The following is a 62,719-nucleotide window of genomic DNA, read 5'->3' on the forward strand; positions in this document are numbered from 1 at the left end:
TGATTTCTGCTCAATGCTGACCGATAGGTGATTTTCAGCCCCTTTCCATGTTTCCCCTTCCCCAAAATACCACACAAGGCAGTTTTGCTGAGATTGGAGGTGGCGGAAGTTTTTTATATCCCCACAATTTTAGCCTTTGCCAAAACCTTCCTCTTACCTCCTCAACCCTCTCCTCTCCCCGCCTCTCAACTCTCCTCACTTCCCCTCCTTACTTGGTCTGGACATATTTTTGCATTTTCAAAACCTCGTTAACATGTGACCACATCATGTGTCATCCTAACTATGACACTTTTGGGAGTGAAAGTGGGCCTAATAACTTCACTGGGCCAACAGGAAGTCCCAGACAAACCAGGTCACATGCTCACCCCATTTCAGCTAAGACCAAGGGCTAACTGCTCCTACCCTTGATGGTTTTCAACACAGGAAAGACTTCTCCCTCTCTAGGCCCTGGAGGTGGAGTTGTTGTAGGACAGATGAGGCAAGGCACTGAAGATAGCAGGAAACAGTTTTATTTGGCTGCAGCCAGGTTCAGAGGGCACAGTTTTTGCTGTAATCAATCAATCCCCTGAACCCTGAGTTTGGGTAGTTTCAGAATTTTATACCCAGCATCTAAGGGGAAAGGCTCAGAAGTTCACAGTCTGCAGAAGTTCACATAAAAGCAGGTTTTTCTTTCACTGTTCTGGGCAAGTTAACCCTTCAAGGACAACATCTGAGAAGGGGAGAGCTTCTTCTCCCCTCTCTTTCCTCCCCCTGCCAATTGTTACCATGGAGCCCAATTGGTAACTCTTATCTTAGAAATGTAGACATCTCTGTGAAGCCCAGCCCAAGGCCAGAGGCCTTGTTTGCACATTTCTACAAACTACTATACTAGATACACTTGTGAAAAACTAGTAAGGGGGTGTCCAGCACCTGGAGTGCTGTATCTTCCCGGCCAGTGGCCAAGTAAAACAGGGCAACACAAAAATAGGAAGTTTATCTACATGGAACTCTTTTGCAGAGACTCTCTTGCTGACAGTACCAAAATCAGTCATGGTGAAGATTTCTGGAGAAGCCCAGTTAAGACTTTTCTGTGGAGAAAGGGGTTGCCACTGCAGAGTGGAGCCACCAAGCAAGTATTTTCTAATTGATGTGAATGATGCCACCCCCCATAGAGGACAGGACTGGCTGCCATCAGTGTTGGAGTAAAATGAAAAAGAAAATTCTACAATACTCTTTGTTTACTCATCTTTGCCCAGTATTGATCATGGATCTCATTTACTCTCTCCATCCTGCACCTGCTAATCTCTCTCAGAACTAGAACACTCTGGGAGGAACTTGGAGCTCAGAGGCAGAAACAGGCTATCTACATTGCCACTAAAGTCACCTCGAATGGTGACAGGAGTAGGGTGGAAAGGAGACAGGAATCATGTTCTGGTGGCCCCTGAGAGGAAGATCTAGGATGAGGGCCACAGGAGCATAGAGTGTGGAGCAGCAGAGGCCTCTGCTACACCATGACATTCTGGGACTCTGTTGTGAGCAACGCTGCTCTAGATCACACGCTCCCAACTCAGGGGCTGGTTTGGATGAGAATCTTCAGAAATTCCTGGAAGGACCAAAGATGCTGGACACATCCAGCCAGAGATCTCCCTGGGCCGTATGTGCTGTGGAAGTCTAAACAGAGGCTCTTATCCCTGGTTCCTTGGGGGCCAAGCCCTGTCCAGAACTGAAACCCATTCAGGCCACTAAAGAGCCCAAGAACTGACAGCTGGGTCCCCACTACTTCCTGCACCCCTTTGAGGGGCCATCTCCCGCTGTCTCCAAGACCAGGCCAAGCTGAGGGAGCTGGGTGGGAAAGGGTGCTCCCTACAGATTGGGGGTGCTGGTGAGAGGCCTGAGCCTTGCCGAGTCCCTGATCCTTGTCCTCCATGAGGAGCACTCGTGACTGTCACAGAATCTTGGACTTCTCCATAGATGGGAGAAGTTAAGGGAAGAGGTAGGGTTGGCCTCTTTATCTAGTCCCCGGGGTCCCTGTCACCCCAAGACTGACCTCAGTGCGGGTTTTCTGTCTTGAGTTCTGCATTCTAGCAACCTCCAGAGAAGAAGCATGAGTCCTTCTGCTTTTGAGGGTCTGCCTGGCACTTCAGCATCTGAACGAGTGCTACTTTCTCTTCTTCTGTTCTTACCCTCTAGAGTCTATTTTCTATATTAGCCACCAGAGAAGTCTTTAAAAATTAAGTCAAGTCATGTTCAAAATTCTCCAGAGCTACCAAGTTCCCTTCAGGTAATAGTCAAGATCCTGACTTCCTCCACATTTTTGCTCTGACCCCTAGCAATCCTGGAAACTCCACTCCAGACACCATCTCCTTGCTTTTCTTTGTGTCAGGTCCACTTCTACCTCAGGATCTTTGAACTCATTATTCCTTCTATGACCTTTTAATATAAAATAGCCACCCACCTCCACCAGGGTGTCAAATGGTGCCCCTAGCATCCTGGGTATTTGCCTCTTTCTTTGTTCATTCTAGAAGGTAAGCTCTACTAGGGCAAGGTTTTGTCTGTTGCGTTTACTGCTAGATTCACAAGACTCAGAATGTGAAAGTGCTTAATAAATAACTGTGAATCAAGGAGTGAATGATCCAGACATCTACCAACGTCCCCCCAGGAGCTGTCCCTGGTCAGTGGTGACTTGTAGTCAGCTTGCCACTTAGAAGCACTTCCCATGTGTCTGCAGCCCCCACACTGAACATAGAAAGCGGCTATTTGTTCTATTGGACAGATATATGAGGTAGTCAGCCTTTCACAAGTCCCAGACCTGAGCGTGATTCATGAATTAATTCACGGGTGTGAATTCCTGACAAAGCAGAATAGCAGAGACAAAATCCAAAAGCTGGGCCCGTGTGGTGGGGACCCCCCTCCTCACCCTTTCCTGGAGAAGGTGAAGAGCTGCAGAAGGGGTCTCTGCTGGCTGGTCTGTCTGAGGAACCTGGCTCTGGGGCTGGGGGTGGTCTGGGGGAGCAATTTCCTTGTGTTCTATGTCACTCCTTTCCATTAGAACCATACTTTGATTCTAACAAATTAGAAGAAGTACCCAGTCATCATCTCCAACAGAATGTTTTATGCATTTTTTAAAGCACATACATGCACGCATAAATTGAAGGCAATTGTGTCAGGATCCAGCCTAGCACAGGTCAGGATCCCACCCTGAGCAGCTCATAGGCCCCCAGATCAGTGGAATATGATGGAGGCATATTGCACTTGGTCTGGTGACGTTCTCCTGGGGCGATCGAAACAGGGCACGTTGGCGTAGACAGCGAAATCCTCTTTCCGGGGGGCCAGGTTGATCACGTTGGAATATATGACTTCAGCTTGATAGGAAATGTCCTTTAGAGACAGAACCCCAGTTAGAGGTAGGTGGCTGGGCAGTGGACAGGAGAGGGACTGTCCCTGAAGGACAACAAATATAACTCCCATAGCCCTGCTGTGCAGGTCTGGATCTCTCTGTTTTTAAGAATATTCCTTTCAGATCCGTTCCCTGCCTCCCCCACCCCCACCCCCAGCACCCTCTGTGTGGGGCCTATCTAGCAAACAGCAAGAGACTGAGCATTTTCTTACCGAGGATTTGTGGAAGAAATTGGTCTGATACCTCAGTTGTTTCTTAAATAGTCCTAGAAAAAGTAATAAACTCAAAGTCAGCCTGAGTTGGGGGAAGTGACCATCTGTGTTGACTACCGAATTTAGGGCTCAAGTTTGAAATGCAAAGATCACCATGTTCAACCCACTGGGGCCTCAGACTGAGTTAAATTCCCAGGGAGTCTCAGGGCAATGAGTACACTTAGTCATCTCATTATTATCTAGATGGGATTATTTGGCATCAGTATTTTCAGTTGACATATATAAAGCATAATCGTTTATGCACATGGCTTGTACCTGGCTCTCAGAGTGAAGAATTTGTGTGATGGATAAATCACGTTGCTATCTACAGAGTCCCTGTAGCCTGCCCACCCGACACCCCCAAGACTGACCCCTAGGAAGGACACTTCCACCACTGTCCCCAGTTTCTCCCCTTTTGTCATTCCCACTTCTGGGGCCAGCTGTTCCACTCACTCTCGTGCCTCCATTTCCTCAAGGTCACGGACAACAGAATCACCAGGAGCAAGACGAGGACCACAACACCAATGCACCCAGAAAGGGCGGTGGTTTCTGTGCTGATGGGAGCAACCAGAAGAAATGAGGACATCTAGCTGAGTGGCCTTCTCCAAAAGTGCCCTGGAGCCTCCTTGCCCCTGGACCAACTCTCCATCCCCCTCGGGGCTTCCACCTGCCCAACAGCCCAGCATCCTCTGCCTCCACCCAGAGCCCCCTCCTCTGCCTCAGCCTCCATAGCCACCGCCCCATCCCCACACAGAGCCTTTCTCTGAGATCCCCACCCTCCTCCTCCATGGAGCCTTCTCTCACCTACCTGCCAAGAACTGCGGACTTGGTCTCTGGCCCCATGGTGGTGACATCCTCTGCAGAAAGGGAAGGAGAGGAAGAGGAAAGGAGAGCTGAGAGTGATCCTTACCCGCACATGCAAATGCACTTTATAGGATCCAAAAGGATAATGTTAACTTCCATTCATCCAGGGCTTGATGTATGCCAGGCACATTCATTATCTCATTTAATTTTCATAACAGACATGAGGTAGGACCAATCATGATTCCCTTTTTACAGTAAAGAAACCAACTCGTATGCATCTGCCTTGCACAAGGCCACAGAGTTTGAACTTGAACTCATCTCTCATTGACTGCAAATTAATGTTCATATGCAGGAACTTCTGCTGCCTCCGTGTGATCATTTCATTCCTGACTTCTGCCATTCTTACCAAGGATAACCAGAGATATGCCAGGGTGTCCAGGAAAAAACAACAACAACAACAACAGGATGATGAAGGTGATAGGTACATGGGAAGGGCGTGTGAAAGGTTTGAAAGGGATCAGGACACCAGCAAGTCAGACAGAGACCAGGAAGAGGTAGCCGGCATGAGAGTCTGCCCATACTCTGGTGAGGAAGGGGAGAATTATTTACATTGTAAAAGAATTTTCCCTGCCTGAGGAATGAGACACTAAGTCCATCCCTCCCCCAACCAGGATCTGTCCCTAGATTCTCAGAGTTGGGAGGAATCTTGAAAACCTCTGATTGTACAGCTGCAGAAACTCAGAGAAAGACACTTGTCCAAGAGAAGCAAGGAGTTGAACCCATATTTTTAACTACCACCAGGACTTGAACCCATATTTTTAACTCTAAGACCAAAGCTCTCTATCCGTGCATTCAGGCCCTCCCTATAAAGTGGAGCTGTGAGATCCAGCTCTCACAGCAGGGAGCACCCTCTGGCCACATGTCCTGGGGAGCTGGCTACTCAGACACTGATGTAGAGTCAGTTACCAAGGTGGAGGAGGTGACATATTGGATTTAGGGCAATCTAATTTGCGGGCACAAACTCCAAGAATTACAGCTTCTCGGGGTCCCTAGGACAGAGGGAATCACACTGGACACCTCAGCATCTCCTTTTCTCTCTGCCCTTCACCCTAGCACATTGTCCTTCCCAGTTCCCTGCAGCAGTTCCTGCCCATCTCCCAGGTGGAGGGTACAGAGGGGGCCTGGGGACCAGATCTTCCTAGTGGCAGTCATAAGGGGCAAATCACCCGAGATGAGACAAGTCACAGGACACGGTGGAGGGAGAATGGAATGGGGTGACAGACACACATAATGCCAGAGCGAGGAGAAGGGAACTTGGGTCACAAGTTGAGGGCAATTGTCTGAGCTGGATACATCTGTTTACCATGAAGAGAAGAGAGAACATGAAGATGCCCATCCAGGGCAGAGAGGCCAACAGCCATTCTAGAAAGGCAAAGGAAGGTGGGTAAAGAGAAACAATCATGAAGGAGGAGGTCAGGAAGGAGACTGATGTTGACTCCAGTGCCCTGGGTCTCAAGAACGTCTAACTGTGTGGTTTAAAGACAGTCACTTAAACTCTCTGAGCCTCATTTTCTTCATCTGTGAAATGGACATAATACGAATACCTACCACATAGAGTTGTTTAAGAACTAAATGATCAGCCTATGATTGAACAGTCAGTAACAACCATCTTGCCCTGGGCTAGTTTTACCTGAGCTGAGCAATAGGGTGGGCTTGTCCAGGGAGGTGTTGCTGGCTCTGGAGTCCTGGAACCTAGAGTTGGTCCAATTCATCTCCCCCAGGGGACCAACGGTTCAATGAGTTCTTATCCCAGGTTCTGAGGTTCCTGGGATAGACGGCTCTGGAAGCAGAAGTTCTTAGAGGTATTTAGCAACAGCTGGCAGACACGGGACCCCAGAGAGCTGGCACCTCTTCTCCAAGTCTTTCATTCCTCCATGGCAACCTGGTGAGTGGGGAGAATGTTAAGACTCTCACCTTTGGACGGGAGGTTAGGGCTTGGAGAGGGCCTCTCTCTCTTAATGAGCAAGCACATGGTCAGAGTTTGCTCTGCATCCTGTCGGTTACATCACCCTCTTATCAATGGTGTCTGAGCTACCTCAGTCCTTCTGTCTGTTGACTTGATTACTGTCTTTCTCCCTGGCAAAGAACGTAAGTTCCACAGGAACGAAAGCCTGATCGGTTTTGGCCTCACAACATCTCCAGAGGCTAGAAACATGCCTCGGGTGGTGAATAGGATCAATTCATATTTGTTGAATGAATAAATGAGTGATCACCAAGGATGATTGATGGCCACCCGACCAGGGTCATCCAGCCTCTGCTGGATCTTGGAAAGCCGGTACCCCAGACTTCTAGATCTCTCAGCAGATGGCAAATCTGTATCCTTTGGAGGGGAAGTCGATTGGAAATGGCTCAATGTCATCAGAACCCACCAAGTTCTATTTTAAAGAAGCTGAACTGGGGCTGGGGTTGTGGCTCAGTGGTAGAGTGCTTGCCTCGCATGCATGAGGTCCTGGGTTCGATCCTCAGCACCACGTAAAAATAAACAAACAAAACAAACCGATTGTATCCATCTACAACTTAAAAAAAAAAAATTAAAAAAAAGAAGCTGCACTGGGCAACGGGGATTTCAGAAAAAGGGGAGATGGATCTATGAAATGCCAGGGGAGACTGGAGGAGGGCGCCCTGCCCAGGTGTGGGTGGCTGAGGGGAGAAGGAAGAGGAAGAATGCTGACGATAATGTCCTACAGCCACTGTCACTGGTACTCTCCCTGCTTGGCTCTCCAGCCCCTGCTTAGGATGTGAAGCAAGAAGAGAAATGTGTAAGACCAAAGGAAAGAGGATCTAGCACCTTCTGTACCCCTGAGGAGGGATCTGCAGGAGCAATTGGAAAATCCCCCCCTCAAAGAAGGCAAGGGCTGGAACAAGAGCCCTGGAGCCCAGGATGAGTCACTTAAGGGCTTGGACTCCGTTTTCCTTATTTGTGAGACAAGGCAAGGCTGAGAGGAGGAAGAAGGCATGACTAAGAAATGGCTAGTTCTTTCCACAGGTGCATCTCATTGTCCGGCAGTCCCCCTCCGCCTGCTGTAGGGTACGCCCTGTCCCTCCCTCAGCCATGCTGTGCCCAGGGAATAAGAACTCTCTCCAGAGAACAGCTTTTCTAAGTGTTGGAAATTGTTGTTCTTTTTTAATTCTCTGAAAATTATTTTTAATTTTCTTTTTTTTTAAAGAGAGAGAGAGAGAGAGAGAATTTTAATATTTATTTTTTAGTTTTCGGCGGACACAACATCTTTGTTGGTATGTGGTGCTGAGGATCGAACCCGGGCCACACGCATGCCAGGCGAGCGTGCTACCGCTTGAGCCACATCCCCAGCCCTATTTTTAATTTTTTTAAAAATTATTTTCATTTAATTTTCAGTTTGGGGGAGGTGTTTACAATTTTTGTTTCATCAGGCAACATTCAAAGATAGAAGAAGAGACTCCTGAAAAAGCTGTTCTTTTGCCCTTGATCCCAGTTAGCTAGTTCCCAGTCCTGGAGGCAACCAGCGTGGCCAGTTCATTTATGCACACAGGAGCGAAGACACACACACACACACACACACACACACACACACACACACTATATGGTTTTTTTTTTTTATATATAGATGATAGCATACCACATACATTGTCTTCTGTTTTACTATTTCATTTAACATATTTTGGAGCTAATTTATTATCAATATGCACACAGAACCTTCTCGTTCTGCTTTTTGGCTTCACAGTGGGCTATCTATGAATGCCCACTGTTTATGCAACTGGTTTCTTTGTAGTGGACATTGAGATTGTTTCCAATTTTTATTCTTCCAATAACGGTGCCATTACTAAAAGAAACATTGTCCACCTGTGTGAATATATGTGTGGAATTAGTGGAATGGTCATGGAAGTAGATTTGCAGTCCTTTAAGAAGTCAGTTTTACTTAAAAAAAAAAATCCAAAATGCAGTGTTACCCAATTTGACATACATATCAACCAGATTTCACTCTGAATGGACTCTAGCTATTGGCAAAATTCAAAAAAATTAAGATTTGAGATCAGTGAAGACATTGAACAGAACTGCCAGCTCCTCTGAAGGCTTCCCTCTGTGGGGAATCCAACGCCTTCAGCAACAGAGCACCCTCGACTCTCTCCGGATGCTGCTGCAGGTGGCATAAATCTTCAAGGACACAGAGGCTTCCAAGTACTCCAAGCAAGATCACTGAGTCCCAGCTCTAGCCTGTCTAAATCCCAGGCCGAAGGATCAACGGGGGATGGCCTCACCATTACAAAACTGGATCTCAGGGGGCAGTTCTCAAAGTGTGGTCTGGAGAACAAGAGACCCTTGCAGAGGGTTGGTTAGGTCAAAGCCATTTCCTCAAGAGCACCATGAGGCCAGCTGCCGTTTTCACTCTTGTCCTTCTCTCTAATATGTAGTGAAATTCTCCAAAGGCTCCCTGACATGTGGCATGGGAAGAGACAGAACGCAAAGGCAGGTCTCGGCTCTCTTTAATCAAGATGGGTGTTGATGATAAGATTTTCAAACACATCAAACATGGCTTTTCTCCTCTCCAAAGCTGTCATGTTTTAGAAAATACAGTTATTCTTCAAAAATATGTTGGGATGTAATATTTTAGAACTATTTTTAGATGGATTAAGTAAATGCTTTAAGTTTTTCTTTGTTTTAAATTCTAATATGTATAGACTATGTAGATATGAACACATAAAACATAGCTCTTTGGATTCCCTAATAATCTTTAAGAGTGTATAGAGGTCCAGAGACCAAGAGTTTGAGAACTGCTAGCCTAAAGACCCAAGATATTTCTTTTTTTGTACCAGGGATTGAAGCAGGGGTGCTTAACCACTGAGCCACATCCCCAGCCCTTTTTTATATTTTATTTAGAGACAGGGTCTTGCTGAGTTGCTTAGCACCCTGCTTTTGCTGAGGCTGGCTTTAAACTCACGATCCTCCTGTCTCAGCCTCCAGAGTTGCTGGGATTACGGGTGTGCACCATGGCACCCGCTTAAGACATTTATTCACCATTGGGAAAGAGGGGAGGTATTTTGCCAAGAGAGAGGTCCTTTGAGGATGACAGCTGAGAGACACAGGAGAAACAGAAATGGTGTCCTCAGCAGTGTGTGTCAAAGAGGACAGTCATCTCTTGGAAATGAGAACTCTTCAGGGTCACAGCCTGTGTAGACAGGCTCTGCCAAGGGGACAGAGCCCAAGTGTGGGGAGAGTATAACCCTGAGCTGGGGGATCCTGGAGAAGAAAGAGAAGCTGTTTGCCAGACCAAGCTGCTGAACCCCTCCTGCTGTGACTGCAAGTGCCACCTTCCCAGAATCCCTCCTTAATAGCTACTGGTGCCCAAAATTTTAATTCAAGTGTTTTTTTCCTTTAGCCAAAAGGCAAACTCAGTTCCAACAATACCAGGCACCCCTCAAGCTTCCACATGTGTGTTAATAACATTGTGGAAGATAGATGGAAAGATAATAAGAGCTGGTGTCCATGACAGGCGCGAGATGGGTCTAAAGAACCAAGAAAACTACAAAACATTAAGGAAATAGAACATAAGAACTGTGCAGGCTCCCAGGACGGCAGAGGGCCACCGATTAAGGAGACTGCTCAATCTAATTCTAATTCTAAAATCAAAGAAGAGAAATCCAACCCAGCCACACTTGTTTTCGTATATGGTGTGTTCCCAGGAGTGTGAGACAGGTACACGGGTGAGACGAACTGAGTAGGGGCATGGGATTCCAAGTGCCATCCCATGCCCACACCCACCCCAGTCCAGCAGAGAAGATCTCCGTCCGACCCCAGCAGATGTCACAGAAGGTAGGTGGGCAGCCAGTGAGAAGATGTCCAAAGAAAGGGCTATGGGATCGGAGAGGAAGGGCACGTCGTTTCTCACCGGGGTGATGAGAAGGCTGCATGGGAGAGGTGGCACTTGTGCCCAAGCATTGGGCATTCCAGGTGAGAGGGTGCCAGCCAGAAAAGGGGGCAAAGGTACGGTAAATGGAACAAGCCATCATTTCCCCTTCAGTGCACATCTGAAATCATTAGTAAGAGATGGAGTTCTGGCACCTGGGGGTGAAGGGAAGGTTGTCACCCAGGATGAAAAGGGAAGGAGGGACAGAACCTGGGAAGACAGAGTGTGGCAAAGGTGGTTCACCAACTCGACTTCAAAACCTTGTGGACTGAGACCATGTCCGATTTGACTTTTCTCCCGGGCATCTAGGCCAATGCCTGGGACACAGTAGCCCCTCAATAAATGCTTGATGAATGAATGAAAGATGGGAGACTCCCTTCTGGTGTTCCCGGATTGGCCACAGAGGCACAGCTGTGATCAGGCGGAGCCCGCAGGCGCAGAGGAGAAGGCGAATGCCGGATCACTTCCTCTGGGTTCCTCTGAAGTAAACACTCTTATCATTTCTGGGACTTTAAAGGTCTTTCTGGTTGTTATTGCAAATTTTCATTTCTCAAAATAGAAACCCCGCATCCTCTTGAAGTTGCTTATGGAGCCATTTGTTGGTAGGTGTTGCTTTAAAGATCACTTGGAGATTTTTCAGGTGGCACAGTAGCTTATTCAAAAACAGCAAACAATGGCCTTAATGTTTGGTTTCCTAAGAAAATTTGAGTGTCAGTCTCGTGGGCTCCTTCAAAGGTCCACCAGGGACATGTGAAGCCGGCAGCTGTCTTCAGGTGATTTAACAGAGACCAGGAGTTACCATCCTTCACTGGCTCTGTGCATGTTTTGATTTGATTTAAAAACATAATAGTTTTTTGTTTGTTTGTTTGTTTCCCAGAAAGCAATCACACTTTTAACAAATGTCAAACCTTATGTCCATCTCAAGATCTCATTTGCTACTCAACTGGGGGTATCTCATGTGACCTCCAGGTAGCAGTTACAAGGATTTAGAGTATTTATCTCCCTTTGTAGCTGAGGTGTCTGAGTCTTAGGAGAGTTGCTCAGGGTCACAGTCAGCAAACAGCAAGAGCAGCATCCTTGAGACTATGGTCTATTCCCTGTTCCTCCGTATGTGGAAGCACTGTATTGACTGTAGTGGCACACGGGCATAGAACAGCTATGGATGGTTGTTCAGGTTGTTTATTGCTCAAGAGCACAACATCTAAGGGTACTAAGGGGACATTGTAGACATCATTATCTTGAATTTTGTTTCCATTTTTGTTTAACTGGTGACTACAAAGGTAGATGATTTATATTTTTACAATGATTTTCTGGTAAATGACAATATAATGTCTTATTAACAAAATCCATTTGTTATGACAGTTTTCTGACAGAAGCAAACAGACTTTTTCTAAAGTGGTTGACATTTTCTTGCTTCGTAAGTTGAAGCAGAATGAGTTGAACCAGACCTTGTTGGTTTAAATAACTAGTGCTAAAATAATTAGTGCTTCCAACCAAGGAGTTGCTTTCTAACTGTTGTTTTGATTTTCATTTAAGTGTTTTTAAAAAAAAAACCCTACTAGTAATTATGTATTGATTAAATTTGAAGTTTTGCATTGTAATTCATATTGTCCACTTGAATGGTCGCTCTGAGCTCCAAATTAAGTTCTGTAAGATTTTCATTACAGCATAACTTACTTTTAGAGTAATTTATGTTCATGTGCCATTACGTATCTGCAAAGCATTTTATACTCATAAATTAGAAATTACTACATAATGAACTGCTAATTACATCTTAGCTATTATTTAAGGGTTGCTAAAGGAAATTTTTTTACAATAAAAATTGACCACTGATAAATTTTCATGGCTTATCATCCATTATTTTTAAAATTATAAATTCCAAAATAAGTTAGTTATACATTTTAATAATACTTACTTAATATTCAGTAAACTAATATGTCATTTCTCCCAAGATACTGAAAAGAAAAAAATTGAATCAAAACCAGAGAATGAAAAAACTGTCTAGAGAAGAAATGAGATCAAATATTTGGATTGCTGGATAAATTTGCGGGGGGTGGGGGGGGGGGGAAGGTGGGATGCCGAAAGAAAATCAAGTTCAGAGTTGTTGGTTTCAGTGAATGTGTTGCAGAAATGTGAAGAGGATGTTAACTCACCTCTTAGCTCCACAGTCAAACATAATTGATGAATTTCAAGAAAAAATGGCATTTATAAAATGCAAAGAATCCAAATACATGGCCCTGTACTTTGAATAAGTAACAGTGATGTGCTTTTGTTGAAAATTATCTATCTTCAAAGCCAAGCGCAGTGGCACATGCCTGTAAATCCCAGCGGCTCAGGAGGCTGATGCAGGAGGATCACGAATTCAAAGTCAGCCTCAACAAAAGTGAGGTACTAAGCAACTCAGTGAGACCCTGTCTCTAAATAAAATACAGAATAGAGCTGGGGATGTGACTCACTAGTTGAATGCCCCTGAGTTCAATCCCCAGTACTTCAAAAAAGAAAATCATCCACCTTCAGTAAGAAATTTTTCCTTTACAGAAGATAACATAGATTGGAAGTTTTTGGAAATATAATGGATACAATTTTTTTCCCCAATGGTAGAAGAACTAAGCACTAGATGCTGGTTATTTTATTACACTTCAAAGGATTCCAGACTTTGCCAGCTCTTTGAGAAGGAAAAATCAAAAGGAAAATGAGAAAGAATGCAAAGTTTTTGGGGGGATGTAGCATCCCCTCATTTTTAAAAAAAATATGAAGAATCTGAAATAAACATCAATAGAAGTGCTAAGCGTTTGAGCTTCCAGATTTGAAAACATGATTATTAATGCTGCAATAATGGATTTTACATGATGAGGAAAATGTTGGTGTGCTGTTGGGTTACACACACACACACACACACACACACAAGAGTCCCTTTTTGTCATGATAACATCTAGGCTTCAAAAGCTCATTAGAGAAGAAGTATGAGCAGTCTAACAGGAATTTTCTGCATTTACAGAAATTGTAAAAGACTCATAGTGTTGTGTCCGAACATGGACTCACAGTACAGCTAGACACACCTAATAACATTTACACATAATTTGGCAGATGAAAATTGAAATCAAATCGATAAAATTCAGCAGATTTATTGACTGAAATCATTTTGAATGTGGTAAGAAATGGAAAATATCACGCATGAGACATGTGTCCTAGGGTTGTAGGTCACTGTAACTGGTATTTGGGGGGTTTGTCAATTTTCCAAATGAAATTTTCAAAATATGTAAACATTAAAAAAAATTTTTTTTCCACAGCAAATGATAAAGTTGGAGTAAGATTATACAGTTTTTCAGGAGATAATCACCAACAACAGAAAGACTAATTCCAAGCTCTAATCATTGGCAGAGCAGAGAAACAGAAATGATGAAAAAGAATTTATAACAATTTTAATGGATTTCAAAATATGTTCCCAAATGAGCCCAAGGCTGCTCATTCTTTAAACTTGCAGAGAACAATATATCAAGAAAGTTCTTTCAAAGTCACTGAATTCTATTCTGCCAAGAACAGTTTGACTTTAGCAAAACATTGAGCATTGAAAACAGAAAAACAGAAGATAAAACTGAGACTGCTATCAAATACATGAAGAAAAATCAATTTGAAACCTTTGTGACCCCAAAACATCAATGAGAAGCCAATGGAACATTCTTTTAGAAATCACTGATGCTAATTAGTTTATAGATTTTTGGACACAAGCCAAAGCTACACTTTTGAAATATGTGAAAATAATATGTTTTCTAAATAAATGTTTTCTTGCCACTAATTTGGCATGATACTTTAAGTAAAATTTGTAAAGACACAAATGTTAAATTAAGCAAAAATTGAAAGTTAATGTGCAGCATGGATCTTGAAAATATATCTTGATAAATATATTTTCAAAAGATCTTGAAAATATACAATTAAAAAACTGTTAAGGGAAAAAAGTTTTACCCAGTTGATAAAATGTTTCCAAATTACATGCTGTTCATACTAAACAAGTGACATTAATGCCAGCTTCTCCAAAACAGAAAATACTAGAAAAAAGAAAGAGAAGACTCATTTTAACTAGGATTTACATGATCAATCCTTCTACAATCCAAAGGTCAGTATCAGAATCACCTTGTTTTCTCTGGAAGCAATGATATATATTTTTTAAATGTGATAGTCAAAGAATATTATGGCCTTTTCAATACTCTGGATGGAATGTATAACTTGAAAATTTGTGATAAACCTGAACTTCTGCAACCACTGGAAATATGATTAAAAGTGGGACATGGTAGGAAGTATGTCATTGCAGAACACTGTGAAAGAGGAGGAAAACCCTTAGGTTGCTTTCCAGAAGATCAGTTGGCTCCCATGAGATCCCTCAATTTATATTGCAGCAATAATACACTGGATGCTTTTACTAAAACTCCTGTCGCTCTCAGGATACATTACCCTTCGTAGTACCAACCAGCACTTGAAACTGTAGCTTCTCACATTTGCCATTTGTAAAAGCTCTGTATCTACAATAGCCCGTTATGAATACCAGCCCCCGTTTCTAGAGAAAATAAGATACTGGAACAAGAAAGTGTTCTAATGGCCACAGAAAATTTTGTTTTCATAAGAATTATTTGATGACTGAAAACATCTTACCACAAACTGTTAAATCTCAGAGATTTTTGAGTTCCTGCTTGTTGCAACTAAAACCATGAATTTTCTGGTTTGAGGCTCAATAATCTCATTTGTGTAGAATCAACATGCATTTGCTTTGTTATTACTTAGAAGTACATAGTTTAATTATTTGAAAAGATTCTTCTTGAATCTTGCTGAAGTGCCGGGAGGGCTGACCTAGGCCCTGCCCCTTCTCATGGGGCATTAAACAGCATCTGGGGCAAGAAGCATCCACAGAGAGAAGCATCCCATTCTCTTTCACGTGCACCTGGCCTCATGCATGTTGTTACTGTGCATGACTCTGCCTCACAGTGGTCAGTGTCTCTAGTCGCCCAGGACAGAGTCCAAATGCTTTACCCAGGCAATGGGACTTGAGTCCTACCCTGTCTTATTTCTTAATCAGATTCTTTTGCACCGAATGCATTCACCAACTTGAGCTTCTTACAGTTCTCAGTACCCCATCCTTACCTTGTGTGCCCTCTTTCCCTGGACCCCCCTCCCCCAAGGACGCTGTTCCTTGGCTCTTCACCTGGGTACTCCTAGTCTCCCTTCTCCTAGGACTAAGCTGAGACGTCCCCTCTCCAGAAACCCTTCTGCTCCATCCCAGGTCTAGAGGGTAGGCTGAGCGAAGATCTCACACAGCACCTTCAATCGTGGCCTGTCCCACAGAGCTGTAACCTGCCACCTGTTGTCTGTCTTCCCCACCAGGCTGTCATCACACACTGATGCTCTGGTCTGATTTGCACCTGCTCGGTGACATTTTCCCATGGGCAGATATATAATGTATTTAAAAACAGTTTCATCTCACTAACGATCAAAGAAATTAAATTAAAATGATTTGAAATCATTTAAAAAATAATTAAGATGCTCATCATGACTGTGTTCTGGGGATGGACACCATCTAGCAAGAAGGCAAATTGTTGCAATCTTTCTGAAGGGTCATTTGTGGGTATTAAAAGGAATGTCCAGGCTCCTCTGAGCCAGTAACTCCCTGGGGAAATTAATCCTGATGAAATAGTCAAGGATGTAAGTACAAAGATCCAGGTGCAGGGCAGGTGACTGGTCTGTCATTAACTAAAGCAACAATTAAGAAACAATCTTAAAACTTAGTAATAGTGGATTGTTAAGTAAATTGTGGGACATCATAAGATTAAATATGTATGACTTAACCATTAAGGTATCTGTGGAGACAGGTTAATCTACAGGGAAAGATCTTCATACCATACTGTTGAGTAAAAACAACAGAATGCAAATCTACTTCATTAAAATAAACACGCTAGCTGCGTCTCTGCCTGCGGATGCTCTATCTCCTTCCCCATGTAGGAAGAGATAATGGCCATCTTTCCGGGTCCACATCATGAAAAAGTAATTAACAAAAATGTGAGCAATAATTATCTCTGAGTGGGGAGACTCCTGATGATTTTTTTTATTGTTCCCCATCACTTCTATGTGTCTTCTCATTTTTCTACAGTGGATGTATATTGTGCTAAAAGGGAAAAAGGAGAGAAAACAAGGTAAAGAGAGAATGCTGGGGGTGGGGGGCTGGGGTTGTGGCTCAGAGGCAGAGTGCTTGTCTCACACATGTGAGGCCCTGGGTTCGATCCTCAGCACCACATAAAAATAAATAAATAAAATAAAGATATTAAAAAAAAAAAAAAGGAGAGAGAGAGAACACTGTTGAGATACTGGCCTCCCTGGGGATTGTCAGGCCCTGGTGTTGAGAGCTCTGAGCACCTATACTGAGATAACAGCAGCTTCAGAAAGTGAAGTTTGGTTTTTTCAATTTGTTTTATTTGTTTTAGGTACTGGGGATTGAACCCAGAGGATCTCTACCACTAAGCTATATCCCCAAACCTTTTTTAATTTTTATAATTATGAGATGGTCTCTTTAAGTTGTAGAGAGCCTCCATTAGTGGCTGAGGCTGGCCTCAAAACTGAAATCCTCCTGCCTTGACCTCCCAAAATCCCTGGGATTATAGGTGTGCATGATTATGCTGGCTGAAAAGCAGCATGGAGAAGTGATGGGAACTTCCAAAAGGTCATCTGGGCATCATCGAAGCTGCCTCTGACATACCTGGAAAAAAAATGTCTCATGACCATAAAGCTGTTTTTTTCCAATGCTTAGGTTTTCCCTTCTATTTCCTGAGCATCTCTGTTTGCATCTAACAAAGCTCATAATTCATCTCGCTGCTCTGACCTCTTTCTGGTAGAGCCTGCTACTTTTAATGGAGGTCAGCCAAGTGGCTTTGTGAGGGATCTGGGTTTGGTTTATATATTTTTGTTTTGCCACGAATCTCTCTTGGTATGTGATGAGCTAGGGTTATCCATTTTAAAACACATTCCTGTAAATGTCACCCTAATATGATGCACCCAGCCCCTGAACCTCCTTGGAGTCACCTGGTGTTTAGCTCCTTTTGAAATTCAAAGCTGTGTGCAGAATAGATGTTAAAGATATATACCTTGTAAAGTAAGAGCACCCCTGGGTTCAATTCCCAGTACCAAAACCAAACAAACAAACATCAACAACCAAAATAGTCATCAAGGTTATGAAAGAAAGAGAACAGGTCAGGGTGTCTTTGATGGCTCAGGAAGAATCTGTTGCCTGAGCAAGGACGCAGAGGTCTAGTCCTAGAACTTCTGTCCCACACATCCTAGTCTTGCCCACCCCTCTACCACCCACTGGACACTGTCTCCAGTTTTTCTTAGTCTTTTTCTGTTTGCACTACTCTTACGAAGGCCTTGCTGGATCACCCAGAGGGAGGGAGAGTGAACAGATTCTAACACCCCCCCCCAGAAACCTGCCCAGGTCCCCCCAGCACCTTTAGCCACAGTTAAAGTGTGTGCCCACTACCAACAGCTCTCTTTCCATCCTCCTTGGCAGACCCAATGCACCCTGGGCAGCAGACCACACTTGCTCCATAGGATCTCAAGCTTTGCATCCAAACAGGAACATTGCTTTGCCCTTAAAAAGGGACATTTCTGGTCCTGCTGACCATCAAGTAGGCTGTGGGGGCCATGTGCCCTTCCGGGAGATAGAACCCTGACAGTAGCTTAGGCACAGGCAAGAGGCCCCAGCAAGAAGGGAAGCAAAGAGCTGGGTCCTCAGCACATCCTGTTTATTCAGCATTTATTGAGTGTCTACTATATGCTCCCCACCTTGAAAAGCTCTTGATCCAGTTAAAAATTTACATTGGTCGGGCTCCGTGGCATACGCCTATAATCCCAGTGTCTTGGGAGGCTGAGGCAGGAGGACTATAAATTCAAAGCCAGCCTCAGCAATTTAGAGGAGCCCTAAGCAACTCAGTGAAACAAAATATTTCAAAAGGGCTGGGGATGTGGCTCAGTGGTTAAGTGCTCTTGGGCTTAATCCCCAGTAGCCCCCATGCCAAAAAAAAAAAAAAAAAAAAAAATTCACATAAAATGTCCTCAGCAGTTTTTGAAAGTGCCACACTGTTCCTAGTCCATACAGCCTCATTAGGATTAAGGTCACTTTTGCCTTCGTTATGTCAGACATAGCTCCTATAGGTCTTTCTGAAGTGGGTGGGGGGTAAGAAATTACAAGCTTTAGCAAAACAGAACCATCTAAACTACAGCCTGCAAGGTTGGGTCACCCACCAGTGGCCCTGCCTTATGAATTTTCACAGAATGAAATTAATTTGAAATAACACAAATGCCTTTACAATATCCATTGTTGATAAGTTGAAAGATCTTTAAAAGAGTTTGTTTGTTTCCTAGAAGTAACTCAATAGGACTTTTGTTCATAGAAAATATTTTCCTTCCTTTTATTTCCAGTCACACAGTGTTGAGCGAGGGCTCTTGCCTGGTAGCTGTGGAATGCATTGAACCACGGGCTGGCCCTTGTGGCTAATAGAAGCATCAAGAAATAGGTTTTTGAATTCTTACCGACAGTTCTTTCTGTCCTTTCCCCCCATCCCACCTTTGAACTGCAAAACCAAATTTCAAAGGGAGGTAGATAAAGGATGTATTCCTTGACCTATTTTTTTTTTTTTAGCATCAAGGTTCAAAGACTAGCAGTGAATTAATTTATGGCCCAGTCTAGTTGAACAAATAAAAATCACTATTCAGTCTGAAATCCATTTAGGAGAAATAACTACCTCAGAACACTTATATTTGCCCTCCAGGGATTGGGAACAAAAAATAGGAACTAGTTTGGAAAATTAATCTTCCTGGGCCTTCTTAGCAGCAATCAGCAGGCACTAAATAAAGAACCATGGGTATGGCCTGAGTTGGGGGGGGAGCAGGTCTAGGGGCCTTAATTGCCTATAGACTAACCAAAGCAGCAGCAGAGAACAGCCCCAGGCGTGACTGATTTGCTTTGTACATCCAGCTTCGAAAAGGCTCCCGGAGTCTTAAAGAGGGGATTTCTAAGGGCATCCCAGCTTTGATGCCACTTTTAGAAAACAGTGTTCAGGAAGGACTAATAAGCAGGCTAATGAAAGGAGCTGGCCCTCTTCTCTGATCTGCTAAACAGATAATGGGGTTTCCAGTTGTTGGAGCTGTGTTACCAGATCGCAATTCCCAAGGACACACCCCAGATGAAACTGCTCTAGAAACCATCCTGAGTGGGCATCTCTCAAAAGCCCAGAATCCTTGAAAAACTTGAGGTTTTCTGCCCATCCATGCAACACAGACTACTTTGCCAAGAAGTTACTGTTCAGCACGTTCAACAGATACTGGAACATGAGGAAATCCGGTTCTGAGGTCGCTTTTCTGATTTCTTATTTTAAAAAATTCCTCTAAATCCAGATGTAGAAAATCAGAAACTAAGTTACAAGGTCATGTTCGTTGTTGGATTCCCCACTCAGCAGCCTCAGATCACAAATTCTAAAGGTCCTCTTTGTCTTACAGAGGTAAGAAGGTACTTGTCCTAGGCCACTTAATAAGTCAGGGACCACGCTAGGTCTAGAATGTACCCAAGTATTCTAAGTCTCAGACAGGCTGGTTCTCTGCATGATCTAGAGTTCCCCCATAAGCCACAGACAAATGCCAGAGACCCCTGTAGATTCAAATGACGCAAAGCTGAAATATCGTGCTATAGGTGAGGGGAAAACTCGCCCCGTGAGTCACACACACTGGGTTTCAAGTCCTGACCCTGCAGCTCTGATAAGGTGGATGACTTGGGGCAAGTTATTAGAGCTCTCTGAGCCTCAGTCTCTTTGTTTGAAAAAGAAAGAAAAACAATGCCTATTACACAGGCTGTTACGAAAACCAGTTCAAAGAAGATCATAACGTTCATAAAACGGATAGCCCAGCTCCTGCCTGAACGGCTTTGTCCTAGGAGGAAGGGTGCAATTATAGATATGGTTTAAATGACATGAGCAACACATCTGGAAGGTGTGACCAGTGACTCAACAAATACCCAATGCAGAGGAGAGCCAAAGACACCCTAGAAGAAGAGCACGGGTGGTCTGGTTAGAGGTTAAGGGGAACAAGAAAGGAAGGGAGACGGGAGGCCAAGGCAGAATGGACCACAGATGTCCAAGAGAATTAGAACGCAAAGCACAGACGTCGTGGACGATGTCTGAATAGTCACACGTTTAAAAGTTCAAATGAACTGATAACATCAATCTTAATGTATGTTTTATTTAGCCTAATGTGTCAAAATATTATTCTAACTTGTAATCAGTATAAAGTTAGTAATATTTTCTGTTCTTTCCCCCTAAGTCTTCAAAGTCAGTGTGTACTTTACACTTAGTACATCTTGATTCAGGCACTCACCATGCTGGGCAGCATAAGTACAGGTCCTGTCAATCACTCTGCTGGGTGCTGGGGACCAAACGTCTAGGATGGAGCATGGGGCCTGCCCCCAAGGAATGCATGGTCAAGTTTGGGATCTAGAATGGGGGGAAGGGCGTGGAAGTACACCCAACGGCATGATTTGCCTGTAGGTTCCCAAACTGCTTATCACAGACACTAACCCTGCAGCTCAATCCTTTACCCCTGAGCCCTAGACACACTCCAACCTCGACATTCCTTTCCTCTGTCCACATCAGCAGGGGTCAGAATGTGCGTCTGATTTGGGGGATTGAGATATACAGCCCCACACAGGAGCAGCTCAAGGGGAGTGGGTTGCCTTGCTCTCTAATCCTCTAGGCCACAAGGGACCCACTTTGTACTGGGTGAGCCCAAATTCCAGACAAGTGGGAAGGAAACCCCAAGAGAAGTCTCAGCCCCGGATAAAACCATGTACCTGCTTCTTGGGCGAGCAGCAGCAGGGGGAGGCATCCATGTCGTAGAGGCAGCAGCCCTGGCTGCCAGCTGCACCCCGCCTGCCTGTCCCCCTTCCCTCGCCCCTCCCTTGAAAGCCTCTTCATTTCCTCCACCGCCTGATGGAGGGAGACTGACACGGCCCCAAGTGACACCGCACAGCGCCCTCCTCACTGTGCAAATGAGTAGTCATGACCCTTGGCAAAACCAGACATGGGGCTTTTTTGTAGATTCCCCAGCATTTTGAGAAACCCTTTACCTTTTCCTGCAGTCCCGCCCCTCCCCCAGCCCTAAGATTCTTTCTTGACTATTCCTGCTGAGAAGCTAATTCCTACTGAAGAGTAAATGACTCCATCAGCCATCTCCCTCAGGAATATTGGCATTTAGACTGAATAATAATAAAAGAGCTAAAATTTATTGAGTGCTTACTAGGTGCCAAGCACGGTGCTAAGAAGATAATGCCTCATGCTAGGAAATTACTGGATGATGGTGGGATCTTAAGCAAGGCAACAGTGAAAACAGAGGCATCTTCCTGGTACTTTCTCAGAAGATGATCATTACATGTACATGTATGATCATTACATGTATATCCAAAGTACATGTATCAAGACACGAATTGGTGTGAATATACTATGGATACGACCAGAGATGTGAAAAAATGTGCTCTATGTATGTAATAAGAATTGTAATGCATTCTGCTGTCATACATAAATTTAAAAATTACATAAAAATTCTCAGAAGATGAATCCTATGTAGCCTACTATAGGGCATAGTTGTTGGGGATATGAAACAGCTGTATTTCTCTTTAAATTTTAGAGCCACTTTCTTGTTTGTGGATTAAATTCATTTTCATTCATTCATTCGCTTAAAATATGAAAATGATCAAGACTGGCAAAGCTCGCTCTCATGGACTTACAATATGGTGGAGGAAGACAGGCATTAAACAAGCCAAATGAGAGGATTACAGATTGTGAGCATCCCATCAATAAAATGAGAAAGGGGTATAATGGAGGAAAGCGGGAGTGGGTGGGACTCCCTGGGTGCAGGCTGCCGGGGGAGCCCTGGAGGAGGCCGTGTGGTTTTCCTGTCCCCACTGGGGCTCCTTCTGGATTTCCTGGCTCTTTCTCTTTTACCTACCTTGGGGTTTCAAAGCACAATCCTGGGGTATCTCCTCTTCTCGTTCCACAAATGCTCTCTGTGTGCTCTCAGTCAGTTTCATAGCAGATGTAACCCAAATGTATAACTCTAGCTTCCAAAGGTGTTAGGAAAACTGGATCCATGAATTCAAGGGTCAATCCGAGAGCACCCCTGGGAAGTCCACTGGCATCTCAGGTTGAATTTGCTCTTGACTTTCCACTTCCCCAACCTGTGTCCGCTCCCCTGATCTCTGGATTCAGTACACACACTACTATCTGCCCAATGGCTCAAACCCAAAGCTTAGGAGTCACTATTTTCTGTCTCTGAAATAGGATCAATGGGACAGCATCCTGATTTTTCTGTGAGTGAATAACATGTTCTAAGACCCCAGTGATGTGCTCTAACACAAACGCTGTTGAATCTTCCTCAGCCTGTTGACAGGAAGAGCCGATGAGTGTCTTGGTGTCTTGGAATGCATGTATGCTTCGTTGAATCTTCAGTATGTGTTTTCCTCCTGTGGGAGGAAAAAGACATTGTAGGAATGGAGACGAATTCACCTTAAAGAAGACCCTGAGGTTGAACTTCTGCCTTTCTCCTAAGTTAATAACAGCCTAAATCCCTCCCTGAGGGCTCTTCGGAAGTTCCAGGTAGAAACTGGCTCAGAGAGCCCTACAGTCCTGCTACAGGGCTAGAGAAAGGAGCCCTGTAGAGGGAGGAACGGTAGCTACGCATCTAAAAATGGAAGCCCTTGCAGACTAAGGAAGGGACTAGATTTCTTCTTCTTTTTTAAATATGAAATCATTTTTTTTTACTTTTAATTTTTTTATTTGTACTTTTTAGTTACACATGACGGTAGAATGTATTTTGACGTATCATACATACATGGAGTGTAACTTCCCATTTTTGTGGTTGTTACATTGGTCATGTATTCATATATGAACATAAGAACGTTATGTCTAATTCATTCTACTGTCTTTCCCATTCCCATCCACCCTCCCCTGTCCAATCCAGTGAAACCCATTCCCATGGTGAGCCAGCATCCACATATCAGAGAGAACATTCAGCCTTTGGTTTTTTTGGAATTGGCTTATTTCACTGAGCATGATAGTCTCCAGTTCTGTCCATTTACTGGCAAATGCCATAATTTCATTTCTCTTTATGGCTGACTAATATTCCATTGTGTATATATATATACCACATTTTTTGTATCCATTCATATGTTAAAGGGCACCTAGGTTGGTTCCATAGCTTAGCTATAGTGAATTGAGCCACTATAAACATTGATGTGGCTGCGAGGGACTAGATTTATGATGCCTTTGCCTAGACATACTTTCTCTTCTCCTTTTTTTAATATTTATTTTTTAGTTATAGGTGGACACAGTACCTTTATTTTATTTTTACGTGGTGCTGAGGATCGAATCCAGTGCCTCACGCATGTTAGGCGAGCACTCTACCTCTGAGCCACAACCCCAGCCCTTCTCTTCTCCTTTTAATAAAATTTTAACCAATTATTTCTGAGCACTCACTGTGTGTCAAGAGTTTTCACACGTACATTAAATAATTTTTTAGCAATTTTTCTAGCAATGCCATTACAGGTTAGCAAACTTTCACTGGTTGAACACTTGATTATACAGCATACCTGAGGACAGATGGAAACCTTAGTAACTTGCCTGAACAAATAAAATACACATAGTATAATGAACTTCAGGTGTATTTCTGTGCATATATGTGAGCTGTAGATAGCAGCTGAGAGTTGTATTTAAGGTTATAAACCCTACAGAAAGACTTCCCAAGCTTGAGCCTGGTTCCATCATTACCATCTGTGTCACCTTGGACAAATCCCTTCCCCTCTCTGGGCCTATCACCTCTTGCATTTAGAATACTCAGAGCAGTGCCTGGAATCCAGTAGGTCCTCGGTCGCCATCAGGCACCAGGTACTTGGTACACGTGGCCCAGAGCTTACTTGGGGCTCTCTGTACTGAGAGCTTACTTGGTGGGGGTCAAGCACTGGGTTGATTGACACAGACAGCGCACTTCCTGAAGATGGTCTCATGGGATCCTCACATCATTTTGCCAGGATATCATCCTTCCTCTTTTAGAGTGAAGGAATCTGACTCCAAACCATCCCTGATATCAAACAATCTCCCAGGAAGTGGCAGAGTAGGAATTCAAATCCTGCTTTGGCTGCCTTCAAAACCTGGGCCCAGCGAGGGAGGGGGACCCGGGGTACGGGGGGAGGGGGGTGTGCAGGCTTGTAATCCCAGTGGCTCGGAAGACTAAGGCAGGAGCATTGCGAGTTCAAAGCCAGACTCAGCAATGGCAAAGCACCAAGTAACTCAGTGAGACCCTGTCTCTAAATAAAATACAAAATAAGACTGGGGATATGTCTCAGTGGTTGAGAACCCCTGGGTTCAATCCCCAGTACAAAAAAAATAAAACTGGGCCCAGTAACAAGCTCAGAAATTGGTGCTGTCAGGTAGGTTGTGGCCCTTCTCCCTGGAAAGCCTGAGGCATGAATTGCTGTTCATGCTTTTAGTACAGAAATGTGTGCTCGAATGCATGTCTGCACACACGTGCATAGGTTTATACACACACACACACACACACACACACACACACACACACACACACACGTCCCTGTGATCTTCAGGTGAGGAACTTCCACAATGCCTGCCCTGCTCCCTCTACTGACTACTGCAGCAACCTCAGCCCTGAAAGTCAATTTCCCAGATGAGAACTGCAGGTGGTTGTGGAAACTACTCAAACCAATTAAATTTTTTTTTTACATCAGAAGATACTGAAGACCTTGAATCCTTCTTATTTCAGTTGCGTGAAAACAAGAGGTTTTGAAAACACAAAGCAGATCAAGCCACATGGAAAACCAAATACATGTCAATGCCAGGTGCTCTCATTTTGCAATAAACAAATGATTTGATTTACATGAAACTTTTTTTAATATATAATTCTGTGGGTTGGGGTTGCAGAGGGTCACCTGGGAGGATTTTTTGCACCTGTCAGCAATACAATAATGATATTTGCTGGGAGGCTCCTTGAAGGCAAAATAGAAAATGCTTACAAAAAAAAAAAATAGGTAATGAGACTTCTTATCCTGCAGCTCCAACTCCACACCTCACCCTGCAGCTCCACCTGCACACCTCACCCTGTACACACCTCTTCTTATGATAAAAATACCTCAAGTTTTCTGACATGCAGCACCTATTCTCTCTCTCTCTCCTCCCCACCCCTTTCCTGCCTTTGCTTTCAGGAAGAAATTCTAGAATCTAAGACCTGAAAGATCATCCAATACAGCAACATGGTTAAAGAAAGCCACTTTCAAGTCAGGCATACCTGGGTTTCAGTCCTGGTCATAGCATCTTATGCAAGTGACTTAAACCCTCTGGCTGTGTAAAAATCATGGATTTAAAATGATCTGATAGGTTTGGTGTCAGGTTTGAAGGAGCTAATGCTTATATATTCCTTGACTCGGAGTCTGAAATACAGTTTAAGCCTCCAAAAGAGTCTTATTGTTGACATCCAGCCCAAACTTTTCATTCTATAGACAAAGAAACTAGATTCAGGGAGAACTGATTTCTCTGCGTTAGATAGCAAGTTAATGACAAAGACTAGATTCAGGGGTCCAGCCCAGGCCTCTTTCAACTATACCCGAGTAGATTTTCCTTCATTGATCAATTTCAGGAAGGAAAAGGTTGGGGCACTTTCCAACTAGTTGGTCAGTTCATGCTGAGCAGAAGCTGTTGCCAGAGCCAAGATTACCCTGCAGTCCTGGGCCCCCGTCATCAGCAGCCAGCTCACAGCCCACTTAACACACTCTGTCCTCAGAGCTAGTGAGCTCTGGTAAAGTTGGTTTCCACAGAGCTCTTATCACTAATTTATCTTCTGAAAGCTGAAGCTAAAAAACAATTAGACGATTACATGGTGTTACCACTAACAGCCTCAAATGTTCTGGAAACACAGAAAAGCTCTGCATCCAGCCAGCCTCCTATCCACATTCCTGAGTACTCTCCCCCAAGGCCCTCTCCCTGAACTGAGAGGCTGAATGATTACCTACTCTGGGCTCCACTCTTGCCCTCATAGTCCTGTTGCACCCCAAGTGTTCCCCCACCTGCCTTTTCTTAAGAGTCACAGCCAACCATCATGCACATGCTCAAAGCCTTTTGTTCCCATTGTCCACAATGATTTTCCATAGCAATGTTCAGTTCCAGCCGGGGAGCAAACAGTAATTTGTGAGCAGAGCACTTCCTGTTTCTCTGGTGTTTCCAAAGAGGACAGAATCAATTGTTCTGACAAATGGCCCCATGTGTCCACCCTTTGTCAGAATTTCTGAAATCCAGCCAGAGCCTGGGGTTCCTGGCAGACAGGTGAGCCGGTGTCTACCCAACTCGGGACCAGGTGGTCCACAGCTGCGCACACCAATCAGCCTTTTTTCCAGCCTGGGCCTCTAATCCTAGTGAACAGGGGCAAGTGGGAGGTCAGGAGAGGCCTGGAAATTGGAAAAGCTGTGAGGGGCTCTGGTTATGCTCCTTTCAACAGCTCAGGGATGAGGATGCTATAATTCTTCAGGAGACACAAGAAATACAGAAAAAAATATTTTGAGCTTCTGCCTCTCTGAAGTCTTCAGCTGCACCATTCACAGTAACAGTTCAATAGGATGGTGCCTGCTATCCAGGGACATGTCCCTCTCTCAGCCAATGCACACAGGGTTTCTTAGAGTCAGCATGGAGTGCCAGAGACCCCGGGAGAAGCTGAGCCTGGAATAACTCTCTCACTCTCAGAGGTTGCATGGACCCCCAGGTTCCCACCCCAGACCCCCACTACTGTTGCAGGAGAGAAGGGACAGAGGGGTGGGGAAGGAATGTCCGCTTACACATACTGTTTACTTTGGGCCTGGCTAGTGACTTCAGGCCTTATCATTGGGTCCTCAGACTGGGCTGGGCTGGGCAGGGCAGGTCTCAGTGTTGGGGAGAATTGTTTCCCCAATTCAACAGCCAGCTCACGGCCCATTTAACACACTCTGTCCTCACTCTGTGTGAGAGAAGGAAGGAGAGGGTGAAGCAGACTCCAGTGGGAAGAGAGAGAAGCTGCTGGTTGGACCACAATGAAAACCCTCCTCCTGCTGCTGCTCGTGCTTCTCGACCTGGGACAGGCCCAAGGAGCCCTTCATAGGTGAGGCGGTGTCCCCGGCACTGAGTTCTACTGGCACAGCCCCTGCCTGCATCCCCAACCCCAGCCCAGCTCTGGGCTGCCCTGGGGGAGGACAGCTTATGGGAAATGTAGAGAAACTGAGGACCATGGGGATCCATGGGAAAGGTGTCCAGTGGCCACTTTGTGTGTGGCTTCTAATGAGCTCCAGAGGCACCTGCCCTTAGCCCTGGGGAACTCCTCTGCCACCATAGAGCAAAAACTTGCCCTTGTGGTTTATTGCTCAAAACCCTCTAGTACCCCCCACAAGAGGCCAACCATGACTGCCACCCAGTTTTTCTGTCCCTTTAAATCAGTTTTGATGCAGCTCATGTTATGCTATGGGGGGTCCCACATCTCCCAGTTCCTAGATCTCAAAGAGCCTGTGTCCAGGAGGGAGAGCCTTTCCACTGCAAGATTCTGAGAGTCTCAGGGCAGAGATGAGGCTGCCTGGCTGGAGGCAGAGGAGGTGCTGATTCTGGCTGCACCCTAGCCTTGCGGCTCTGCTCTTGTGTCAGTTCCTAGTTGACCTCTGAACAGAGGCAAGGGGGGGCGGGGGAGGGGAGGAGAGGGAGGTAGAACTGCGTCCTCTCCTCACATGGGGCTTCGTCTTCAGGGTGGCCCTCAAGAGGCACCAGTCCCTCCGGAAGAAGCTGCGGGCCCGGGGCCAGCTCTCCGAGTTCTGGAAATCCCAGAACTTGGACATGATCCAGTTCACCGAGTCCTGCACCAAGGACCAGGGCACCAACGAGCCCCTCATCAACTACTTGGATGTGAGGCATCTTGGGGATGGGGCCCGGAGAGAGGGGAGGAGGGCTCAGCCTCAGGGCATTACAGGGCCATTTCAGCAGTGTTGAAGGTCACTATGGACTTCTTGGTTTGGGTATTCATAAGGACTGGTCCCCTGGGTCTCTGTGGACTTTGTAGAAAGGCTGGAATGAGTAGAGCTCTCTGCAGGAGGGAAGAGATAAGGATGCAGGCATCCCAAATGGAAGGAGCCCACTTCTGCTGGGCAGCTTACTAACTATGCCCTTAGGCAAAGTACTTGACTTCTCCCAGCCGGTGCCCTGATCCCTAATGTGGAGCTGCTCCTGCCTCCCCTGCCTCGCTACAAAGTTAGGAATCCAGAAAATACAAGTAAAATCAAACAAAGTGCCTGGGGGCTGCAGGGTCCCACATCTCCCAGTTCCTCGATCTCAGAGATCTTCCTCCTTCATGACCTTTCCTCTGCTTCTTTTATTTCCCAGCCATCCCATCTCCTAGGCTCTGTAAGCGCCAGTCCATTGTCCCCTCTGCTCGGGCCCTAGACACTCTACCTTGGTCCCTTGGTGGCCCCTGCCCTCCACTCATACTCCTTCCCTCTCTCCTCCTTGCAGGTAGAATACTTTGGCACTATCTCCATTGGCTCCCCACCACAGAACTTCACTGTCATCTTTGACACTGGCTCCTCCAATCTCTGGGTCCCCTCTGTGTACTGCACCAGCCCAGCCTGCAGTAAGTGGGGACAGGAGCCCTCGTGGGAGATGACTGGGGTCCAGTCCTGGGACGCCAGGTACTCTGGGGTTGGGGAACAAGGGGTTCCAGAAACTGGCTATCCCTGCCACACCGAGTTTCCCCTCCCCTTCTCTGGGTCTGTCTGGCACTGCTTACAGCTCAAACAGGGCTGGGCCAGGGAGAGAAAGAAAATGCGGTTGCTATCTATGATAACAACTTCATACTGGTCAGAATTAGGAGGGAGAACCCTAGCCATTGAAAAGATAAAACTTCGATTTTATGACTCACTTCCCCTGGAACACCAAAAGAACATGGGAGAAAGTTCCATTTGACTGACTCTACACCTTGAAAAATAAAGGTCAGCAACTCCTGATGACTGTAGTTTCTAAGTACAAACAGTTCACCTACTTCGAGAAGATTTGGTGGCCCTTCTTCCCCAGAGGTGGGGCTGTGGGTCACAATGGCATGGGTGTGTCCATTTGCCCAGAGGTAACTCAGCAGTTTCAGTGAAAACTGAAAAAAGAAGACAGACATAAAGAAAAATGTCTTAGTCTGTGTGGGGCAAGTTCTAGAGAACCTCCTCTGTCACTGGAAACCCTGACCCAGGTTATCCCCAAGGTTGGGCAGAATCAGGAGTACTTTGCTGGAGTGGTGATTGTTTATCCCTGAGTTTCTTTTGAAGTCCAGGCTCTGCCCCACACCAACTGGCTGAGACTGCTGTTGGCGCCTGATAAATGGCACTTATCTAGGTGTGCCTCATGAGGTCATTGCGGGCAGTCAGGTTTGCCCAGGGACAACTATTTGCTCCCCAATTAAGCCACATCTCCAAGTAGGCTCACTAGGAAGGGCCATGGTCAGCTTTTCTGGGGGTGCCCGTTCCGTGTTGGGAGCTGAGGGAAGAGACGGCACATCTCTAGGGCAGGGATGAGGGCAGTGACTGTACCCTTGCTTTCCAGAGTCACACCCTGTGTTCCACCCTTCCCAGTCCAACACATACAGTGAGCTGGGCACTTCTTTCTCCATTCAGTATGGGACCGGGAGCTTGTCTGGGATCATCGGAGCCGACCAAGTCACTGTGAGTACAATTCCTGTGTCTCCTTCTCTCTTGGCCAGAAACTTGAGATGGAACATTGTTGGGAGGACTTGGGGTGCAGTTTCAGGTCTGCTTCAGGAAGAGGTGGAAAGAGGGAGTGAGGCTGGATTTAGGGAAAGGGGGAAGCCTGGCAGGCAGGGGAGCAGCCCTCCCCACCAGAGATGGTGGCAGTGTGTCAGTGTCAGCTCTCTGGGCCCTAGAGGGACAGGTCAGGGAGCTCCCAGGGGAAATTATGCCCAGAGCATAAAGACTGCTGGTAGGGCTGGACCACCCGTCTGCAGAGGGTCTGAGGAGACAAGACCAGGCCTCCATCCTGAAAGGCAAAGGAGTCCAAGCCAAGGGATGCTGCTAGGGTTGGGCAAAGTCTGAGGTGGAGTCCAGCTGCGGAGACCAGGAAGAATCCAGATATCAAAACAAAGGGCCTAGGTTGCACAGGTTGCTCCTTCAACTCCCTCTGGCCAAAGATCGTAGGGCTTCCAAAACCGTGGGACTCAGAATGATGTGAGGACAGAGAACCAGCAGGGTCCTGGTCCTGCAGGGCTACTTCGTACAGGCTTATGGGCAGTGGTCTAGGCCTACGCCTTGGAAAATAAAGGTCACCAACTCCTGATGACTGTAGTTTCAGTTCTAAGATACTATGTAAGTTCTTACTATCTAGTAAGAACTATCTAAGAGCAGCAGGGGCTAGCCTTCATGAACATCTGTTCTAAAAGCCAGATGCATGCCTATAATCCCAGTAGCTCAGGAGACTGAGGCAAAAATATCACAAGTTCGAAGCCAGCCTCAGCAACATAGCAAGACCCTAAGCAACTTAGCAAGATCCTATCTGAAAATAAAATATAAAAAGGCCTGGGGATGTGGCTCATTGGTTAAGTGTCCCTGGCTTTAATCCCTGATTTTAAAATAAAATCACTTCTAAGCGGATGGGGTATATTATTAAGTGGAAAACAGAAGCAGAAAAACACTTTGTATGTCAAAATATGTACATATAAAACACAGAGATAAAATAATACACTGTGTTTTCCATTGAAACCATTTCCATTGAAATTGGCAAAAAGAGGAGAATTCTAGTCCACAGCTTGCACTCATGAGCTGGTTCACCTGGTTGGTGCCACAGCATCTCCAGCCTGGGTTGCTTATTCCTCCAGTGCTTCTTGCTCCAGGGCAGGTGCATGTTCTCCTCTGTGAAAAGGAGTGTCAGCTTTTGCTGCAGGACACTCCCATCATCAAGTGGTTGGGACAGTGAGACAGCAATGTGGGTCCTAGTCCACCCTCATCCTTGAAGGTTCCAATTGATTCTATTTCCACTTGACATCAGTCTTCCCTTTCTGCTGCCCAAACTGTAGACTTCAAGCTATAGCACTAAGACAGAAACAATGTTCTAAGGTATGCTGCTAGCCGACATCTACAATTGCATATAGTCAAATATCTAAATATACTCCATCTCGTGTGTGTGTATGTGTGTATGTGTGTGTACGCACACCACAGTAAAGTTCATAGATATAGCTAGCTAATGCAGTTCTTAAAGGGACAACTATAATCTGAAATGCATGTATTAGAAAAGGTTAAAAATTAATGAATTAAGCTTCTGTTTCAAGTAAAAGATAAACAAGAAAACTATCAAGAAGCAACAGCAAATCAAACCTAAAGAAAGCAAGAGGGAAGAAATAGTAAAGAGACCAACAGGATATCAATGAAATAGAAAAGTCAGATTACATAGAAAATCAACAAAGCCAAGAATTAACTCTTTTCAAGGAGCAATAAAAAATTTTTGTTGCAGGACACCCCCATCATCAAGGGACTAGGACAGTGAGAGAGCAATGTGGATCCCACCAATGTGGATCCTAGCACAATTAGTCAAGAAAAATGAAAGAAAATACAACTTAGAAATATTAGAAATGAAGAAGAGGACATTAATAAAGATCCTGTGGACATTTAAAATAGAAGCTATCAAGAACAGAAAATTCATAATGAAGAAATACTTCATAAGTCATTTTATGAGAACAGAATAAGTTAATTCAAAACTTGAAAAGGATATTATAAGAATTAGAAGTACAGACCAATTTCTCTCCTGTGAATATAGATGCCAATGTCCTATATACTAGCAAATAAAATCTTGTAATATATAAAGGGATAATATATCCCAACCAAAAGTCATTTCTCCCTAAAATTAATCAACTAAGAATAAAAAAAGAAAGGTCATATGATTTTCTCAACTGATAAAATTCAATATCTATTCATGACTTAAAAAAAGAAACTCTTAGAAAACTAGAATATAAAGCAACTTCCTTAATCTGTTATAGAACATCTAACAAAGAAGCCCACAGCAAACTTTACACTTCATGGTAAATTGTTGAGAGACTTCTCCCTGAGATCATGAATGAGACAAATAGAATCACTATTTGATTCTGTTTAGTTCATTTTTACTGTCTGTATTCAACATTGTGCTGAAGATTCTAGCCAATGCAATAAGGCAAGAAAAAAAATCCAGATAATTAAGACAAAAAAGGAAGAAATAGTCTTATCATTAACATATGATAATATTATATATATATATATATATATATATATATATATATAAAATCCAAAACTATCAACAAGTATAATGTTGGGATTAATAACTGAACTTTGTGAAGTTTCAGGAAATGAGGCCAACATACAAAAAATAATTTGCATTTCTATAAAGCAGGAAAAAAGCAATAAATATGGTTTGTTAATGGCACTATTAATCCCATCAAAAAACATCAACTATCTTGAAGTAAATTTAACAAAGAATGTAGTCTAAAACTTTAAAACATTACTGAATGAAATTAAAAGGTCTGCATAAATTGAAAGATAAACTATTCCCACAGATTGAATGACTCAGTTTTATAAAGAAGTCTAAATTTTCCAAATTTATCTATTTATCCAATCTTATCCCAATCAAAACAGCAGAAATTTTTATTAGAAATTAATAAGCTGATTCTAACATGTATATGAATATAATGTAATACACCAAGATAATTTTGATGAAGGAAAACAATGCCAAATATTATTATAAAACCATAGTAATTTAGTATTGGCACAGGATTAAGAAAATGGACAAATGCAACAGAAACTGCCTAAACAATCACCTGACTTATGTTGAACATGTTACGGCAGAATGCGGAGGAAATAATGGTATATTATTATATCATTAAATAGTGCTAGGTCACTCTGAGATTCATGAACCTTAGGTAGATTATAGATCTAAATGTAAAACATAATACAATAAAAGTTTTAGTAGAAAACAGGAAAATATTTTCATGACCTCAGGGTGAAATAATTCTCTGAAACAAGTTATAAAACTCACTAGTACTAAAGGAAAAAATTGACTTGACTGCATTGAAATTCATATATTCTGTTACTCAACTTAGGATGTTATTAAGAGGGTAAAAGCACCACTCACAGTCTGGGAGAAGATTTTTGTAATTAACAAGAAAGGACTTGATTCTGGAATATATCAACAAGAAAATAACCATAGCTCACTTTATAAAAGGGGATATCCAAGTGTTCAATTGTATTAATTACCAGAAAATACAAATTAAAACCACAGTTAAACCCCCTGCACATCAACTAGAAAATTAAAATGGAAAAGACAGGAAATAACTAGTGTTAGTGAGGATATTGAGCAATTGGAATTCCCAAAATATTAGTAGTGGAAATATCAATAGGTACCATGATTATGAAAAACTCTTTTTCCTATTTACTCATGCATTAAACTTGTATTCCCTGTAATCTTGTGATTTTATTCCCAGGTCTATATCCAACAGAAAAACATGCATGTATTTGCCAAAAGATGTATACAACCAGCACCATTAGTAATAGTCAAATACAGGAAACAACTCAAATATCCATCAGTGGTAGAATAGATAAATATGGTGATATGTTATACCATGGAATACTTATTATATCTGTACTTTATTTACTTCAATTAAATTTGCACAAAAGAAATTAAGTAAATGCAAAAAAAATATCTTAGCTGGGTGTGGTGATACACGACTGTAATCCTAGAAGTGGCTTGGGAGGATAGCAAGTTCAAAGCCAGCCTCAGTGATTTAGCGAGGCCCCAAGCAACTCAGTGAAACCTCGTCTCTAAATAAAACACACACACACAAAAAAAAGGATGGGGATGTGTCTCAGTAGTTAAGCACCCCTGATTTCAATTTCCAGTACCTTCAGCCCAGAAATCTTTGTGCCTATTTTACTAAGGAAAGTTGAGAAGGGAAGTAGCTTCAGGAGGATGCAGGGGTCCGAAAACCTTTGCCAGCCAGCCCCTCTGCAGTTTTCCTATGGGCTTTCTCCCTGCAGGTAGGAGGACTGACTGTGATTGGCCAGCAGTTTGGAGAAAGTGTCAAAGAGCCCGGCCAGACCTTTGTGAATGCAGAGTTTGATGGAATCCTGGGTTTGGGATACCCTTCCTTGGCTGCTGGAGGTGTGACTCCAGTATTTGACAACATGATGGCCCAGAACCTAGTGGATCTGCCCATATTTTCTGTCTACATGAGCAGGTAAGGCCCATCAAGCCCACCCAGTTAAGGCCAGTAACAACTACAGGAAGACAACATGGTGCCCCAGACTTAGTGGCCAAAAGAGCTGACTTGGATCCCTTGCTTGGCCTGTTGTCAGCTGTGTGATCTTGGGCAAAACATTTAACCTCTCTGGATTCTGAAGAAATGGGGTTTGCTTCATAAAGTAGCTGTGACAAGCGCTTTGTAAATTCTACAGCAATTATTGAATTTAAGGATCTCTAGAATTGACTTATTTTTTAGTCCATAAATATCAACTTCCTATTACATGCTGGGCATAATGTTAGACACTGTGGCACAATAAAATAAAACCAATCCTCAGAGTTGGGGGAGGCAGGAACAAATTTACAAAGTGAACTGACAAGAAAAGAATTGCCTGCTAACAGATGAGCAAAACATTGTCTGTCCATAGCATGGAAGATTATTCAGTATTAAAAAGGAAGGAAATTGCTACAACATGGATTAAACTCAAGGACAGTATGCTAGGTGAAATAAACCAGTCACAGTAAGATAGATCCTATATGATTCCACTGGCATAGGGTACCTAGAGCTGTCAAAAGCATAGAGACAGAAAGTATGATGGAGGTTGCCAGGGGCTGGAGGAGGAGGAAGGAGGATACATGGAGTCTCATTCTGCAGATTGAAAGAGTTCTGCAGGTTGGTTTGGCAACAATGTGAGAGTATTTGACTCTTTTGAATTGAGCACTCAAAAAAATGGTTAAGATGGGAAGTTTTATGCTATCTGCATATATTACCACAATTAAATAAAACTTTAGACATGGTAGCTGGGTATAGTGGCTTATGCCTGTAATTCCAGCGATTTGGGAAGCTGAGGCAGGAGGATTATAAATTTGAGGCCAGTCTTAGCAACTTAGTGAGGCTCTAAGCAACTTAGCAAGACCCTGTCTTAAAATAAAAAATAAAAAGGGCTGGGGATGTGGCTCAGTGGTAAAGCGACCCTGGGTTCAATCCTCAGTACCAAAAAAAAAGCAAAAACTTTATGCATTATAGTTGAAGAGGTCCTGAGGCTTATGTGCCTCTGGGTACTCTTGCCAGGGGCTTGTGGGCGGTCATCTCATCCTCCCTATATGGAATGGAGATTTCTTACCCCTCTGACTCCTTCCCGGGTAAGCCTGGCTTGAGTTCACCCTGATCCAACATAAGCCCATTTTCCCTGTTTCCTCGTCCCACATGAAAAGTTCTGAGCTCCCCCTCCCAGGTTGTGCTTCATCTTCATCCCCAGCATGGCTGCAGTCAGGACAGGCCTGGGCAGAACCGTAGGACAGGCAGGCTGTCTGGGCACCTGAGCTTTCCCCTGCAGGGCTTCCTGCTCCCTCTGTCCCAGGAACAAGTGAGCAGTGAAGGGCAATAGCAAGGGCCCTGCAGTCAGACCAGCCTGGATATAAATCCTACCACCTGCATGGCTTCCTCTCCCAGAGCCTCAGTTTCCTCATGGGGCCCTTCCTTAACAATTTGCCTTTCTCTCCATATAGTGACCCACAAGGTGGCTCAAGTAGTGAGCTGACGTTCGGAGGCTATGACAGCTCTCATTTCTCCGGGAGCCTGAATTGGGTCCCGGTCACCAAGCAAGCCTACTGGCAGATTGCGCTGGATAAGTGAGTATCCTCCATGAAGTGGCGGCCGCTTGGCGGTAGAACTCAAAACAGACACAACTCAAATTGAGTGACACTGCCGGTCATTAGGAGCGGAAGGTGTGGTTTGAAGGTGTGGAGATACTGAGCAAAGGTACAGGAAGAGGAGTTAGTGACCAGGGACAGAAGCAGCTTCGTTCCTTGTATGTGGGGTGCACCTCTCATTCAACAGACAGCCAGTACCAACATGCCGCCTGCTGCCCTATGTTGGCTCAACGTTAATTGACACATAAGGCAAGGCCGGAGGGACATGGGGGTGCAAAGACAGTCACACAAATAGCTACCACATAAAGTGGAAATGGTCAGGGCTGCCAAGGAGGAGTCACCAAAGAGGCCCAGCAAACAGGGCAGGACAGCTCCTCTCTGGAGATCCCTCAAGGGTTTCATGGAGGGAGTAGAGTTGAAACTGAACCTTAAAAACCAGTACAATACATGGGTGTGGAGAAATGGGGAAGTACAACTAGATGCCTGCTGTGTACCTGGAGCCGTGCTAGACAGGAATTCAAAGAAGTATCATTCAAGTATCAGGTTCTGCTTGGTACCAAAGAGTAGAAAAACCAAGATACTCACCGTCTACTGAGGCCCTTTCAGACTGTGGGGATGTACCTACTGACGGGCCATGACATCATTGTCGGGGATCCTGACCTGCAGTTGTTAATGAAATGTAATACAATAGGAAATATCAGAGTGCCCTTCAATTGTATGTGTGTTACATCAAGCAGTAAGTGTTGCCGGGCCGCAATGGCACACGCCTATAATCCCAGTGGCTCGGGAGGCTGAGGCAGGAAGATCGTGAGTTCAAAGCCAGCCTCAGCAAAATTGAGGCACTAAGCAATTCAGTGAGACCCTGTCTCTAAATAAAAAACCCAAAATAGGGCTGGGGATGTGGCTCAGTGGTCTAGTGCCCCTGAGTTTAATCCCTGGTACCCCCCACAAAAAAAGTCAGTGTATTTCTTACTATGGAACTCAGGCGAGAGAGAGAGAGAGAGAGAGAGAGAGAGAGAGGGAGATTGAGATGATTAAACACCCATGTGATGTGATGGGAGATTAAAATGGGCATCGTCAAGTGCTCTGGTACAATAAAGAGCCCTACAGGGAGCAGAGGTGCTGGGGACCCAGGGAAGCAGGGCTGATGATGATCCCTTTGCCCTCAGAATCCTGGTGGGAGACACTGTGACATTCTGCTCTGAGGGCTGCCAGGCCATTGTGGACACAGGGACCTCCCTCATCACTGGCCCTTCCCACAAGATCAAGCAGCTGCAGGAGGCCATTGGGGCAGCGCCCATGGATGGAGAGGTGAGTGGGGTGGGGAGGGGAGAGGAGCAGGAGAGTCCAGCCTTCTCCTGGGAAATGGGCAGCCTCTGAGTGGGTCCCTGTGCTCTGTTTTAGTACACCGTGGAGTGTGCCAACCTCAGCGACATGCCAGATATCACTTTCATCATCAACGGCGTCTCCTACACCCTCAGCCCAACTGCCTACACGCTGCTGGTAAGCTCCATTTCCTTTTTCTGCAAGTCACAGGGCCTTGCCCACAAGCCTGCCACTTCCTCTTGTCAACAGTCGCCTGCACTTAGCTACATGTACCCCAAGCCCCCTCCCACATTGTCCTGTCCTGATGTGCCAGTCCCCCCCAATAGGGACACAGTTTCTATGATGGCAACTCCACTGGACTAGTTCTCATTTCCACTTCTGCCATGAAATAGCCATGAACCTTAGGCAAGCCACGGAGGGGGTTTTCTGATATTGTTCCTTGGGATTTATCCACTGACAGTTTGAATCCCCTCGACCACTAAGTCTGACGACAGCTATTATCCCATTGTATAAATGAGAATATTGAGACTCTTGGGGTTAGGTAAAAGGTTCAACATATGAGTTGCTTGGGGGAGGGGTACAGAATGAGGTTTATCTAACATTCAAATTCACATTCCTCAGCAACCAAGAAAATGTCTTTATTGCAGTAGACTCTCAAGTGTGGAGGGCAGGGTAGAAAGGAAATTCCTAGGCATTTTGGAAACCTAGAGTCCCTTCCACCACCACTGGCCTAGATTTCCAACATTGCAATTCTTTGGCAACTGTTTTAGTCAGCTTGTTCGCTGCTGTGATTAAAAGACCTGACCAGAACAATTGTAGAGGAGGAAAAGTTTATTTGAGGGATCACAGTTGCAGAGGTCTCAGTCCACAGAAGTCGACTGCATTCCTCTGGGCTCGAGATGAGGCAGAACAACATGAAGGATGAGTGTGGCAGAGGGAAGCAGCTCACATGATGATCAGGAAGCAGAGAGAGAGAGAGAGAGCTCTCCACTTGCCGGATACAAATATACACCCCAGAGTCACACCCCCAATGCCTACCACCTCCAGCCACACCCTAGCTGCCTCAGTTACCATCCCGTTAATCCCTATCTGGGGATTAAGTCACTGATTGGGTTAAGACTCTCACAACCCAATCATTTCTCCTCTGAACCTTCCTGCATTGTTTTACACATGAGCTTTAGGTCGGGGGGCAGGGGTTGTACTCTTCTCACAGAACAGTGGAAGCCTCCCTGCTCCGTTTTTTAAAAAGCTCACTCAAGTGATTCCTCCGAGAACATCAATAAGAAAATAGCAGTGGTTAGGTTACATTTACAGTGTAATCTGTCTCCCTAAAAAAAAATGAACTTGAGCTTTACAGGAAACTAAAGGAACCAGGATTTAAATCAGGGTCTTCTAGTGCCAAGCCTTTTGTTTTTCTGGACATGCAATAAGGTTTCAGTTTTTCTAACTGTCAAACGATGGTGGTGTGAAGGTGCCCGCCTGGCAGACAAGCAGTTCTCGAAGTTGTAGAACATAGATGAGTGAACTTGTGCAAACAAATACTTCACTGAGCAAACTGGGCTAGGATTATATGAAGTGGGAGGATGGATCCACCAGCGAAAATGGGGGCGGCACTGCTCCCCTCTTCTCCTGCATTTCATTGACATACTTCATTGTGACCTCAGGACTTTGTGGATGGAATGAAGTTGTGCAGCAGTGGCTTTCAAGGACTCGACATCCAGCCTCCATCTGGGCCTCTCTGGATCCTGGGCGATGTCTTCATTCGGCAGTTTTACTCAGTCTTTGATCGTGGAAATAACCGCGTGGGGCTCGCCCCAGCAGTCCCTTGAGCAGGGCTCGTGTCTCTGCCTGTCTACCTGGCAACCCCCGGGCCTGTGAGGTTAGGGCATTCTCTACACCTGTCAGCAGGGCCTTTCCCACAGAAAACAGTTGTTCCCAGAATTGCAACTTGAATTAGGACAAATGGAGCATGAGAGCACACACACACACATACACAACCTCACACTTCACACACACACACACACACACACCAAATCAACCACCATCGTGGCAGAAGAATTAAGTTGTGAGTCCATATTCTTTATTGCTTTTTTTTTTGTTGAATTTTTATCACAGAAATCTCCAAACACATACACAGCAGAGGTTGTGGTCCAGTAAGTCCCTACACACCCCACCCAACTTTACCAACGTATCCACACATGGCCAGGACCCCTTCATCCATATCACCATCCACTTCTCTCTCTAGCTCCACAAACCTGGATTATTTTGAAACAAATTCCAAGAATCACATCATTTTATCCATAAATATTTCTATCATCCTCACACATCCAATTGTGATTCAGATATCTCTCATTGCCTCCTAAATGTGTGACCATTTTTACAGTTGGCTTGTTTGTATCAGCATTCAAACAAGATCCACAAATTGCATTCATTTGAAATGTCTCTTTTCTTCTATAGAATTGACCATATTCGGAGTTTTGCTGGTGGAAATTCAAAGGTGTCATTTAACATGGGTCTCTGAGCCCATCTTTTCTACAGAATGGTGCTTAGATCTGGAGGCCTGAGTTCATGGCAAAACACTTCATGGATGGGGCTAGGCGCTTCTCGTTGTATTCCATCAGGAGGCAGATACAGCTGTGTGCCTCTCCATTGGTGGTTTAAGACTGACACGTGGGATTGGAATTGTCAGCCTTCGCCATCCATTGACTTTAGCATCTCACCTGCAGGTTTTAGAGGTTTTGATGATCATCACTGAGACCCACTCTATCTATCATTAGGAACTTCTCTACTTCTATTTATTTTTCTGCATTTGTTAGCTAGAATTCTTCTGTAATTGCAAACTTTCCTCCTCAACCACTAGCTCACCATGAGATAGAAAAAAGATAACTTTCTGGGGCAGGGTATTTTCCTCATCTATTTAACGATTGTCAAAACAATAAGCTGGTGTGATAGCAAATTCCAGTGGATTCTAAACATCTTTGGTGTGTTTCAATTTACTGAAGATATTTTTAGTTGCTCAAATCACCCCATATTGAGCCATCAGGTGACCCTTCAAGTTAGTTCCTGTGAACTTTTCTGGCGCATCATGCCCACTTCCAGCTCCACAAGTGGCATTAGCCATTGTCCCAAGAAGTCCTCGTTCCTTGCAGTGTGCCCATATTTTTTTGCTGTAATGAAAATATTTCATAGTATGTAGGGGATGGAGAGAAGAGAGAGAGAGCAAGCCCTTTTCACATTTGGGACCCCAGTGCCCATTCTGAGGAATCTACCACAGAGAATCCCGACCCGAGGCACATCCTTATTCTGGTAGTTTCTGTTGCCATGAGACATGACTTATTTTTCTCTTCCTCTCTTTAATTTTTGCTACTTTCCAGATAGAAGTGTCCTCAGTTTTGTTCTTACTATAAAATATGCACAAGTGCTCCATGATCCTACCCCTCAAGCGCTAGTGTAAATTTGAAGATTTTTGTTGTAGTTGTTTTGTTTTACTTTGGTTTTGAAAACCAAGTTGCCCAGACTGACCTTGAACTTGGGATCTTCTGGTATTACAGGCAACTTTCACCAGCTTGAAGTTGTTTTGTAACACTTTTATTTTTTCCTTGTACATGTAAACAGAAATGGCTATTGGTAAGAAAACTTTCTCTTTCTACAAAAAAAGAAGAAGAAGAAGCAATTCTCCACATATCCTTCCCTAGACTGCTTTTCTTTTAAAATAGATTCCCTGTCAGCACAGATATATCATTCTTCTAACATCTCCATGGTGTCTATTTATTTATCCATCCAATCCCCTCTTAATGTCCATAAGGTCCATTTGGGGTTTAGTTCAATCTAGTACAATAAATATTAATTTTATGCCATGTTCAAAGGCAGGTAGTCTGCAACCTGTAACATAGCTGGGCAGGCCCTGGCTGTCACTTATGGGCACCAGGAGGGGTCACGGAAAACACCCCAGGCTGAAGAATTGATAGTCAACCTGGATGTGCATCTGTGCCCCACCCCCATCACTTGGGTGACCTCAAATGAGGACTTTGTGCCTCTGAGACACTTTGCAGAGCCTTTGGATAGATCCAGTGAGCCCACCTGGGTGAAATCATTTGGCTCAGAATGTTTACCGCAGAGTAGGTCTTACCCGTCATGGGAAAACTGACCTTTAGGCGTCAGCCTTTGTCTTAGGTTGATACCACTGCAATCAGATCAACCCGTACTTACTTTTTTATTTTGTTTTACTTTTTTTCTGGCTGATTTTTTTCAAACTAAATTATTACATTTAGAGTTAATTAAAAATCAGCCTGATCCAAACTAGCTACCAAAGCATTATGGCAGAGCTGCTGACCTCACAGGCTGTGCAGGCAGGCAGGCCTGGACTTGACTCCCAGCGCTAGTTGAAGGCACACCTCAGTTTGCTGAGTCGTCAGATGGGCCTGGTAACAGGAAGCACTTTGTGGGATCATGGTGAAGAGTCTTTGCCACCATCGAACTAGCTTCTGTGCCTGTGTTCTTCAGGGAACAGTCTCTCAGTCTCAGGGTGAATCCTAGAAAAGGCAGAGGCTCTAGATAAAAAGACTTTTGAGTGTTGCTTTGAATCTTTTTTTTTTTTTTTTTTTAAAGATAGAGTGAGAGAGGAGAGAGAGAGAGAGAGAGAGAGAGAGAATTCTTCAACATTTATTTTTTAGTTATCGGCGGACACAACATCTTTGTTTGTATGTGGTGCTGAGGATCGAACCCGGGCCGCACGCATGCCAGGCAAGCGCGCCACCGCTTGAGCCACATCCCCAGCCCCAAGTTGCTTTGAATCTTAATCAGGGAGCCTGAAGACAAAAGCAATGACATCATCACATCAACTAAGTGTCCAAACCAGGTGGTGACTTCTGTCTTCACAATGACTCCACTGGCTCAGTCACACACACACACAAAAAAAAATACTTCTATGACTTGTTCTTTGTCCCTGTCCCCCTAGGCATTGCTTTTCACCAGAAATATTTCAAGAACATTCTAATGGGTGCTCTGATTCCAGCCTCACGTCCATGTCTACACACTAGGGCCTGATTGATCAATATTACTGAAGCCCAGCTCTAATCCCATCTTCCCCTGCTCCAACTTCCCAGTGGCTCCTTGCTAGGTGTCAAATGACATCCCAGCTGACAGGACTTGTGGGGCTCTCTAGAGCCTTGCCTCAGTTTGACCTCACTCCTGCATTTGCATCTGGGCCACCACAGCCGAACCACGCCTTCCCCTTCTCCTCACTTGCACTTTGCTGCCAGGAATTGCCGAGGGCCACAATTTTTCCAAAGGAGCCGTCAATTGGCTTGGTGTCGTGGCATTTCTGTATCTTCCTCCCTTCTACTAGTGATGGTCTAAAATTTGGGGGCCAACAGAGGTGAGGCAAAGAACCTCACCCCCCCACTGGCACCAAGGCTAAATTTGGGGGCCAACAGAGGTGAGGCAAGAACCTCACCCCCCCACTGGTGCATAGTCCTATCCACAAGCATGGCTGAATGCTGGACCGGTAGTCAATGACGGGTTGATCTGATTGCAGTGGTATCAACCTAAGACAAAGGCTGACGCCTAAAGGTCAGTTTTCCCATGACGGGTAAGAACCATATGTTGAATTGGACAACCTACCAGGCACGGTCCTTAAGCCACATTGCTTGTTGTTTAATTAATCAGAAGGGGGGAGATGCTGAGGGCCATTGCCAAGTAGAAATGACGCATCGAAATTTCCTTGCTAGCGTACCCCATGTTAAATGGATTTCGCTGTTGACATTGCATGTAAGGTGACCTTGCTCAAGGAAGGCGAATTCGGGTTTAGAGCTGATCAGGTTTGAGGAAGTATCCCGGTCCTTGGGTTTAGGGCGTTCCAGGTTTAAGACAATAGGGGTTTTAGGGAAGTTGGAGGTTGAAGATTATTGCTGCCGGGATTAGGGTGTTCCTGCTGCTTGTTCCCGTTGAGTTCTCGTGAGATTAAAAGGAGATTGGAAAAAAGCCTCGTGGAGTAAGTGAATTGGGCGGCAACAGAACTGGGATTTCCCCAGAACGTGTGTGTAGAGGCCAATGTGAGTTCGGGAATAAAGAATTGCTATTTGAATCTACAAGGTGTGGTGGCTCGTGATTCTGTGCCAAGCCAAGACATTGGCAAGGAATCTTCTCTGCTTCCTAGAGATGCAGTGCATTCCCCAGAGTGGCCCCTTCTCCATGAGGGTTAAGATGTTAGGCTCAGAGCAGTGAAGAACCAGGCCACGCTGGGGAGGTGGTCGGCTGGGACTCTGTGGCTACCTGTGTGCTCTCTCTTCTGCCAACCACAGGCACAGCATCTCACCCACCCGGGATCGCTTCCCTTTAGGTGGAGCGTGCCTGCCTTCTCTGCACCTCGCACAGTGGCATGTGTGCTCATAGCTCCACATCCCTGCAGCTCCATTCCAATTCCTTCCCACCATAACACCCTCTTTTGCTTCCCTAACTAGGATGAACTTCTTCTTCCTCAAAATCCTCAGACTTCTTTTCATTCTTTCTTTTATTTATTTATTTTGGTACTGGGAATTAACCCAGAGGTGCTTACCCACTGAGCCACATCCCCAGGCCTTTTAATGTTTTTATTTAGAGCCAGGGTCTCCCTAAGTTGCTTAGGGCGTCACTAAGTTGCTGAGGCTGTCTTGAAGTCATGATTCTCCTGCCTCAGCCTCTCAAGCCTCTGGGATTACATGTGTGCACCGCTACACCTGGCAGCTGTGTTTCTTTTTGCTCCATGTCTTATTTCCACTGTTCAAAATGCAAGTGTCCACTCTTACATCTCCCAAAGAGTCTGATCTGCCCGGATCTCTGAGTAGATGCATGCAGCGGGAAGGAGGACAGGGTTCAGTGGTGTAGCCTCAGGCCTCCACCGCAGGGCAGAGGCTGGGCCTCATTTTCCACTGCAGCACATGTCAGGGGAAGGGAAGGGAAGCTGCTGACTTTTGATCCACATGGCTGGAGGAAGCAGGAGTTAGAGGCTGATGTGGCTGGTGACTTGGTTTTCAAAGGTGCTGGGGGCAGTTCTGCAAATGGGCCCTGAGTTTCAGTCCCATGCTCAGAGACTATAAAGACCAGGTGAGCACAGTTCACCCCCATACCCAAGCAACCTCAGCAGGGGCCCCACGGCAACTTTCTGTGCCACTGTACCTCTCTGGGTGCTCACGTGCTCTCCCCACTCCCGTCTCTCTCGTTCATTTAAAACTTTTGAAGGGCAACAATTTAAGAACAAATCAGCAGTCATCAATCAGGGGGTGGGTTGATGCTCCCTTTCTGGAGTAACCAAAGTAGAACATTCGGGATAAACAAGCTCTGGAATTCTTTCCAACTTCCACTGTATCCTGTCCAGAATTATGCTTCAGAGACATTATTACATCCTCCCTCCAGGCATGTTTGCTAATTGATACAAACAAATGATTTCAACTTTTGTTCCATCCCAAACTGCTTAGCGGGGCCTGAACCTGACACAGTGAATGGACGAGCAGGGATTTGGGGACACTCACCCTTGAGAAAGGTTTAGGCTGTGGCCAGATTAGATACAGAGAGTGGTAACAAAGCAGCTTTAGGACTTCTGGGGGGCATAAGAAAGAACTTTTTGACAGGGAGGATATTAAACAAAGGAACAAACAGACCCACAGGAAGATGAAATCCTACCTCAGAAGAAATGTGGAGATGGATGAGGTGTCAAATGTATTATTACACATGTTGAGGGGATTCTCTTGAGATCTGCTGATCCACTTAAACCAGGCATGTCCAAACTCACTTCATCCCCCTTTCATCTGCCAGCCATAGTTACCCAAGGCACAATTCCAGGCAGCTCAAAGAGATGCCCAAATTAGACTCACGCCAGCACCATTTGAAATTGCTCTAGTTTCCTAAGTACTTCAGGTTGGCTCATGCATGCTCACCCAAGAGGCCCTGGATCTGCCAGGGCTTGTCTCACATCTCACAAGCCTGGAGTGGTGTGGTATGTGCATGTGCATGTGGGCTGGGATATGTGTGGTGTGTGTTTATATTGTGTGTTATCGTGGTACTATATGGATGGGGGCGGGTGTGGTGTGTCTGCATGATATAGAGTATGTGTGTGAGTGTGTGGGTGGATGAGTGTGGTGTGAGGGGTGAGGATGTATGTAGTGTGCATATGTTGTGTGGGGGTGTATGATGGGGGATCATGTGTTTATGTGTGAATAGGGAGTGTGTGTATGAAATAGGGTATGCATGTGGTGTGGGAGGAGGTGGACGTGTGTGTAGTCTTGTGTGTGAAGGGTGTGTGTGTGTGTGAGGGGTATATGGTATGTGTGTCTAGGGTGGGGGATATATACGGGGGTGTTGGGGGTCTGGTGTGCACATGTGCACTGAATTGGGTGAGGACAAGGGGCGAGGCCCAGCAGGCTGATGGAAGGACTGAATCTACTACACACGTGTATTGAAAACTTAACAAAAGGGCCCCTTTACTGGGTGGCTTCCAGCAGCAGAGGCAGAAGTTCCTAAAACTAACCTCCACAAACAGAGCATGTCACCTTGCAGCCCCCCTGGCCCAAAAGCTCCCACCCTCAAGCCTCCCATTCCTTACCCCTCTGGGCCAGAGTCCTATAAACTGTACTCTCCAGGGGCCCCAAATCCAGTCAGCTCAGAAGCCTGGATTTCCCATTCCACCCCACCCCCTCCACCCACGCAGCTGAGGTCACCCAGCCCAGCCTCTTTTGCAACTTTCCCAAGTCTGTGCGCAGAGGGAGAGGAGGAAAACTCAGAGGGAAGTAGCTGGCTAACAAAGTCTTTCAGGTTCCCAAAGCCGTTTAATTCTCTGGCTCAGCTGAGACCTTTGCTCCAAGAAGAGACCTCTAGACTCAGAGGGAGCGCCCACCTGCCCCCGGAGGCCAAGTGCTACAGCCTCAGCTGTAAGTGCTCTGGAAACTTGTCTCTATCCTTCTGTCTGTCCAGCAGCCCCCAGAGCTATTTGGGTGTTGAGGGAAGGAGTAGAGGTAGAGGGTACAAGGAGGAGGCCTAGAATCTGGCAGCTGCAGGTTTCGATCCAGCCCAAAGACCCCCATCTTAGGGAAATGACTAGGCGTGGTGGCAAGAAAGGACTTCCCCACCCTCCCGGGGAACTGGGGCCCTGCTGGGGGATATGCAAGGGCTGGCATGCCTGGCAGCTGCTACAGCTGGCTGAGTCAGTAGAGGGTGGTGCTGTTGCTCCAAACCTGCAGGGCCTGCCGGGAACTGGAGCCCTCCAAGAGGACTGGGTCCTGTCACACCTAGAGACCCCTTGCCACCTGAACAGGGTTCCTTCCGGCATGGAGCTGGGTGGGTCAGAGGATCTCACCAGGGAAAGCTGAGCCCCCAGAAATAGGAAATTATCTCTTGTTCTAAATCAGAAACATGCTTCCTGGCAAAGGGTGCACTGCTAGGTGAGCCGATGAACAGAGACAGATCTGAGTCCAGCTTGCCACCAGCCAGTCCTTGACCCAGGAATCCACCGGGGTATCACAGTGTTTTTTAAACTGCAAGTGCTGTATAATTGCTTGGCATTATGTATTCATAGAAATAGTTTCATGGGGCCTACTGATCAATCCCCCACCACAAAGGTCCTTATCAATATACTCGGACATACATTATGCTGGTGCATAATAGGGACGCACTACATGTGCTCACTGGGTGGATGGCTGGGTGGCTTGGGGGGTGGATGGAGGACAGATGAATGGAGGGGTGCACACGGAAGCCTCTATATGCTCTATATCAGATGGGTACACCATCTACTTGGGGAGATAGGACCAATACATCCAGACAACTTAAAGGACAGAAATGCTGAGCTTCCTGAAACCAGGGCTCTGGGTGCACTTCCCAGAGGGAACAGGTCTGGACCTGCTGGGATTTGGGTGTTTACTGCTGAGTTTCATTCCTGGGAAGCAGCAAAGCCTCGGGCTCCCTAGACAGCCTCTTCTCACAAATAGCAAATTTATACCATAGCAAATGGCAAGATAACATCTGGCCTCTGCAAATCCCTTCCCTTCTTCCAGACTTGACTCCACAATTTTTAGGTGGATATTTGCCATTTTCTGAGGTGTGGGATGGGAGGAGTGGTACTAAAGAGCAGGATAAGAAGCTGAGGAAGAGCACATGCTGGGGGCGGAGACTGCCCCAGGTCCCTGGTCTCCCGGTCAACAGAGGACACCTCACCTAACACCTGAGGCAGGAGACTGCGCCTGGGTTCTGGCTGGGACCAGTGGAGGAGGGAGAGAAGGGCAGTGGGAAGGCGAGAATGGAGAAGATTTAGAGTTTGAAGGACTCTTCCTGGACCCCAGGGCTCGGCAGTCACTCAGTCTCTCTTGCTTCGCAGGGACATAGCCATGCTGTAGCTTGGGCACGTGGGTAGGGCCTGGGCTCAGGCTTGGAAGTGCTGCCAGGCAAGAGGGGGAGAAGGGCTGGTCACATTCGGTGGGGAGTAAGTCCTCCCTGTGTGGACCTGGGCTGGCTTCAGGCAAGTCCCACACTCCACGCCTGCTCCTTGCTGTTACTTAACAGGGAGGATGACTCAGCCTGGCCTCTGATACGATGTCCTGCTCTGGAGCATCTGAGTCAGCCTTGTGGGCAGGAAGAAGCTTAAAAGGACAACTATGGCCAACAGCCTAGCCCAATGGCAGAGTAGAGAGGACACGGAAAAGGATCTCAGCCACTGTCTGCAGCCTGTGCTCCCAGGGAGAACCCTGGTGCCTACCCTGAGCCAGTGACAGTCACTCTCTTACAATGAGTCAGTCCCCGTCACTCTCCTGTTGCTGCTGCTGATCCTGGACCACAGAACCAGGCTATTTTTAACTAGCAACCTCAGCAAATGTCAGCCCTCGTGGAAATGGCTTGGGGGAACCTGCAGCAGTGGAACATTTCGAGGGCACATGGGGGAGGGGCAGGGTGGTGGAGTGGAAGGAGAGCTCATAAGACAAGGCAAGTTACAAGGATGGGCAGAAGAAAAGACGCAAAAAAATAATAATAATAAAATAAAACCCAAAGGAAAGACCTCAACTCTACGAAGAGCTGGCACATGGCAGAGGAATCAAGCCTTTTTTGTGTGGCCCCAGGAGACATCCAACCCTAGCGGAAGCTCCATGGGACAGGGCTGGCTCTGTGTTTTCATACATGTGGCTCAAGCACCAGCGGGAGATGGGATTCAATGACCTCTAAGGTCCTTGCTGTGGTGGGCAGGCGCCACAACGGTAGCTTGAAATCAGCCTTGGTGGGCAAATTTATACTGTAGCAAATAGCAAGACTGCACATCTGGCCTCTGCAAATCCCTCTCCTTCTTCCAGTTGTCAAACATTTATCTGGATCTTTCCCAACTTGAGAAGCCTGTTACAAGAATGTGTCAGAAGAAGCCACAGCCATGAGATGTCTCTGTCTCTTGTTTACCCATGAGGGAACACACTCCCCAAGATTAAGCAACTCAGTCTAGGTCACAGATGTGAGGGGATGGGATGAGAGCTCTGACCCCCAAACTCATGATCACTCCATGGTACCAGGCAGCCTTTCTCCTGCCCCAGCCATCAGAATGACTCATCCTTTTAGGAAGTCACTCTCAAATGACTTTGGGCTGCCATCAGTTCTTTTTAAAAGAGAGGTTACTTTACCTTATAGTTTTAACTATAGAAAAAAAAAACCCAAAGGGAAGACCTCATAATAATGTATTATATGTTCCGAAATAATTTAGGCTTGTGGGACAAATTTTAAAACCAAACATACATGAAATATAAAATAAAATGATGGTTCTTAGCATCTAATCTACCTTTCTCCAGCCCTCTTATTAATCATGTGGTGTGTCTTTCCATAACATTCCATGTTTACAGGATAAACATTTGTGCAATGTTAAACATATAGTCACACATAAGGGTTGCTGTTTTTGTATAATTGCAATCAAATTATACAAAATCTTCATTTTTTTCTACTAAAATAACCATGTGTATCTTTCCACTTTATCACTTCATCTTTTTAAAAATGCCTGGCATTCCAAAACATGAATGGATTTGAATTTATGTGGAAAGGCTCTCTTTATGGACATTTAGATTACAACTCAGGGGCACCAAGGGCAAGGTGTATACTTCTCATTCTAGTTTTGCTGCTGGGCAGTAGAATCTCCCAGTCAAGGGCAAAGTCTCTAGCAGGGTGCTGTGGGACACACACCTGTAATCCCAGCAACTCAGGAGGCTGAAACTCAGGAGGCTGAATCAGGAGGACCAGGAGTTTGAGGCCAGCCTGGGCAACTTAGTGAGACTCTGTCTAAAGGAAGGGAAGGGGAGAGAAAAGAGGCAGGGCAAGGCGTGGTATCTGGAACTAGACGTGGATTCAAATCCCAGCTCCAGATCCAGGCTCTGCTCTGTAGGCTCTATGTCTCCAAGCATGAGCTGTTTAAGTTCTATAAAGTCTGCTTCTTCAGTAAGGATGAAAAAGAGATGGTAAAATACAGATGATAATGTCAATCTGACAGGCTGGTTTTGCAGCCGATAAAACAGCTAACAATTTCTTGAGCCCTTCGTTTGTTCCACTAAAGGTATCATAATAATATATTATGTGTTCAATGTATTATAATGATGAATTCATTCATTTTACCCTCACACTATATGCATATTGCTTATTTGCATATTCTTAAAGCTCTCAGCTGTCAGTAACCATTAGCCTGTAGTATGAGACATACTCGGGCAACATGCATGACTCTTACAGTGTCCCCTCGGCCTCAGCATGATGAGCTTGCATCCCAGTGGTAGGTCCTATTCTGCAGTCTCAGTTCCCTTTCTGCCCTCTGTGCTTCTTTGTCATTTTGGCTCCCTCTGTCCCCTCTTGTTCTCCTGGGGTTTTGTGGAGGTCACCAAACCTGAGCCCAGTGCTCTGGATTCCTGTGCACACAGATTCCATGGGTTTGAACTCAGAGGATCTGAAGGCAACAGAGTGTTAAAAACTCCTCCTCTGGCCTTTGACCGGAACATGAACTCATCTGTTTACTACCTTGGGGCCTTGGATGAGTGACAAGGCCTCACTTCTTGGAATGAGGACCTCCTGCATCTGTGGAGCTCCTCAGAGAGCCCTCTGCAAGTGCTCAGCCTCTGCCACTTCTTTCACCCCTTCTTCCTTCCTCTCTTTTGTTCTGACTCCCTTTCCTAAGGCATCGCATTGGTGTTCCAAGCTGAGTTGGCATGCTGTCCCCTTCCAAAGTGGCATGGATGCTTAGAGATCCGTGCCTTTTAGGAGCTTCTGAGTCACCGTCTCCCTTGGCTGGTTTCCCTTGTGGGCATGACACCATTGCAAAATGCCAGCCAGGGTTCATTCCCTTCCCCTTCAGGTCAGAAGGATAGGAAATATTTACTGAATGAATGAATGAATAAGTGTGGGCTACGCACGGCCCATCTTGCTTCCTCTCCAGGCTTCCTCCCTCTCCCTGAAGCAAATCAGCGCTGTCTCCATTCAACCTTCCCAGAGTTTGGCCTACTTCGTCATCCCCTCCCCAGGAAGACAGCGCCCCCAACCACATGCCTCATTTCTTCAGGGCCTGGTTCGATTGACTTTCCACCATACTTTCCCTGTGTCTCTTGGGAACTGTAACTTTCTCCTGTGTCCCTTGGCCCTGTACCTTCTAACTAGTGTCTCCCTGCAGAGGTGTCCTGCGTGCTCCATCTTGTGCTGCTCCCAGGGTCTAGCACGGGACTTTGTTAAATGTTCTCATCACAAGAAAACGGCAGTGCCTGTGTTCGTTAGTTGGAGTTAGCCATTTCATAATGCGTTCATGTTGCTTTTCAAAACAACAAGTTGAGAGGTGGGGGCATAGCTCAGGAGTAGAGCACTCGCCTAGCATTTGCAAGACTCCAGCTCTAATCCTCAGCACTTCAATAGAAAGGAAAAAAAAAAAGGATGTTTTACTAATTCAACTTTAATATCAGTTTATACTATTTGGAGTAATGTTATATCTACAGCTTAGCATCTTCTGCTTTCCGTTTAGAATCTAGGACATAAGCATTTTCTATAAGATGCTCAAAATTCTATTTTAATGACAGCTTATTAGTTCATGGTGTGCTGTGATTTAACTACTTCTTTATCATTAAATGTGTAGAGCACCATGGAGAACACTCTTGAACTAGGGTCTCTGCTCACGTTTCTGGCTACTTCCTTAGAACAGATTCCTAGAAGTAGAGGTCTGGGACGTTTTTAAGGCTTTCAATGCTTGTTGCCAAGTAGCTTTCCAGTAACATCTACCAACCTCACCCCCCACCAGCTGCAGTAGAGAAGAGCCTTTTGATTCTGCAATTGTAGCCTCACCTCGGGCTTGGGAAGGGATGGTCTTCCATTCAAAGCCTCTGAGCAGTGCTGACAATGGACCCCTTGTCCTGCCCACCCCATCTCCTCTTCCCACAGTGCCCTCCATCGCTGGCTCCAGGCTTGACTGTCTATGAGGCCTCTGTTCACCCCTGTCCTGCCTTCTTGGTACTCTAAGCTGCCTCTCGGAGCAGGGTTGCCTTCCTCCTTACAGGGTGAGTGATTTATCTCTCCTGAGAGTTCACAGCCCCTCCAGCCTTGTGGGGAGGCCCTCAGGGAAATGAGGGGAGAAGGTGTAAGGGTTCCTAACTCATATGTCTCTTTCAGAGAACAGCCCTGCCTCCGCCCTGGGCCCAGAGCAGAGATCTGCACACTGAAAAGGGGAGAGGAAAGCAGAGACCAGCCTCTGTGTCAGTGGTCTCAGGAGACACTGGCCAGCATGTAGATGACCTCTGACCTCTTTCCTACAGGTTCTGAAGCCACTTCATGAATCCTCGGAAGAAGGTGGACTTGAAGCTCATCATTGTGGGAGCACTTGGGTAAGCCAAGCTGAGCTCGGGGTCTGGGATTCTGGAAGCAGCCTTGCCAGGGCAGTGGGGCCTCTGTGATGTACTCCCACCCCACGCCCAGGGTCCCTGGGGGTGGGTGACAGAGAAGTGCACCCACCTCAAGGAAGGAAGCTGAGTTAGGAGAAAAATCTGGCAGTAAATGATGGGTTTGGTCCCAGCACTATAGTAACCAGCTCCGAGAATCTGGCAAGACATTTAGCAATTGCCCTCCCACCACCTGCCACGCCCAGAAAGGATCTGCCTGTTGCTATGGGGATTTTTCAGCTCTCTCCAGATCTCTCTGCTTCCTTTGTTTGGTTTCTACTTCTAGAAACCATTCTCCAGTCTCTTGCTCCTCCAAGGGTGGTCCCTGAACCACAAATGATAGAAATCCAGAATCTCAGGGAGAGATAGCATCATCAGGGGGATGGTACATCTCTGAGAATGGCATTGGGTGGGTGGGTGTGTGTTGGTAGGTGTGCGCTCACATGTGTTGGGCTTTTCCACAGAGTGGGAAAGACCTCCCTCCTTCACCAATATGTCCACAAGACATTTTATGAGGAATACCAGACCACGCTGGGGGCCAGCATCCTCTCCAAGATCATCATGCTGGATGACACAACTTTGAAGCTGCAGGTGAGCAATCAATGCTCTCTTTCCCTCTTCAACATGTATACACCTGAAAATTGCCAACACTCCCTGCACAGCCAAGTGTAGTCAAGTGGGCTCAGAGTTAGAGTGGCCTGGAGCAGAGACAGCTAACTTCAACCCATGGGACAAATCTGGTCTCTTCATGGGCACACAGCCACATGCATTTGTTTACTTACTGTCTTTTCTACTACAATGACAGTGAGTAATTGCAACAGAGAGAGAGTGGCCGGCAGAGCCTAAAATACTTACTGTCTGGCTCTTTGCAGACAAAGAAAAAAAAAAAGATGCTGGTGCCTAATCTAGAAGGAAGAGGACTAATTCAATTCTTAGGAGACCTTATGCCTTCTTTCTAAATTTCCCTGGAAAAATTGGTGGTGGCCTTGGGCCAGTCCCTCCTAAAGTCCATGTTTCTAAGTCCAATGCCTGCCCTGATGACCCACAGGCAAAATGAGAGGTCAGATGTGAAAGTCCTCCCAGGAGTTAAATGTTTTTGCAAAGGTGTTGTAGTGTGCGAGGGCGAGAAGCTCAGGTCACCTGTGTGTGAAAGGTCCCTACACACCTGAACGTAAACTGGGGCTTTCCTCTCTGCCCAGAAAAGGAAGGTTTGGCATGAGGTAACCTGACTGTACCTCCCTCCAGCCACTCACCACAGCCCCATGGGGCGCTGCTCTTCCCTTCTAGATCTGGGATACAGGCGGTCAGGAGCGGTTCCGCTCCATGGTGTCCACCTTCTACAAAGGCTCTGATGGCTGTATCCTGGCTTTTGATGTCACCGACCTGGAGTCCTTTGAAGCCCTGGATATCTGGCGGGGTGACGTTCTGGCCAAGATTATCCCTATGGAGCAGTCCTACCCCATGGTGGTGCTGGGGAACAAAATTGACCTGGAAGACAGGAAGGTATTGTTCATTCATTCATTCAACAAATTTTATATCAGCACCCAACGTGTCCCACACATGCTGAGCTGAATCAGGCACAGTCCCTACTTCAAGAATTCCATAGTTTAGTAGTGAATACAGACCCTTTAAAAAACAGTTATTGATGGTAAATGCAATTATAGAGATACACCTTGGAGAAATGGAGAGGCCAAAGAAGGGGCATCTATCTAAGTCCAGAATAGAGGACAGGCTTCTTAGAAGATGTGGGTTCCAGGATGAAGACACAGCATGGTGTGAACTGAGAACTGCAGATGATCCTGTCTAGACACAGGGAGTCAAGGGCTGAAGGCCTCAGATGTAATGGGAGTCTCAATGGAAATAGAATTAACCTGTAGAACAGCATTTCTGCCATGGTCAAGTAGGGGGTCTGCAGTTACAAATTCTTGGATCTGTAAGTTTTCGGGAAAAGTAACAACTTTTTAATTATCATAGGAACATTTAGCATCATGACTAACCATTTGACAGCTGGTCTGCTTCATGATCACAGTGGCCCTGAGAGTAGGTATTGACCATCATGGGGCCATTGAGTAGAGAGCTCTTTTAATCCTTGCCTGCTCATGAAAAAAGAATAAAAGTAGCCTTAATTTGTTAAAGATGCTCTGCACCAATCCAAGTCCCAATGACACCCAAAAGACCTGTTTGAGCTGGGCTCAGTGGTGCACACTTGTAATCCTAGCAACTCGGGAGGCTGAGACAGGAGGATCGTGAGTTTAAAGCCAGCCTCAGCAATTTAGCAAGTCCCTAAGCAACTTAGTAAGACTCTGTCTCTAAACAAAATACAAAAAGGGCTGGGGATGTGGCTCAGTGGTTAAGTGCCCCTGAATTCCATCCCCAATACCCCCACCCTCCCCCCTCGGAAAAAAAAGCTGTTGGAAATAGGTTTTCTTGGTGTTTCAAATAGAGAAAGGTAGTGAGGAAGTGAATCATCGTGTTGGAACCGTTTTCACAATGGCTCAGAGAGAAAAGTGATAGGAGGTCAGAGGCATCACTTGGCACGATGAAGTATGTTGATGGATGGAAGGAGGCAGGAGACAGGAGACGGTGCTTCTTCCGACGGAGCCGCCACACGTACGGGAGAATCTCTGGTGCCAGAGAGAGGCATGTTGGGTTTGGACGTGGAGATCAGCCCCAGGCAGCTGGGGAGGACAAGCAGGCTTTGGAAGACATAAGAATGAAAGCTCTAAAGGGAAGTCCTTGCTGGGAACAGCTAGCGAGAAGGCGTCAGCTCTGTGTCACTTCACGTTGGAAACCCAGTGTCAGTTCTCTCATCACAAATATCCAGTCTCTGACTAACAAAGCCCTAAGTTCATGCAGAGGCAAGATGCTCCCTTTCTTTGTCCCCACTGGGACAGCTGCAGGGGAGAGTCTCATTGCCAACCTTACGCCTCAACACCCCACCCCCTTAGCTGAGATCACAGGTGTCGCACCCTGTGTGGTCGGGAGAGCAGGGCAGGTCTTATCTGACGGGTATTGTCATCAGAGGGTTCTGTGTTCTCTTTGGGCCTCGTGATGGTGGCAAGCTTTCTTCTGTGGGTCACTCCTTTGGGTCCTTAAGAAGCCTTCTCCAGGAATATTTCACTGTCCCTTCTCAACTCCTGACTTTTCAGCCATCTCCCAAGCCACTGGGGTCACCTCCTCCCTCAAATAGTCCTCTTGGTAGCTCCAACGTGGCTGTCCCTTTGTAGAGCCACTCCTCAAGGCACAGGGTGACTCTGGCTCCGTGGCAGGGACTTTGTTTTTCCTCCACCCCGTCACCTTCTACCTCAGATCCAGTCCACTATGTCCACCAAACTCCAGGGTCCGTGTTGTGGGAGGAAGGGGTAGTTGCACGCACAACACAACTTTCTCCAAAAGAAACCTTTCTAATCTTCCTCTTCAATGTCCGTTCCATGAGCGTTCAGGTCAACGAAGAGACCCTTGGTCATGAGCTTTTGGAAATGTGTGTGTTCTGCCTTCCAACTCACTTCTCGTCTGATGTCTATCCAGCGGTCATGCCACCCCACAAACATCCACTTTAACATTTTGTTTCATATGTCTGTGAGTCTTAAGGTTCAAGGTCCAGGGGGTTCAAGGCTGAGAGTCTGACTTTTTCTCAGTGAAGTAAGAGGTGCCACCTTTTGATGAGAGGAAGGAAACCAAGTAAGAGCCTTAGGAAATCATAGAGCTTGAAGAGTTGTCCCTAAAAGAAATGAGAGGAGGAGCCCATCAAGGACAAGGACAAGAACAGATGTGAGTGCTCGCCAAGCAGGAGACCATGAACGTGAAGTGGAATCACTGGTGTGCTCTTTCTCAACAGCCCAGCCTGGGGTAAATGCCAGGAAGAAGGGACCTGAGACTGAGGCTTCTCCAAGCAAGAGCAGTCAAAGGGTAGAGATGACAGGGTTCTGAGAAGCCACGAGGGAAAGGAGAGGGACAAGGGGAGGGTTGAGGGCTGGGGGCCAGAGGCTGGAGACCAGGGCAGCAGAGAGGGCACACAGGAGTTGAAAGGAGACTATGGTCATGGAAGAATGGGAGGCCAGATTTGATATTTACAGAGGCCTAGGGTCTGGTTCTGGGAAGAAGAGGCTGAAGTTGAGAGATTGCTGGGGAGAAGGAATCCGTGCACTCAGGGTAGAACAAGCTGCAGCAGATCCCACGAGTTCAGGGAATGAGGGGTACCTGGCAGGAGAGGAAGCCAGGTGCAGATCACAGAGGAGAGGAGTGAGCTTGCAGAAACAGGAAGAAGAAAGGATTGAAAGAAGCCACGAAGCACCAGGCAAGCCAATCCCTTCTTCAGCATCCATGGTCAAGAGCTCTGTGGGTCTAGCCTCATTGGAGACAGCAAGAGGGGGAGCAGCAGCCCCCCAAAAACCCAGACCAGCCAAGACAGGGAGGCGAAGTGAGGGTGCTGGAGTCCAGAGTCCACCAACTGGGCCAGGGGAAGGGTCTGGAGGGAGGTGATGTAGCAGACACTGGAGGTGAGGAAGTGCTCATGGATAATGAAGTGACAATAGGGAAGTGGAGAGGAGGAAGTGGGTGGGGGAGAGCAGAGGGACTTTACCCAGAGACCCAGGAAGGGAGGCTGGGAGCCCTGCCAGGGGCCTGCCAGTCCCTGGCCAGGTGTGAGGAAGTGGAGAGGACCAGCTGAGAGGGAGATACCTGGGAGGCACATGGTGGCTTGGAGCTCGGCTAGCCACACTCCATGCCCATCCCTGGCCCCTACCAGCTTCTTCCTCTGTGGAGTAGAGGCCAGAACATGAATTCCCTGAGGTTATTTGAGAATTAAAGAAAATTCTGTGATTATTATCCTCCTTATTATCTCTAAGGGGCAAGTTGGAAAACACAGCATCTTTTCCTACTTAATAAAAAGAAAATAACATTTAAAAATACGTTGCTAGCTTTGAGAAGATGAGAAAGTTCTAGAGCTAAGTGGTGGGAACAGTTGCCTGGCAACAGAAATGCTCTCGAATTATATGCTTAAAAATGGTGAAAATGTTAAATTACATATTATGTATATTTAACCACAATAAAAACATGCATCTATATATGTTTTGCTTTACATGTAGCCAGAATGATCCTAAAGAAATTACTGACTCAACTTTTTAAAATTCCAACTACTTCTACAAAAAGCAATATTAAATATATATATATATATATATATATATATATATTAATTTATTAGAATAGCTCTGCAAACATATATATGCTGCAAGGAATTTATTAACAGGGATGTGAGTCCTTTGCTCTGCACTTAGGGAGGTAATCTCAATCCATATAATCAAGATCATGTTTTCTAAAAATAGTCTTTGTTACTCTTAGTAGTAGTTTGATGGTTTACTAATTAATTTTAGACCTGCTAATTTTAGCATTTATGCTCTCCATCATTTTTAAGTGCATAAGAGTTGGAAAAGCATCATAAATACATGATGCAGACTGGACTAATTTTTTCCAACATTTGTCCTCCAATGAATGAGCAAAAACCTAACAGAGAAAGAAAATTGTTAGGCATCTATTGTCCACCATGAGGAAAATTAATGGAAGTCGCTCTTCTAAAATTCCCCTGTGTCTCATGTCTCCAAGTACCACACTTGGAGTTTATTTTCAAAGTTATAAATAATGTTATAAATAATATATACTTCATAAATAAAAGATAAGACGATCTTTAAAAATATGAAACTGAGGCTGAAATTGGCCAAAAAACCCGAAAAGCCCTGTCTGTGTGGCTTCCTTCCCAGGCCAGCTCTCTGAGGGCGGGGGAGGCCTGGGGAGAGATTTTAAAAAATTACTTTGCAACATAATCTCCAGTGGTACACTGAAGTTTGTATTCAATCACTCCTCAAAAACAGAGAAAGAGCAGGGGAAAATGAGATACCGTGTCTGTCCTGGCTGGGCACCCAGACTGTCCTGATCACCCTATGGTGAGTCAAGGGACCGCTGAGATTAGCAGCTACCACCGCCGGCATGCCTTCCCTGCTGTGTCACTGGGAGACCTTGGGCACCCATCTTGAGCTTTTGCTTTTAATGCCATGAAAGATAAAGAATCCCACTGCCTCCTGGAGAAGCAGTCACCTTACTTTCCTTTCATTTCAACTTCACAATAGCTCCTGATTTCCCACCGTGTGCCCAGTTAGATGCTCAGCTCCTGCGGGGAGGGGGGCTGGGCAGGGGGCAGGACTGAAAGAAGGAAGGAACCGTAAGAAGTTGAAGTCCAGACTTTGCCTTCAAATGCTTTATAAGTTACAAAGTCCTTTGAGCGCCTAAAATGTAAATCAAAGTTCAGTGTATTGATTTTTTTCTCTTTTGTGGTGGGAGTTGGGGTATATTGGGGATTGAACTCAGAGGCATTCGACCACTGAGCCACATCCCCAGCCCTATTTTGTATTTTATTTAGAGACAGGGTGTCTCTGAGTTGCTTAGTGCCTCACGTTTGCTGAGGCTGGCTTTGAACTCACAATCCTCCTGTCTCAGCCTCCCTAGTTGCTAAGATTACAGGCGTGCACCATGGTACCCAGCTAGTATGTTGATTTCTAATGACCATTGATTTTCATGCATGTCCCTGGTGAGGATGATTCTAACCAGCAGCTCAGTCAGCCTTGATTCTTCCTCCAAATAGTTGAGGGTTTTCCCTGAGCTGTGAGGGATCTTGGTCACCACTTGGTTTCTTGATCCTTGAGCATCTATGCCCCAGAGGACAGAACATTCCTCCTCCCAAAGGCTCGGAGATCAGAGGCCATGACTACGGCTTGGAGGTTCTCCCTGCTCTGTTCAAGTTAACAGTACGTGGGAGACTCACAGGCAGCACCCAAAGAACAGACCGCTTCACTGGTCTCAGTCGTCACCCTTCAGTCTTGGGTCACAAGCCTCACAGTGCCAAGGCCATGCGGGAAACAACGGAAGCATTGTGAAAGAAAAACATGAGCCACTAGACCTACTGCCACTCCTGGGTCTAGGGGAGCAAGGACCAAGAGACAGTGGACATCATGGCGTTCCCAGAATCTGCAGGAGTGAAGGAGGCAATTGGATCTCTTCCTGCCTGCACTGCGTTCAAGAGAACGGTCCTTTCTCCCCAAGAAAGAGATCTTGGATCCCTTAAATGAATTGAAGTAACAGTTATATATCACCAGGCACAGCACAGCGAGCACTCCATATGTATTCATCTCCCCCTCCCCCAAATAACCAATGAATCACCAAACTCAGTGGTACCAGTTGTCTTTGGAGGTAATCCAAAGTGCCGCCAGGACATTTTCCCATCCAACTCCCCCAGACTCTAATCAGCCATTGCATTTGGGAGATATCTTTCCTATGTCCCAGGCCAAGCACTAAAAGGGTCCTGACCCTGAGCTCAAAGAATCCAGTCCAGTGGGAGCAACAGAAAAGGAGAAGTAGGGTTCATATGCAGTGTCCTGCAGAAGCCAGCTCAGGTGCCAGGAGAATGCTTTGCTGGGATTGCATCCAAGCTCTGCCTTCTCAGCTGTGTGATGTGGGGCATGTCTCTGGGCCTCTCTGAGCCTCATTGTACTTGTCTATAAAGTAGAGTTAATAATAACCATTCCATAGTGAGACTGAGTGCATCAGATGAGTTAAAATATGATAAAGTACTTAACACGGTGCCTGGCCCAGAGCTTTTTAACTGTTCTCAAACTCTACCCTGGAGAAAAAGGGCCAGGAGGGAGCCGAGTTCCTGCCCAGCAACAGGTCTCCTGAGTAGCAGTCTGTTCAGCTGCAGGGAGGTTGGGGAGAGGAAGTCCTCCCTCCCTGCCCTTCCTGGCTTGTGTCTGTTATGGCCATCTCCCCTCGTAGGACTAAACAAGGAGTCAATGACAGGAAGAAGCTCCTGGTTTAGATGTTAGGAAGCAGCATATGAATGGACTCCAATTCTGCCAGGCCTGTGTTCAAATTCTGCTCAGATACATAGACTCTGAGCAAAGCTTTTCATTCCTAAGGTCTATTTTCTCATCTGTAAAATGAAACTAATAAGAACTATCTCAACTAGATCTATGTTGAGATGTGTAGGTATAGGCATGTGGAAGGTTCTTGACAAATAAGAGTGACAGTGGTAATATGGTATGACAAGGCTGGGGACGTAACCATGGTGGGAATAGGTGTCATGTGATGGAGATGGGGAAATGACTCTCTCAGTCCATTTTCTGTTGCTATAGCAGAATGCCTGAGACTAAGTAATTTATGAAGAAGAGGGGTTTATATTAGCTCATGGCAGTGGCAGTGGCAATGATACAGGAATGGTGACCATTTTTCTTCCTTGCCTAGGTGCCCCAGGAGGTAGTCCAAGGCTGGTGTAGAGAGAAGGACATTCCCTACTTTGAAGTCAGTGCCAAAAATGACATCAACGTGGTGCAAGCCTTCGAGGTGCTGGCCAGCCGGGCTCTATCGAGGGTGAGTGAGGGGCATGGTGATGGCACTGGCTAGGACTGCCCCTAGGCTCAGCAATCCCAGGAGCTTCCAGGAGAAAAGAGTATATTGGTCCAGGTGGGGATGTGCGTGTGACAGAGTGCTCATCATCTTGGTGAATTATCCACTACGTGGCCTCAACAGTTCAGGGACCACAAATTTTAGAGGCATAAAATGCAACAGAATATGCCATTAGCGGCCCCAGAGTCTGGTTATCAAGATTCTTTGCTGTGAATATGAAAATTCCAGTCCTGTGCCTTACCCCTGAAGATTCTAATTTTAGTAAGCATTTGAGAAGTGTTTATCCAGACCAATCCTCATGGGGGGGGGGGGACAGGAGCTCCATGGAGACAGGCATTTATCCAAGCAGAATACCCAGCCTGCAGAGCTGCTGACATCCTCCAATCCAAAAATGACCAGACCCAGACCCCGCGGTGCCATGGCTGCACAAGCATGCATTGAGTGTGGGATACCTGCTAGGCACCATGCTAGGGTCAGGGGACCCTGGGTCTCAGGAGGGAGACAGAGGAGCAATTGCAGTTCAGCCCTCGCTCAATGGGAAGGGCACACCACAACCCCCGTTTGAGACAGGGAGCCAGAGAGAGGAGGGGAGATCTTGAAAGGCTGCCTAGAAGCGGGAGCAGGGTTTTAATGCTGCTTTGATGTGGGGGCTTATCTTTTTTGGATGAGCTTGACACCTTTAATCAGTTGGACCTCTTAAAAGAAGGGAGAGGATAATCCCAGCAATGAGAGGAATGGAGGAAATGAGCAAATGCGGGTGGGGGATTGGAGGCTTTCCCTGAAAGGAAGCATGTGCCATCATCCTGTCGTTGTGGGTGACCCCAAGGGCTTGCCTGGCCCGGAGCTACCTACTGTCCAGGAGTGAAGCGCTCCGGCCGCTGGGGGCTGTGCACCGTGGAGAGGGGCCGCAGCGACCTCTAGCGGCTGCCCAGGGAGAAGGCGCGAGCTTGCCACCCTCACAGCGCTGCGCGGATCTGGGGGTTTGCCCCGCCCCCCGCCACTCCCCCAGGGCTTGGCTTGTGCTCCCATTCCCAGCCTTGCTCTTTCTGGTTAGAGGGAAGCAGCGGGTGTCCACCTCGTCGTGCACGGTCAAAACGTGTGGCTTTAGTACACAGTCGGGACAGCTGGCTCCTACCATGCAGGTGTGCCTGTCCCCACCATTCCCAGGAACACTAACTCTTCCCTTCTACCATGACCTGGGATAATACCCCACAATCGCTCCAGTTATTGCCAAACGCTAAGTCACAAGGAAGCTTCCATCAGCACACGGCCAGGGTCCCTGTGTGGTTAGCATCTGTCCTTTTAGAGGAGAGAGTGTCCTTTATTCTTGAAATTATGTCTTTCCTATTGAATTAGGGTTCAATTATGCCCTTCCTTCTGTGCCACGGGTTATGACGTGGTGCCATTAGTAGATGGGAGCTTGTCCGCTTGTTCCTTTTAACATCCTTTCTTGGCAAAAGAATAAGTCAGCAATTCCATGTTAGTCCCCCACGATTATGCAGGAAATTGACTGAGCAGACGTCTGGGAGTGACAAGCGTGGTGACTGCGTCAGACTGACCTAGATTAGAGTCCTTCCTGAGGGCCTGCGGGTGGACCCCCCAGAGCAGGACATATGACTTGTCTGACCCTCAGTTTCTTCATCTATAAAATAAAATTAATTTCATTCCATAACCATTTCTT

At 45.9% G+C, this 62,719-nt stretch overlaps 3 protein-coding genes across 6 annotated transcripts in view; 2 read left to right on the forward strand and 1 right to left on the reverse strand.

Annotated features, from left to right (window-relative positions):
• Positions 1–3,201: 3,201 nt before the first annotated feature.
• On the reverse strand, positions 3,202–21,322 carry LOC308651298 (uncharacterized protein; the record flags this gene model as incomplete). The annotated part of the gene is made up of 6 exons (XM_081298217.1): positions 21,250–21,322; positions 6,122–6,373; positions 4,436–4,484; positions 4,081–4,181; positions 3,589–3,641; positions 3,202–3,357 (listed from the first exon to the last, which is right to left on the reverse strand). The coding sequence occupies exons 2-6, from the start codon at positions 6,201–6,203 to the stop codon at positions 3,202–3,204; spliced, it is 441 nt and encodes a 146-aa protein (XP_081154343.1). The 5' UTR covers positions 6,204–6,373; positions 21,250–21,322.
• Positions 21,323–27,431: 6,109 nt separating this feature from the next.
• CTSE (cathepsin E) lies at positions 27,432–40,061 on the forward strand. The gene is made up of 9 exons (XM_081297101.1): positions 27,432–27,587; positions 28,219–28,375; positions 28,979–29,096; positions 30,053–30,171; positions 34,519–34,718; positions 36,230–36,352; positions 37,543–37,684; positions 37,778–37,876; positions 39,364–40,061. Exons 1-9 carry the CDS (start codon positions 27,520–27,522, stop codon positions 39,526–39,528), a joined length of 1,191 nt encoding a protein of 396 aa, XP_081153227.1. The 5' UTR covers positions 27,432–27,519; the 3' UTR covers positions 39,529–40,061.
• A 6,364-nt stretch (positions 40,062–46,425) lies between these two features.
• Positions 46,426–62,719, forward strand: part of RAB7B (RAB7B, member RAS oncogene family) — a 29,640-nt gene continuing 13,346 nt past the window's right edge. For 3 of the 4 annotated variants that reach the window (XM_081299682.1, XM_081299685.1, XM_081299684.1), the window contains exons 1-5: positions 46,426–46,602; positions 52,465–52,533; positions 53,052–53,178; positions 53,875–54,090; positions 60,877–61,002. In XM_081299682.1, coding sequence (XP_081155808.1) covers positions 52,481–52,533; positions 53,052–53,178; positions 53,875–54,090; positions 60,877–61,002 — 522 coding nt within the window. In that variant the 5' untranslated portion in view covers positions 46,426–46,602; positions 52,465–52,480. Of the gene's footprint in view, positions 46,603–52,093; positions 52,210–52,464; positions 52,534–53,051; positions 53,179–53,874; positions 54,091–60,876; positions 61,003–62,719 lie in introns of all 4 variants that reach the window. The other variant, XM_081299683.1, reaches the window with a different exon arrangement.

The sequence above is a fragment of the Spermophilus citellus genome (genome assembly GCF_964194105.1).
Source record: "Spermophilus citellus genome assembly, chromosome: 6".
Taxonomy (NCBI): domain Eukaryota; kingdom Metazoa; phylum Chordata; class Mammalia; order Rodentia; family Sciuridae; genus Spermophilus; species Spermophilus citellus.

Coding starts and splice junctions, on each gene's coding strand:
- CTSE (XM_081297101.1), top strand. CDS start 27,520: ATGAAAACCCTCCTCCTGCTGCTGCTCGTGCTTCTCGACCTGGGACAG. Junction 28,376..28,978: donor CCCTCATCAACTACTTGGAT/GTGAGGCATCTT, acceptor TCCTCCTTGCAG/GTAGAATACTTTGGCACTAT. Junction 30,172..34,518: donor TCGGAGCCGACCAAGTCACT/GTGAGTACAATT, acceptor TTCTCCCTGCAG/GTAGGAGGACTGACTGTGAT.